The sequence below is a fragment of the Phyllostomus discolor genome, chromosome 2, assembly GCF_004126475.2.
Source record: "Phyllostomus discolor isolate MPI-MPIP mPhyDis1 chromosome 2, mPhyDis1.pri.v3, whole genome shotgun sequence".
Taxonomy (NCBI): domain Eukaryota; kingdom Metazoa; phylum Chordata; class Mammalia; order Chiroptera; family Phyllostomidae; genus Phyllostomus; species Phyllostomus discolor.
Window position 1 is genome coordinate 73,282,602 of NC_040904.2, and position 72,089 is coordinate 73,354,690.

At 37.1% G+C, this 72,089-nt stretch overlaps 1 protein-coding gene across 3 annotated transcripts; it reads right to left on the bottom strand.

The window, feature by feature from the left end:
- Positions 1-3,971: 3,971 nt before the first annotated feature.
- Positions 3,972-52,264, bottom strand: VGLL3 (vestigial like family member 3). Of its 3 annotated transcripts, none has more exons than XM_036017951.1 (4): positions 51,722-52,264; positions 38,916-39,195; positions 29,784-30,317; positions 3,972-9,973 (listed from the first exon to the last, which is right to left on the bottom strand). In XM_036017951.1, exons 1-4 carry the CDS (start codon positions 51,845-51,847, stop codon positions 9,930-9,932), a joined length of 984 nt encoding a protein of 327 aa, XP_035873844.1. In that variant the 5' UTR covers positions 51,848-52,264; the 3' UTR covers positions 3,972-9,929. The 3 variants fall into 3 exon arrangements, with proteins under 3 accessions (XP_035873844.1, XP_028360531.1, XP_028360532.1); XM_028504730.2 differs by having other exon boundaries at positions 38,916-39,198; positions 51,722-52,260; XM_028504731.2 differs by having other exon boundaries at positions 38,916-39,033; positions 51,722-52,256.
- Between the last annotated feature and the right edge of the window lie 19,825 nt (positions 52,265-72,089).

Sequence of the window (72,089 nt, forward strand, 5' to 3'; positions counted from 1 at the left end):
CAAATAATTCTATCTATATATTGCTATTTGTAAGAATTCTTTAAGTTCCTTTAATGTTCACGGTACATAGGAGACTTTGAATAAATGCCAGCTCCTATCTCTTTGTATCTATGTAGTACTTTTAGTATTCTCGAAATAGTTTACATTTATTATTTTATTTATTTTTCTGACAGATATGGGAACTGAGGAAATATGGGACTGAATGATACCAACAAGTTTTGAGAGGACTGGTCCATGGGACCAGGGTTTCTGGCTTCACATTTGCTACCTTCTCCTCTACAAACCTGTCAACATCCCACAAGAGATTTATTTTTCTCTTGGGTCTTCTTCTCATTTTTGGTTCCAGGCAGAAAGGCATATGCTTATTTTCATAAATGGATAAGCATCTTGATGTTACAGAACCTGATAACACACACTTAAAATGATTACTGCATGATCTTTGGGTTCATTGTGGCAGAAGGCCACTCAGCTAGACTTTTTGCTTCCTTGCAATGACAAACCTCAGTGGAATCTGGGCTGCAGAGAGCCGAGGCTGTGTGCTGGCTGCCATCAGAGCAAGTGCAAGCAAGTCCCCCAAAGCTCAGCTCTTACAACATTGTGTAACTCAAACATTCCTGCAAGGCACCGCCCACTTTTTCCAGTGGGAATCTACTAAAATGATCTTCTTGGAGGCAGCGTGTAAGCAGGGGGGAAGGGTGTGAAGTACATACTTTTGAAGGATATTGTGGATGGGAGAGTGGGTGGAGATGGGAAGGGGGATGACAAGCAAAGATGGAAAAAATAGCCAGCACTGTCACCAAAATATTCTGCTCAAGGATGAGAGAGTACACCCTACAGCTGTTAGCACTGTTCAGCATATTTTGCATATTTACATATACCAAGTATTTCCAAATAGCCTTGTGTTTGTTTTAAAATCCCACACAGACATGTCTGGTAAAGCTGTTACAGTGGAAAGCTTATTTTCTTGGTGATATGTGCAAAACTGCTTTAAAATTTTGTATATATATTGTAGGTAGAGCAGAAGAATCAGTTATTACCCACATTTTAGAGAAATCTGGATTAGTTCATCAACCCATCAGACAAAATTCAGAGCACAATAAATGTCTTTTAAGATAAAGAAGGTACTGGTTGTAGGAGCTGATTTTTAAAATTATTTTGGGGGGGTTCAACACAAAATGAAACAGAGATAAACACCCAGTGATCATTGGTTGGTCCCGACACCATCAAAGTGTTACTGTTGGCTCTTATCTTTGATTTGTAAGGTTTTGTTTTGTTTTGTTTTTTTTACTTTTTTGGGTAAGAAAAATCATAGCACTGGATAGATTTCTCATATAGCCATTTTCTTTTGGAAACATAAAACACCACAAAACCATACATAGCCCATTTGTAAAAGATTAGGAAACTTCCAGCAGGAGGAATGGGGCTGCTTAAAGCTATATTTTTATTTTAGCAAGATCCACAAGAAAAGGATAGAGTATCGTGCTTAAAGGGGAACAGATTTTGTATTTTTTGGCAGGATATTAAATCCTCTGTTGCTATATTTGGCTCCCTGCAAATAGCCTCTTGCACAAGTGCAAAACAAAGATCAATGCTGGTGTTCTTCATTCAGCCACAGCCAAACTTGGTATGGAAAGTAAAACAGTTGTGCTTGAGTGTTGTTTTTAAGAGAGTGTCTAGCTCATTTATTGATCAACTGCATTTTCAAGTAGAGGTACCTACTTTACACATTAAATGTATCAAAACATGTTTGCTTTCCATAACAGTTTTTCCACTGCTTAACTGATAGCAGATGCCATGATTCAATCTAGACAGAAATGTAGAAAGCTTTACCACGTCAGTGTGGTCATATACATAGACATTTAGTCAAATGTGTATAAGCAAGTCAAATGAGATGCTTGGAGACTTAGAACATCACAGCATGGGCATATGTTCCCAAAAAAGGAAGCAAAACAATTAAATGGTAGTGATTGTCCCCAAAGAAAACACACTTCAGCTAGGAAGAATCTGCACCAGATGTCCCACTCTCCACCCCTCTGAGCGCCTGTCTGAAATAAATACCACATAACCCTTTGGATCCCAAGGCACTATAATAATCCCATGAAATGTTTAATAGAGCAACAGGACTTTCCTTCATATGCAGTTATTTAAGTGAATATGAATCTTACACAAATGACCATTGCAAATAATAGAACATGTCCTGCTACTTTCAATGTAAATTCCTCCAGATTATAAGGCTGGTAAAAAATGATTGAAATCTAATAGTAATGGTGGTATGTAGAATGGCTCCCCCAAAATGTTCACATCTCAATCCCCAGAACCTGTGAATATGTTGCCTAACAGTTGGAGACTTTGTGGATGTAATTAAATTAAGGACTTTGAGATTGAGAGATTATCATGGATTATCCAGGTCAAGCCAATAAAATCACAAAAGGCCTTAAACATGTAAGAGGGAAACAAAAGAGGGTCAGAGTGATGCCTTGTAAGAAGGACTTGACCAGAGTTGCCAGTTTTGGAGATGGAGAAGGGCGGGCATTAGCCAAAGACTTTAGATCCTGAAAAGAGCAAGGAAACAGATTCTCCCTTGGAGTAAACAGAAGGAAGGCAGCTGACACTTTGATTTTAACGCACTGAGACCAGGGCCAAATGTCTGACCTACAGAGCCATAATATAACATATTTATATTGTTTTAAGCCATTGAATTTGTGCTAATTTTGACAGCATCCATGGAAAACTTGTAATACTAGTCTAGTCTAAATAGATGGCAGACTGTTCAAAAGCCAGTGCCAAATTATTTCATCTGTAATGCTGGAGGGTCTGCTGATTTAAATACTGATTTTCAGACTATTTTGCTTTCACATTAAAGACTCATTTAGTAAGAAAATAGAAGACCCATGTCAGGAAACTCTGGCTTCCTTTAAAAATATAAGGTCTTGGTCTTCTTTATAAGGTACATTTCTTCAATTGTCAATGTATTGTTAGGAAAGTTTCCTTTCTTTTTCCATACTACTTATAGCAAATCCTGTACCAATACATGTAAAAACTATGTGTATATATATGTGTGTGCGTGCACGGTGCACACACACACACATACCTCTCCCAAAGAGTCAACTGGTAAATTTAGAAACATTGTTTTAAAAGATTCATAAGCTTCCTGCTGTTATGTAATACAGCCCATTTCACTTGTTCTCCAGTTAATACTTGTTTTATAACCCATTCCTCACTGTAACATATACTGGAGAACCCAACACAACCAGTATTTACAAAACATTGTGCATTCATTCTTACGTGTTTAAACTTCAGTCACCTCAAAGTACTGTCAATTTGATGCAATACATACACCTATCTAGATATTTTTTCCAGTGCTCAAAACAGTTTTTGAATTTGTCAGTTGCGATGTCTTTTAGTGCTTCTGCTACTTTTTTGTTTGTTTCACCTCTTTCATATGGGCAAAACGTTTACCTTTGAGGACTTTTTTCATCTGGAGAAACAAACAAAAAAAATCACTTGGGGTGAGACCGAGTGTATAGGGAGGGTGGTGCATGGGGGTCATGCCATTTTTGGTCAAAAACTGCTGAACACTTATCGTGACATGGGCAGGTGTGCTTGTAAATCACCCTCATGAAATGGTCAAATGCGATGAAAGAGTCTTCAGTAAAAATTCACTGAAGCCAATGCAGCTCTTCTTAATAATGCCAGCAGGTACACTGATACAGATGGGTTCATAGAACACTCACCTAGTGCAGGTGGCCTGTGCTACAAGGGGCCTGCCTTCCCAAAGATAATTCTGGTTCTTCTGGGGTCCCTCCTTTGTACATTCATTGACTCTATAAATTAACTTAAACTCATGTAAAAAGTATGATGTTTTAATTTCCAAAGGCATTTATAAGTTGCTTAATTAAATGAAAAGAAAAAGAGATCTTTAGTTACTGTCAAGAAATGCATTCAAACCAATGCTACATTAAATATAAACATTAAGTTCACATTAAGTTATTTATTGGACAAATTGAAGATGACATCTGTTTTTATTACAAAGTCCTCCATTATCTTATATCATCAACCCACAGTCACACCACCTGCATTTGAAGAGTGAATAGAAATACAAACATGTCTCTCTCCCCAAAACCAAGAAAAACAGAAAAACAAAATATGATTCTATAAGTCGTTTTAAAGCCAAGAGTTTTATGAATTTCATATCCTTTTGTAAACCAAGAATGACAACATGGCTAAGATTAGTTGATTTGTCTTTCTGGAAATGTAAAATTAAGTTAGCATAAAATTGCTCATGATTCTAACAAATCTGTAATTTCACTGTATTTCAAGGTTGTAAGATATTTCTATCATTACCTTTCAGTTCACTTAATCAAGTGACAAATATAAGTTTACCATACTACATAATTTTTATAAAAGCATATTATCTTACTTAGATTTAAATGATGAAAACAAATTGAACCTGTGTTTTCCTTTCAATATATGCACTTTAAAATGATACAAAGAATTCACATGAAAACCCTTCCCTATATTGTATATCCAGAAAAATGCATGGGATAATATTTTTTAATCAGATATAATATCCAAAATTGTAAATATCCTAAGAAATTAAATCAAGTTAATCATTAATTTTTGTGCTAGCCACTACATAAGAAAATATGTACACCTAATTAGTATAAAGGGATATCATTTAAAAGGTTCACATCTTATGCATATACCAAAACAGCTAATTAAAGAATCTTGTATACTAAAAGAATTAATCTTAGGTCAAAATTTAGTAGTCCAAAAACTGTTCAAAAGGAAGCTAATTGATGGTGACCTGCCCTTTTCTAGAGAGTCATTGTTTACTTACACGATGGAATTGACAAGTTACACTTATTATTCCTTGGAATTTTAAAAGAGCGTTCAGATAAATTTGTTGGATTAAATTCATTTGCAATTTCAAAAGAACTGGTTTGGATCAATTATTTAAAACTATGAAAATATTTTTCACAAAAGAACACAATGGACAATACAAATTTAAAAAATTAAGATATTTTAATGATAATGACTATTTCTATACTTTGGGAAAGAATATAAGGTAATATTTCCAGAAAGCACTAAAGGGAAAAAACCTACAAAGTTTGCTCTGTGACCAATATCCATGACCAAGTTACTAAGGTAATTAACATTTCGAAGCTATTGAGACTGAGGTTTTCTTGCAGGCTCCACCAATACCCCAATCTCCAGACTCATTGACTTCTGTGAAGTTTATATACTCAGCATCCTCAACATACATTGCTGAATTAAAACTTTAATCTAATTTTTCCAAAACAAGTTTAATAATAGTTTTAATGTTTTAATACTAGATTTAAAGGACTCTTGGGCCATGATTTTAGGAAATAAATTGTAATATTTTTCTCAAAAGCCTTAAATTTTCTAAAAGATGTGCCTTTTATCCTGGATGAAAGAATAAAACAAAACTACATCCATAGGGTCCTGCATATTAAAATTGGCAGGCTGATTGCAGCCTTGGTCTCAGCAGTTCCTGCTTTCTGCCATCCTGCCTGTTGTGAAGGTGATCAATCACAGAAATTCTAACTGCCATCAATACCCCTTTGTAACCGCAATGGTTCAACTGAACACTTTCCATCTTCAATAACTGACACAGTGTCAACATCTGCTTCCAATAAAGTTGTTAAAGTTGTTTCTCTTTCTCAAGCAGAGTAAATCTGCTGACTGAGATCGTAAATGGTTCTGTTTTTTTTTTTCTCCTTTACATGTGGACGACTTTTTTCCACCATATTTTGCAATTTTTCCTCCAAGGCAAGTAGAAAAAAAATTGAATAACTTCAAAAAAGATGTTTTTATTCCAGGTGCTAAGAAGCCCAAAATATAACTGAAAAATATAAACTTAGGTGATTTATTGAACCTGTTGTCGGGATTTTGGAGAAAATAATTCATAGGGTCCTAGATAAATAAAATTTTAGAATATGTAATAAAACTCAGAGTTGAACCTCCATACCACTTAAAACTTATTTACCTTCATAAATGGCATGCTCAAATATTAGAGATAATTAAGAAATTTACATTTTATCTTCAACACCTAGCAGAAGGCAAAAATTCTCTTGCATTAATTTGTTTCAGAAAAGCATAGTCATAGTTCTACTTCTGCAGAAATGGATATGGAAAGTAAAGAGGGGGGACATTGGTAAGCTCAGATTTATGATCTATTTACTCAACTGACAGACATTTGTGGTAGCTGTCATTTATTGAGCATCTACTATGAGTGGATGATTGATTATATATATACATATAATTTCCAACCGTCACAGCCCACCAGTATTGCTATCCCACTTTATTCATGAGATAAATAAATGAAACCCCAGATTACACCTATCTAATTGTGGCTAAGCCAAAATTCAAAGAATGACCTAACATTCAACCAAATACTTTTTTCCATTAATTCATTCTACTTCTCCATTCATCCCCATGTCAGACCTCTAACACAAATACTTTCTTTTTCCACCACTTAATGCCACTGCCCCATTGACTCCATTCAGCAAATATTACCTAACAAAGGGACACTCAGTAAGAAATAGAATTCAGCTTCTTGAAATATGGTTTCTGATGGCTCCTTTAAATTACAAATACAACATTAAACCAGGCAGTAAATGTTAAAGTCAGATAGAGTCTGTTATATATTCTACAGGTCTTAGAGTAAGAATGGACAAATGCTACTTGCATCAGGAATATGGGTTCTCAATGGCAGGTTTTATGTCAGTGTCTAGAATTTGTTTTTTTTTAAGTTTCTTATAATGTTAAAAAAATTAATTCCTCAATTATTTGTCATCCGCTAATTCTCATTTGCAAAATTCAAAGCAATCCTAGACATTTTTGCTTAAAATAATATTGTAAATAATTTTAATAAGAATGAGAAGAAAAAATAGAGGAGGAAGTTAGGAGTGGATGGTTAACCTTCTTAAGAAGGAACATTGATTTTTAAAAAGTTTAGAACCCTTTTAAAATAAACACTGAGGGAACAATAACCCTTTAGGATTGAACTTGTCACTATTATGTTGTTCTTTAACTCATGATAGTTTAGGTGAAAGCATAGATTAGATGTCAAATAAATCAGATAATTTTCTAAGGTCTAGCTCACAGGTCTTCAGAAAGCTTGAATAATTTATGAAATTGTCAAAGTTAGAGTAGTTCTATAGGAAATTAAGGAAGGAAGTGGTAGCCCTCATTAAGGCAGTTTGGAAAACTCTTAAGTTCAATGGCGTCATTTTGATGTGAGGAAACAAGACCTACAGCATGATAGCATTTTAAACTTAAAACAAACTCAGAATATCATGCTAAATTACAACTCATCATCTTGCACACCTTCTGGTGGTAATAATATGATCATATCAAGGGGATGCCAGAGTATTATAGACAAGCACTCATTCTTTTTACTTAGATTTGGCCCACACCTTGTATATGCAAGGATCTAATCCAACACCTAGGTGGTGTTTTATGCCAACACCACCTAGGTGTGTTCTCACAAATCTTTCCTGTGTACAGCAGAATTTAGGTCCCCAGCTTTTCTTGGGCCTCAGAGCCAAGGAATATTTTATTCTAAGTTTGCCAGGAGTAACACAAAACCTAGTCTGGATTAAGGATGAGGTTATCTCGTTGTGTGCTCTCTCTCCTTCCATTCAGTTCAATGGAGAATAAGGAAAAGAGCAGAGAGTTCATACTTTTCTTCTCTTAATTGGGAAAAATCCAATTGAATTACCTAAATGAGTGGGAATACAACACTGTTCTCAGAGAAGCTGCACAGAAAGTTAGTAAGTTCCAAGGGAAGAAGAGAAAAATAATTCCTGTTGAGTTAACCCATGGGAACTACCAAATACTTGTCTCTGAGAACGCAGGAGGACACAAGATCAAACCAATTTCACAGATTCATTCAATTCTGTGCTCCACTAATTTAGGCAAATCACAAACAACTGCAATAATATCAAATTTTAAATCAAAACATAGATCATTTAACCAAGCCAGGCTCTAGAAATCTATATTTATGTCATTAATGAGTGGAAGATACCTTAAATGTGGACCTCACATTAGGTAAAAATGTGCAGTGTGCTAAGCAGAGTCTGATGAAGAAGACACAATGAATGGAGTGATAAGAATACAAGAAGACCTTGTATCAATTTATAACTCATGAGATGCACCAGGAAAGAAAACTAGTCCATAAAATACTGCTAAGAGAAATCTTTGAAAATTTTCTGAGGGAACTCTGTCTAGTTAAGCAGGGGTTGTATTGTTCTTATATCTAAAATGTTCACATACACGACACACACATTTAAGATGAAAAGTGGTATTTCACTAAACATTGTATTTCATATGGGTCAGGACAGGGATGGGGGAAATCTGAAAAACTTTTTTTTACCAAAAAATATCTTTAAAACATTAACTTTTTAATATGATCCATCTTTGAAAAGAGCTGAAAAAAAATAAGGGACTTTGCATTAAAAGTCCTTAAAATATTAACTGCTACTGTCATAATCTTCTCCTGGCAGAGTCTTAATGACAACTCCAGCTTCACTTTATTTAGATTTTGAAGGCATGTCAACTTGAATCTGGGGTTTTCAATAATAAATTTCAAAAAACAAATTGTCAAGTTACTAACCTAATTTCAGTAATTGTGGTATAAATCTAAATTTCATTTGGGCCTAAATTATTTTGTTATAAAGAATTAAATAATCTAAAATCAGATTTAAAGCAAGAAAAAAACTTTGCAAAAACCTATGTTTAAAATATTACATATGTAATTATGTTAGTTTTCAATTCACAATGATAGGTAATATTTTCAGAAATAGTCATTGAATTAAAGGCTTTGTAATGTGCTAGTACCTTCCTAAATATTACCCCTTCAAACTATCTCCAGGGAAAAAAAAACTACTTAAAATATGACCTTAAAAATTGCCATGAATTAATAATTAGGAACAAGAAAAATAAGTCACTGGCACTCAAAGGTAGCATGGTTAAATGCATTTTTTCGAATAGTTGGGTATAAAGCCTGGTTCCATTTATCAAGCTCAAATGGACTAGAAAGAGAATTACCTACTCTATGCAAACTCTTCATCTGATTGCAAGTTATGCAAAACTTTTTAAATCAACCTACATGTACTCTTTGGGAGAAATAAAAATAATGTAAAGAAATAATTTTCTTCAGTGTGGTCATTTGAAAAGTTCCTTTTCAAGCTATACAGATAATTCAATGCTAAGTAAGCTAGTAAGGAATTAAATCTTCACTGAGATTTAATGTAATACAATACTATGTTGGTTTGGCTATGGTGCTACTTTTGTTAAAAGGGATAAACTATCAAACACTTGAGGTAACCTAGAAAGCACAGAGCATATCACAGACATCTTAAAGACAAGCATTTTACACATTGTTGCCAGTGCTTCTCTGAGAGCAAGTTCTTTAAACAGAACTTAACTTTTTACAATATTAAAAAAAATACATCCCTCAAAAATAGCCCATCAATGCTAAATCAAACTTTCTGTATTTCTACAAAAATAGATGCACATAGAGCTATAAAATTGTATTCCTGAAAGAATGAGCATCTTCATTTTGTGGTTCATCTTTTCCTGACAAGGTGGTAGGTTCAAAAAATCAAAATGAAACAAAAATTAAACCATCTACTGATAAAAGCAAGACAAAAAGAAAGAGAGAAAGTGAGAGAGTTGCACAGTTGGCAAAGGCTCAGATGAGGGGAAAAACAAAAACAAAAATGCTTTTCTTCAATGTCTACGACCCACTCTGCTTTCTCAAGAAAAGGCTCTAAACCAAAGTCAGCTGGCTGACACTTCCTCTTCTTATTCCATGTCCATTGTGTCCCACTGCAGAAGGGAACATCCTGGCAGCATCTTTTCCCAGTGGGTTCCAATCTGACTTACTAAAATTGTGTGTTTCAGTACCATGGCGATTCCTTGCTCTTGTCTTGGTGCTGTAGACCTAAAAAAAAGTGACAATGAGGAAAGTGAAAGCATTAATATATATAACATTCAAAAATTGGACACAATCTACAATGCATTGAGTGCAGAAACTGAAAAGAAAATCTAGGCAACTATGAGGTATGACCTAAGGAACACCTGATCTCCAAGGAACTTCTGTGCTTGAGCTCAAAATTTGCAAAATGTCAACCAACAGGTGAAAAAACTCTAGACTAGAATAATGCTATTTGTACAACACAAATTCTTTACTGTGGTTTTTACTTCTTTGGAATATTAGTGAATAAAAATAAAATAAAATAAAATAAAATAAAATAAAATAAAATAAAATAAAATAAAATAAAATAAAATAAAATAAAATAAAATAAAATAAAATAAAATAAAATAAAATAAAATACACCATTTTATTTATAATCTCAAAAGGAGCTGATATTGGAGAAAAATTGTGTAACCAATCTTTGGGGCATTTAAGCAATACTTCAGTTAATATATTTCAGAACAAAAATTATATGTTTTGGTCTAAAGTAGTGAAAAAATTCTTATGTTATTTTGAAATGTATTTCATTATGGGATTGTTATAAATCATGATGAACAATTAGATATGGTTAAAAACTGACTCTAGTATTGTCAGCAAAGTAGATATAGTTGGCTTGCAGCTAATAGCACAAACTTACATTCTATTTATAAATTTAATATTTTTATCACATCTTCCTCCAGGAAATATTTAAGATGGCTTACCAAAATCCAAACTTCATAACAAGAAAATAAAATTTATAGGTAAATTTGAAATAATATTGACAAAAGGAAAATATGTGCACAAGTAGGAATTCCAACTCATAGCTAAATCAATTAGGAAGAAGTTTATCGAAGAGGGAACCAAACAAAAAATGTGACTCTGACGGGGCACTCATGAGTGAACTGACCATTTCCATTATGAGCAATTAGCATAGCTCCTTCAGTTTGCATCCCCTTGAAGGTCACTTTCTTCAGTTTCCTTTATTTTTGTCCTGGGGCATAATTATTTCAAAGAGTAAAGATTCAGAATAATGGTTGCTCTTAATTTTTTTATTTTTTAAGAGATTTTATTTATTTATTTTTAGAGAGAAAGGGTGAAAAGAGAGGGAAAGAAACATCTGTCGGTTGCCTCTCCCACACCCCCAGCTGGAGACTGGCCTGCAACCCAGGCATGTGCCATAACTAGGAATCAAACTGGTGACTTTTCCCTTTGCAGGAAGATGCCCAACTCACTGAGCCACACCAGTCAAGGTGCCCTTAATTTGTTTCAAACCAAATACCAAAACGTGAAGGTTAGGCTATTAAATAAGTGACCAAAATGCCGCCTGATTGCTGTTGTGTGGGTGTTAGTATCACAGTCTGTCTTCTTGATCCTTGATCTAAAACTGTTTAAATCTGGGCTGGATGTCAGAAATAAAATTGTTAAATGAGCCAGTATGGTTTTCAACTGCAATTGTTACTAAAACAGCTGCAGTGATTTAATTTCCTGTCTCTCCAACTTGTCAAAGAATTTTATAAAACAATGGATATTATTACAAAACAGACACGATTAGTTAGTCATTGATGGGAGACATTAAGACAATCTACAAAACAGACTCCGCAAAGGGAGAGAAAACAAATCAAAGACAAAGAAGCAACTCATAGAACCACATCACTGTCTTCATTCTGTGGCTCTTGTATATTAGGAAAAAGCAACACTTCTGAAGAAAGATTAGTCCCATCTTAATTTTTTTCTCATGTGTACTAGTATCACATTTAGATACAGAATCTATAGTTCCCCCCCCCCATTTCAAAAGAAAGGATAAGGAGAAAATGGAGAAAGAGGGGAAGAAAGAAGAAATTAAAGTATTTGGGGTATACTAATTCTCTCTAAGCTTGCTTTATGCGTTTTCAAATGATTGAGTGGTTAGAAAAATTTACAACCTATCATAGTCTTTGTTGGGTGACTTATAATCTAAACCACCTTAACTGACAATCTGCTGACTGCATAAATATTTTTTTCATTATTAAAATGTCTCATCTTCTCTATGACTCAGTATTTCCACACTGGAAGACTCCATCAATCTATAGAATGTCAGCACTGCAAGTCATGAATAGTGTTGGAATCATCAAGCGGTTTCAGTGTATTCCCCCCAGCCCTTAAATAAAGGCAGTCCCTAGTTTCCTTTGCAAAGACATATGACTCTCAAAACCATGTTAGCCTTTTCTCTGTGGACAAGAATTGAATTGCTTAACATAGCCCTAAGTTTTCCAACCAGAATAAAATAAGGCACAAAAAAATCAATGCAATTAATCTATGACCTGAAATGCCTTACTTATCTAATGTGGTCTTGTGTTTTAGCTCCTTCCTGGTGAAGACACATTAATAAAACCTTTACTTAATTACTAGGTATTCATACCTGTAAATTTAAAAATAGGTATAAGCACAAGAAAATGAACCAGAAGCAACACACTCTACTACTACTGGGTCACAACATAGAAGCAGGACTATAATTTTTTTGTTAGTTGATGAGTGTAGATCAGGATATTAAAAAGCTACCCAGTACATTTAGTGTTTCCAGTAAGGGTTAAAGAGGACAGAAATCATTAGTCCATGAATTTTATGTGGTCTGCATATATCATTAACCCATGATCCTTATGTGATGTACATATATTTAGGATTTCCCTAGATTTTCGTACCAGAACAAAAATCCACTGCCATGCTTTTCTTCCTATTTGGGCTTTTTTGCTTTCTTATTTTCCTAGTTTAAACCTATGTAAAATGAGTTCATAACATATCCTGAAATCTCCCCACTGGCTGTCTAAAATCACTTACATTTATCTTCTTGATATTTGTAACCCAAATTGGCTTTATCATTTAGTCAATGAGATTTTCAGTAGAAAGGAAAATAAACATCATAAAAATTATATTAATGAACATTTTCTTTAGGCTGAACATGCCAGGCACTGTGCTAAGTGATTTATGTGATATATATCATTTAATGACACTCACCATGCCATAATAATATCCATTTTACAAGTAAGAAAACTGAAACTATGGAAAGTTATACAACTATCAGAAAATAGAGCTAGCATTGAAAATCAAGTGATCTGATGTCAGAGTCCATAGTCTTAACCTCGGCTTATGTGACGCCTTCCATCTGGACTATATAGGTTGTGGGCTGTGACACTAGCCTATACTTCCCTAAGTCCCCAAGTCAAAATTTTTTCATAAAATCAATTCAAGGAAATGTGAATGCATTTTTATATTCCTTTTGCACTGTTTTGAAACACTTCTTATTTAAGAGAACTGGTATCAGGATTAACAAAATAGCTGTCTTGGTGATTTTTTAAACTGTATATCCGCAATGGTTTTCCTAAGACTTAGTAAATGTTTACACAGTCGTTTGTTATACTTCAGATGAAGACTACATACTTTAATCATGCAACAGAGTATGTCATATTAACTGAAATGTTTTTTTTGATATCCATGCCCCCAAACTTCCCCCGTGTGAACACTGAAGACGTGAGCTGGCCATGTGGCCTGTGAGGTAGGTGGCTGTGAGAAATGGACCTGAAAACAAAGACATCACACTGCTGGCTTCAGAGGTCCAGAGTCTTGCACTCCGTTGGGAGAAAAACCTACAAGGAAATGTCAGCCCACAGACCCAGTTCCTCACTTCATTTCCATCACTGCTACCACCTGACCAAAACAAAAAAAAATCTGGACCCAGAAAGAGTGTAAAGGAAGTAAGAACATGAAAAAGAAATTAAGGATAATTAGAAGTAGAAGAGAAATCTTGGTTAAGGAAGATCATAATATGATCTCCCTTTAAAATGTGAAGAACCTGCCTGTTTAACAAGGCACTGTAACCCATTTCCTCGTATTCTCACTGAGATTTTAGGGAGGCAATAGCCTCACAGATTCAACTTTTGCAAGTGATTCTAGGAACAGGAAGGAGAGAGAGCAACACGATGTATCTAAGCATGAAAAGCCTGGAGGATTCCCCCTCCCTGGATCCTAAATTTTCCATGGGCTGTCCCAGAAGGGTACAAATGTTAGCTTGGAAACAGTTCTGGTGAGCTTGTTAGTATGTTCCATAGCTATGATGTGGATACCCCCATGGTAGAAGAAATGGTCTGGGTATCTTAGAGGATCACAAACACTAAGAAGCTGAACTCAAGTTAAATAGCAGGAACTTGGTACAGAGAATGCATAGAGAGGCAGAGTAGCAGGAGGGAATATGCTTGTAAACAAAGGCCAGAATAGTATTGAAATGACAAGCCCACAGTCACACAGCAGCCTCTTACTTGACAACTTCTGTTATGTGACTAACTCTAGGAGTAGAAAGACAATCCCCAGGGAGAAAGTGAGGGAAGAATCTGAGAAGTTTTATCACTCAATGGGAAATTGTTTTAAACTAAACTCAATAAAGATATCATTGGGTTAAGGTAAGAATACTCTGGATTGATGAGGTTAGGTTTTCTGCTGCTGAGTAAAAATAAACTGAGTTGCTGAAAAAGCTACACTCTGGCACATCTGAGTTTTAGAGATTGTTTAATTGTCAGTCACATCCACTAGAAAAATCACATCCAAATTCTAAGGAAGCATAATCGCTCCACAACACCCTTGACTATAGCTCTTATGTAAGTTGAATGTGTTTCCAATTAATTTTATTGCTGGTGATAAAAAAGGTAATGTGGTAAACATACACTGAAGAACATGCTGTTGATATAAAGAGAAGAAAAATAGAAACAAAACCAGAAAGTGTGAGTAGGCTATTTTATGATCTAAAAGTACAGAAAGTACTTAAATGAATAAATATAATTTTTAATTTCATAATTAATAAGACTCTAGAAACCCCTTTGAATCAGTATGCTTACTATTAGATAATGAGCTGGTAGATGATTTCTACACTTTAAAAAAATGAATCTCTGCTTCATTTCTGCTTTAGTAAAGACATGTCATATTCATTAGAAATATAAATCTATACAACATTGTACTGGATGGTATATCAAAGTATCTGACCCTCACCAATAAATAACTCAACCTCTAACACTGACACAATGAGAAATGTTCACAAATGAAGTGATACTAGAGACAGTCATATCATCTTCTCTTACTTTATAAAATTATCACTGGTAATGATCATACAACTATGTTTGTTTGTCTGAGCCCTGGGACAATCCATTTAAAGGCTAGTTAAGAATTTCTAAATAAGATCTAGGTGGGGGTAGTACTTTAACACTAACATAGAGGGAAAAAATAAGAGTAAGAGTGACCCAATTGAAGAGCGATGATTTCATTTCAAATGCATATCAACATAGATCATGTTTAATCACCATGGAGACCCTGATCTATTCTTTTCTAAAACATCTTTTTAAAAAAGCATTTCAAAATATCGTAAATTTCTTGTTTAAAAATCAAGTTATGGAGTAGTTAGAAAGTAAATGTTCTATACAATATTGTCATCAAACAACTTGCTCAGTACTCTTTGGATGTGCACACACACTCACATCACTATTTATACTGTGCTTACAACATGCTTACTTCACCAGAAATATTATCTTGGAAAACCATTCCACACTAGGATATGCAGATAAACCCTTTGGAAGAGCTTCACAATATCCATCATATTCCATACTGTAAATTACATTATTATAAATCTACATGACTTGAATACACATACATGTACAAATGTGTGAATGTTACTTATGTGAATATTGTAGTAGATGAGATAAATTCCTGAAAATATGCTTGCTGAGCACAAACACTTATGTATATTACATATTTCATCGTGGATCCTAGATGTTTCAGGAAGTCTGTAACAATAATCATAATTTCTTTATTATTTATTATTATTACAGAATAAAGGTACCTAATTGTTTCAATTTGTATTTCTTCCAGCATTACTGAAGATGAACATTATGTGATTATGGCACTTCTTTCTGTTTTATCTTTGGCCAGTTTTCTATACTTCCTAGAAACTAATTTCCTCCTTGATTTCTAAGTGTTTTTGTATATTAGATATATTAACTTTTTTCTCATATATTACAAATACTTTGTGCCAGTTTGATGAGTACTAAGTACCTCCATACTTAATATTTAAATAGTGAACAATAATTCCTTTTTAAAGTTGTTCCAAATAAGATGCATTCTTGAACAGAAAAAAGATTAAATTTATTATGACAGTTGAATTACAGCTACTCTCTTATCGTTACAGCGCTTACACACTAAACAATAATAAAAGCTCCTAACTCTGACAGTCTAATAATTTATTAGCAGAGGGAAGTTTCTTTGTGTATGAAGATGTTTCCTCAAGGCACATTTAGATGGACTTACAATCTTCATGTAGTAGTACTGTCAGAAACAATGAGGTGAAAACTGTCTGAACTTGTCAAAGTATCTTTAAATTCACATTCAGAAGTGGAGTAGAAACATAAAACCCGCCGAACCTGATGTTACTAGTAGACCATAAATTACTAAGTTATTGTAAGAAGCACAGCACCTGCACACCTGAGGCGAACAGCACAGGTGACAAGCAGGGCAGTGCCCAGGTGTTTCCCGCTGCTCCTGTTTTTCCAGACTAGACAGCAAGTCACCGAAGTCTGTCTGCCCTACAGAACTTCATTCCCTGCACAACCACGACACTCTCGTGCACATCATCTGCAGCCTGTGCCTTTAGCAACATCCATTTCCTCACACTTGTGCATGCTCAAATGCCCTGCTGGAAGGGAAATTGGCAAGTACTTTAAGAATCAGGATATGGAGTTACAAATCTGAATGTCATTTTAATATTGACTTCTTAGACCATATAAAATGCAAATCACAGAGTTAGGTTGTTCTTGATCATGGTGGCAATTTGCCATGCTCAAAATTTGAATGTCAGTGTGATAGCCTCTTGGGTAAAAGAAGGCTGGGATCAGGAGGTGCCATGTGGAGTGTAGACACTGCTCACCAACTCAGTGACCTCAATCTCAAAAAGCAGATACAAAGAAACTTTGAAGACAGAGACAAAGAACAAAGAAAAAAAGGAGAGTGTAGAAGAGTGAAATGGAAAACCCTCTGTAATTTCTTCTACAGATTTTCTCCCAGAACTGGAAAGGAGAAAATCCAAAAAATGCTTGGATCACTTATTGTAACTGAAACCACAAGTTATAGTACTCTCAAGAGATTCTAACTATCCAGACATCTGTTGGAAAACGAATACAGCCAAACATGCATCTTTAAAGAGGTTTCTAGGTTATGCAGTGACAGCTTTATGATCCAGAAAATAGATAATCCAACCAGAGGAAGAGCTAATCTGGATCCATTGCTATCCACAAAAACATAATTAGGGACACAATACTAGCACAGGAAACACTTTATCCGGGAGTACAAGTGGTTTAAAGATAGGAAATTTTAAAAAAATTACTTCAGAACTACAGAAATACAAATCTATTTTATGCTTGCTTGGTTTAAGTAATCAAGCTCTCCATTAAATCAAAACACATTGGAAAATATTTAGTAAGAATGAGATATGTTGCATATACATCAATTCTACATTGACATCAGTCATTTTTCATGAGCTTGCTCTCTGACATTATCCAGAAAAGTCTGCCTAATCCAAGAAAACATAAATAGAACTTTCATGATTGTGAGGATGCTAAGCATCATCTGATACCATTCAAACAAAGCAGCCATGAAAATAAGTATTATAACACATGCTTGTGGTTGACACAAATTATGAAGTTAAATCTCCAGTATATCAGGCTGCATTCAAATGAAAATCAGTGTATTTTGCCCCTCAACAATTTCTTGCAAGACTTTTTTTTGGTCATCTTTTTGCCAAGGAATTCAGAACATGTTGGTCACAGACAACTGTTTGTGAAACCTTATATTATTGATAAATAGAACAATAAGAGAAGAGCTAGGCAGCCTGAAAGAGAATAAAGAGAATCTATAAATTCCACAGGGCATGTAGAATTTTTGTATATAATCTTTGCAGCCTGTTGAAAGCTAATGTAAAATTATCTGGGGACAAGTTCTAAAACAGATTTCTTCTTTTGAGTTGTTTCTTTTAGATGTACCCTTATATATGATATGAGAAATAGTAAAGCATTCCTGAAAAGATAATTCCGTGATACAAAAGGCACTGACCCCCAAAACAGGCCTTTTAACACTTTGAATGATTCCCCATTTGGAGTCATGCTAGAATTACCCAGGAGGATTTTTCTTTTGTTGTTTGTTTGTTTGTTTGTTTGTTTTAACCTCTATAACTCTTCTCTCAGGTGAGCATATAAGTTTCTCTTGGAAAGACATGATAGTTTGAAAAAGTCCCCAGTCTCAAACATCAAACATAGCTAACTGATGACAACTCTGTTAAAAAACAATCAAGGCATTGCCTAATTTGTTTATAATTAAAAAAAATCAGAGAGCTATCCATAAAAACTGGTTTATAGAACACTCAAATGGAGAATGAGTCCATTTGTAGTTCACAGTTTTTAAAAATTAGCAAATATCAATAGAGTTTGGGTGAATAGTTATCTACTTAGTCTAACTCCCTTGATCTGCACATAAAATTTTAGTTGGATCTTCAGGAATGACAAGAACAAACATCTTGGCAAGGCATAAGCTCATGGGAGAAGTTTTAGTGGCTCCTCATTCCACGCCGGGCAGTGTTTGTTCTAGATAGAGAAAACCATGTTTTAAAATGTCTTGAAGATGTACATCCTGATAACTCTTCAAAGCCTTACGTTATGCTTTACCTCACCTCTGCCCAACCAAGAAAAAGCACCCAGTTTTCAATGTATGGCCAATACCAGCAAACACCACTACCAGGAAATTTAACTACAACAAATATCACAGCTATTCTTCAAGGACAGATATGAATTAAGTTACATACAATCAGGAAGTAGCAGAGGCATTTAAAGCAAGCATCTCAAAATGATGGCATGATGATCTACAGTGCAAATTTCTTTTTCTGTGTGAAATGCACCATATTTACTAAGAATAATGAGAGCTTTAGTTCTGCATCATGTGTCACCATCTAGAAAACACAAATATGAGTGTTAGTTCATGAAATCTCCCAGTTGTGTCGAAGTGGGGCATATTATTTTCATTCTGCATCTAAGGAAGAGGTTATGAGACTTATTCAACATAATACAACTAAGTGGCAATATGGGTCCCAGATCTATTTTTTGTCCCTCTGCTTTGCCCATTAACACCTCTACACATGCATGTCTACATCTCTGTAAAGTTGTCTATATTGGCTATCATTTGTATGAGTCCCTAAGTGATTTGAGGATAAAAATAAATTAATAAAATTAACTCTTTCCTCCTTTTCCCCACTTATTTCTGTTTCACACACATACATATGCATATACATACATACATACATAAAAGCATACATATATTAGGTCTGTCCAGGAAATGTCCAACCATTGTTTTTATAACGAGAAGGGTTTGGACACCAATTTAACCTGACCCCCAAGGAGGGTGGACTGGAATGTGCATGCATGAAAAATGAGGACTTCGTACTATTAGTCAGTGGAGGCAGCAGGTGACGTTGAGTGAGCATGTGTACTGTGTAGCCATCAGATTCAAAATGACTAAATTAGTAGACCAACGAATCTGCATCAAATTTTGTATAAAGCTTGAACATTCCTCCACAGAAACTTTTTGGATGATTCAGCTATGGAAGGCTGCAGCTATGGGCAACTGGTGATTAGCAGCTTCATCACAACAACCCATTCATGCATCACATCTCGTGCAGTTTTTTGGTGAAACATTAAATCACTCAGGTGACTCAGCCCCCCATAGCCTACATTTGGCACCCTGTGAATTCTGGCTTTTCACAAAACTAAAAACGCCTTTGAAAAGGAAGAGATTTCAGGCCATAGAAGAGATTCAGAAAAATACAGCAGGACAACTGATGGCAACTGGGAGAACTGTGTGAGGTCCCAAGGTGCCTACTTTAAGGGGATTGAGGCATCATTGTCCTATGTACAATGTTTCTTGTATCTTGTATCTTCCTCAGTAAATGTCTCTGTTTTTCATATTATGTTGCTGGATACCTTCTGGACAGACCTTGTACATGATTTTTTGTTCTAAACTCTTCTCTTCTCTTTAAACTCCAATCAGTGACCCCAGTATCTGCAGCCTTAAAAGGAAACACATGTTGACAAACTAGTTTTCTCTGCTTTTATTAAACTATGTGTACACACACACACACACCACACAAACACACATAAAGAATATCTTGTCATCCATTTTTGACAAGAGGTACATACACATGCTTCTGTATTTTTTAGTTTTTTTTTAGTTAGCAATACCACAAAGAACGTAATTCACTCATAAATCCGCTTCTTCATGGCAGTCACTTAATTCCAGCCTCTTGCTACTGTGGACATTGTCACAATAAACAATTTTATGCATATATCTTCATATGCAGCTGCACATATTTATGTGACACAAACTCACGGGGCCGAAGTTTATGAGTATTTTAAATTGCAATACATTTCTGGTTTACTTACTTAAAAACCTTATAACTTATTTTTCTATCAGCAATGTATGAGAAACTGCATTTTCCCTAAAGCAAGATGTACTTTACAGGGATTCAAACTGATACACACACGTACACATGTAGTTATTTATATTACTAAGCAAATGCATCCCACAACATGAAGATTCCTCTCAGAAAGCTCCTGCAGTCCTCCTGTTAGGTAGGAAGAAGATCTGTGTGAGAAAATCCCATGCTTTGGGCATTGTGACATATGGCACCATTCTGTGGATGAAGGCCCAGAAGAGAGCCTGGATAAGATCCGCAGGGCTCCGGGACAGCCGTGGAATTTCATTAAGGTCCTGCAGAATCCAGCCACGGATACTCAACACTGACAGCAGCGCTCTGGAATGCATCTCTCGCTCTGATTCACCATCCAGGTCCTTTTCATGCAGATCTCACTCTCTGGCTGGGATCTCCTGGCCTTTCACATGCATCTCAAAGATGGTTCCCATTACCCTTCTGATCACGAAATTGTCATTCTGAACATGTGCCCTGTACAACTAATGCCATTCAAGAGTGCATAAATATTTTAACACATCCTTGGTGATTATTTTCTCTCAGTAAAAAATAGATTTATGACATTAAGGCAATGAAAAAGAAAAAGTTTTGCAGAAAGTGTGAAAAAATTGGCTGTTAATTACTAGAGTCTTTACTGCTACTGAATCATAAGCTTTTTAGAAGTCCAGAGAAAGTGTTAGTTCATAAACCTTCTGCCTAGTATTTTTTAATCAGCAACTACTGCCTTGTAACATTTTAACTATCAAAAGTCAGATAATGCCCTCCAGCTAAGTATCCAGAAATCCATAAACCTTTACTGAACAGCAAAACTGTCATGGAGAAACCAGCGTCTTAGGGCCGACTTCTATCCAATGTTATTTAATGTGTCTACCTGCTAAAATCAGATGATTAGAAGTAAACTTTTATGCCTCGTCTATCTTATAACACCACTAAAGAAAATTTCCTCACTTCCTCATTTATAAAAATCACTACTAATGTCAGGATAGACTTCAATGAACCCCAGAACCTTCAGTATTGCAACAATAAATATATATGCTCAATGGGAAGAGGTGGTATGGAAGGGAGGGAAACTTTGTACTTGGCCACCTCCAGCATGCTACTTTGATGTCTTCTCTTCTCCAGGGTGAAAAATACTTAGTACTTTACATTCTATATAAATCGTACTATCCTGTTAATTATTACTGTGACTCTCCAATGACTTCTCTTCAAATTTACCACATCTCTCTCCCTCCCCTCCCCCCACATTTTAAAGTCTGGAATGGGAGTGCTATGATATGAAGTAAATATTCAAATATATTAGGTTGTTAACTCTTGGTTTCTTTTAGTTGTTTTTTTTTTTTTTTTGCCAATGTATATGTTCAGAGAGGGAATTAATTTCCAAGAGGTTATTAGATCTAAAACTCCATGATTTTAATTCCCTTACTATCCTCAATGACATTTAAAACCAGTGATGTTTTAAAAGGGGGTGTTAAACTAGTTCGGCATGGTTATTCCAAGAACTTAAAAACAATCACAATCTTTTTTTGCCCAGGCTTGTCAGCATCAGACCACCTACCAGAAGGCATGGGTCTTGATATGTGATCTAGGGAGATGGCAAATGTAGCGGTTGGATGGAAAAGCAAGTTGTAACTTGATGTCCAACCCTCCTTCCTGGAAGGAAACTTTCTTTCCATTTGCCACTGTAGTGCATAGCTAATTTCTCCCTGCTTTTTTATTTCTTGTATTTGATAAAACAAAGTTATATATGTTTCTATGAACAAAGAGCAATGTAAAGCATCTGTATAGTATTGAGCAAAACTGATCATAATATCTTAAATATTGAGATAGCTTAATTCATCTGTTTTAAAGTGAATACTATATAACAATTTGGGGCAATAATAATTATGACTTCAGGTTCATTAAAATACAATTTTATTATTTGTAAATGATGGCCTTTGAACAAAACATCAGATTACAAGATTCAGAATAAGCCAGAATTTTTTAATGTATTTTACCGGCCTTGTATCATAAAGAATTCAGAAAACCATGCAAGGCAACTAGACCTGTATGCTGTTAGCAGACACAACGTGTCTACAAAAGGCACCAATAAGAAGGACACAGGTGCTTCAAACCTCTCTGCTGGTGTCTAGAGCTTCCTGCTATAGTCCGACTTTAGTCCACAAAAACTTTTCCAGTTTCTTATTAGAAAAATCCTATTCACCGGTTTATCAAGCACATTGGTATGAAAGTCTCTTCAGAAATAATTCAATTTATGGCTCAACACCTGAGAGAATACTAAAAACATAGCTTCCTGTACTTAACTGAAATTTTCATGGCCTGCATTTAGTAATTTGCAGATCTAGTAGCTACTGTAGTTTTGTTTTTCTCTGTTTAGCAAGAATAAATGTCCCATTCTATGATACATAATCTTGATTTTACTCCATAGCTGAAATTATGGTTGTTTGTGAGAAATGAACCAGACAGTGTTTAATATCTGGCTCTAATAATCTCATGGGGCAGAATCATTCGGTCATCAAATCTACTATTTCTGCAAATCTATAGCTAATGTCTAATGATAAATATTTTGAAAAGCCAGAGGTACATTATCATCACGCTAATTCCCTTTTACCTCGATATTTCCTGAACCTGGGTTATAACACAGAATGTTATTTGTGTGGGGGTGGGGAACAAGTGCTAATTTTAGCCTATCTAAATGTATGTTAACAAAAAGAATATGTGTATCTCAACTCCTGTTTATGTGCATTTCATATGGAGGAATTGTGACATTCATCAAAATTTAAAAAATTATAACAAAACTGTAGCTAAAATAACATGAGGGATCCTAAGAAAAATAAATCTGTGGATCTAGAGGTGAAAACAATCTCAAGCTATGAGCAGCTTGTGTTTACAAAGAAGAAGTTGTACCACAAAGCATGACTGCTTTTCCTTTTGGTAAATTTAAATTCAGTGTATGAAGTAGAAGTTATAAACAAAGCAACTTTTTATTTCAGTAAAAAAAAACCCTCATTAACAAATCTTTACTTGAAAAAAATTAATTCAAACTGGCTGGGAGATGGGACATTTTATGTCTTATTTTAGGTAAATTATTGGAAATAACAGGGAATAGGAATGTCAGCATGTCAGTAAAATAGTTATGGCCACTGAAAGATGAGTAGTAGGTCAGAATGTACTTAATGTCATCACAAAAACAAAATCTGAGCAAGATAGGAAGAGACATATTCTTGTGTTCACACATGCATATTAATAATATGTTGTATTCCAATCACAAGTCTGTCCACCTTTAAGTCTCTTCTTCCTGACACACAGAGCGGCCTTGTACAATACTCTGAGCTGACTCAAGTTAGCACTCCATATCCTGGACCCTCTCTTTCTTTACCTTACCCTTCTCGGTATTCATCTTTGGCCCCACCTACCCTTCTTCACCTACTTTTCTACAGCAGCTTAATTTAAGGTGAAAGTCTCTGATACAAGTTGAAAACTCTGGCTTTTATTATGGGGAAAAACAAGCTAAATAGCATTTCCCAAAGACCATTCCATGAGAAGTTAGTATGTCAAAAACAAAATGTGCACATGAAAACATCAGGGTGAAAATATCTCCTATTAAAATTTAATATATTTCTTTGCTAAAGAATGGATAATAACCTTTTCCATACTAAAGTGAACTATGACCTCAAAGAGAGGTATGTAGCAGGCAATGTTAACTAGTTAATTTCAGCATGGAACTTTTTTTAAAAAAAATTAAGGTCTTATTTTCGCATGCTGAACCTACCGTTCTCAGGAAATCCAGCTTTAAGATTTTTAAAAGGAATGGGAAAAGCCTAATGTGGGATTTGGGATAGCAGTGTTTTGGTAAAGGTGGAGATTTTCATGAGGAGGGCAGATGCAGATGCCCTGCAATCCAATCAACAGAAATGTAACATCCATTCAAAAAAGGGAGCAATATGTGAAAGCAAATCAGGCCTGACCCAAAATAGAGCCAGGACATGGGTGAGGCAAGTGAGGAACCCTGGTGCAAAATTGAAGGAGGCATGTAGAGGCAGGGCTCCGAGAATGAATATTTCTTCAGTTTATGCCTAAGCCACCACATTCTTCTTGCCCCACCTCGGAGCCTTCAGAAAAGATAGACCATTTCACTTAATTGTCGTGGAATAATTCTACCTGCAAAACCTCAGAGCTCTATTATTATATATTGTGTGATATTTTTAAATTAATTACAGATATAATAAACATCCTTTAAAAAAATCAAGAAACATAGAAATATATAAAATAAAAGTGAAGTTCTCTCAACCCCACAATTCTACTCTTAGCTATGTACCTAAGAGAATTGAAAACAGAATTTGTACATGAGGGTTCATTGTAGTACTATTATTATTGGCCAAAAAACAGAAACAAAGCAATTAATTATTAAACAAAATGTGGTATGTATATTCATACAATGGCATAGTATCCACCCTAAAAAGGAGTAAAGTTCTGACACATGCTACATGCATGAATCCTAAAAACATAGGCTAAGTGAAAGAAAGAAGATGCAAAAGCCACATATTGTAAGACTATTTATATGAACTGTCCAAAGAAAGAAAAGGCATACAGACAGAAAGCAGATTAATGGCTGCCGGGGCATATGGGGTGGCTGGAGGGAAGCTGGGAGTGACTCCTGAGAGATATGACATCTCTTGTTGAGGTGATAGAAATGTTCTGGAATGAGAAAGTGTGGATTTATACAACATTGTGAACATACTTAAATCCACTGGATTGTACATTTTAAAACGATGTAGTATATGACATAAGATATATATCTCAATAAGAATAATTTAAAAGCTAAAAGGGATAAGGGTTTGTCCACCTTTCCTTTTTTGTAGCTAGCATTTGTAGATTGCATTTACAGAATGTCTATTAAGTGTGGAGCACATTTCTAATAGTTTCACTTCTTTAACTCATTTAATCCTCAAAACAACCCAGAGGCATCTTTTAAAGGTAAGTTGAGGCATCCAGGGGGTTAAGTAGTTTGCCCAAATCCTGTAGCTAGTCAGTGACAGAGGTGGGCTTGTAAAATCAGTCTTTCTTTAAAGCTTGGTGCTCACTAATTACTAATGAGCAATAATCATTAAAAGAGGAGGTACGTACTTCCAGATAATTTTCATTGAGGGAGTTCAGGTGCACACGCGTGTGTGCTTGTACAGATGGATAAAAATTACATACATGGGACTAGACAGGGGTCAGAAAACTGCAGTCCATAGGCCATACTGGGCCCCTTGTCTGTTTATAGATACTGCTCATGAGCTCAGTATGAAAAAATGGGTTATAATTATATTTTTAAATGATGGAGAAAATGGAATAAAAAAGTAGCCTTCCATGACACATAAAAAGTATGTAGAACCCAAATTTCAGTGTCCATCAATAAAATTTTATTGGGACACAGCCATCCTCATTTATTTAAGTTTGCACTGTGGCTGCTTCTACACTACAAAAGCAAAGCTGGGTCATGGTGACAGAAAGTATGACCCTGTAAAGTATTAAACATTTCTATCAGGGCCTTTACAGAAAAATTGTTTGACCCTTAGATTTCATCATACATGATACTCTAAAACTTTCTTTGGTCAGATTTCCTACAGATGGCTGAAAAATAAAAATGCACCCAAAATTATTAAACCTTTCCTCTGCTGATGAAAATGTCATATCTTTTATCAAATTGCTCTCAAAATGGTTGCATTAGTTTATCTCCTAATGGAATGTGCCTGGATTTTGAGAAGTTTTATGTCTGTCTCACTGGAATGCAGGCTCTTCCCTCTGCTGCCCAGCTACCACTCGACATTGATGCTGAGTCCTGATGCTGAGTCCTAAGCTGAGCCACTGATTTTGGCTGCATAGTCAGGTCAAGGTTGCATAGATCGAGTAGAGGAACCCATCTCTCATTCATCTGAACTATCCTACCTTCCTAGCTTTGCCTGTTTTACAAAAACTTCTGTTATACAATAAGTAGATAAGTGGAAGAGGAGCTACTACTCTTTTTGTCCCACTATAGTGGATACTGTCATGCACCACTGTTACCTCTCCACTGCGCTAACACATTCATTTCCCTCCTGTTGGCAGCTCGTGACTTTCAGTTGTTTCTCTCTTCGGGAATTGCCTTCATCTGAGTAAAGCCATCCTGCTTATTGTAATGCCCCTTTTCCATAGGCAAATATATCCAGTAACCAGTCAATGCAGGAATCCACTTTGACTTAAGGCACAATAATTATAAGGAGCCATTTGAGCTCCAGAGCTCCCTGTCAAATCAACTAAGGCTCAGCTAAACATAATCATAGTGAAACATCTCCTACCCAGTTCTGTCATCCCAAAGTTGTTATCCCGATAACATTACCCCATGAATTGTGTACAATCAAATCTGCAACTTAGAGTCTATTTCTTCAGAAAACTGACCTAAAACACTTCTCTCTAACTCTTCTCAAAGAAGAGAGATGTGATATTTGATATGATCTCTGAGTTGGGAGAGGAAAATGAGCTTTCATGGCTCAGCCCCTTCCTCTCTCTTTCTAGGCCAGCCCCCATATGAAGGAGTGCACACTCTACCTGTTACTGCCAACTGCATGGTAAGCACACCAGGATCATACTTCAGATTATGCTTCTCAGAGTTCTTTTTCACAGCAATGGTGCTCCAGATTGTATGATGTCTATACAAAGCAGGTAGATGGAAGATGTCTATAGGAATCTTCTCTGAACTCCAAGATTTTCCCTAGACATGGATCTCCCAGAATCTAAATTTAGCCCAAGATACTACAATGTCAAGTTGTAACAGTAAACCTAATCTAGGATCTCCAATTTAACATGATCAATGATCATACTAATGATTTTATCTTTATCTCACTGATTCCCTTGCTTTGGTTTTCTTATTTAGGTCAAAACTATGGGACAAGGATGAATTACGATCATCCTCCTAAACTCACACTAACAAAGAGTAGCATTGCATACATCCAACAGGTAAATCTTCATTTGTCATTATTAACCATTAATAGTCTAACAGTCTAAACTAATAGTAGTCTAGTATACATACATATACAGGGAGATGCTGCTGTAGCAATTCCTTGGAGAGGAATTGGGTATTTACAATTTAGAAAATTTTCAAACAGGAAAACTAATCTGTTTCTTTATTTTTAAATGAATCAAAGAAGACCTATTTCAGAATTAGTTTAAGAATTAGGAGTGATAATATGTATAAACTACCTCTGGCAGTACCTTATGTAGTGGGTACTCAATAATGTTAATTCATAATTCAAAGGGAACAAAGCCACTCTTTCCTCTACTTCCAAAAGGTAACAGGGTGACTTTCATCCCCCCAAAAACTATTTAAAGCTAAAATTCTGAACAATGAGTTGGTGAATCAGGCTTACACCAAAGTTGACACCTACAAGTGAACAGAGAATTAGAAACAGAGAGCAACAAGCAATCACATCCATTTTCCATCTTTATGTTATAGAATGCACATAGGAAATACTTTGGATTTAATATTTTTGTCCTCTTAAAATTCATAGGTTAAATCCTAATGCCCAGTGTGATAGTATTAGGAGGTGGAAACTTTGATAAGTAATTTGGTCCTAAGGGTAGAACCCTCATGAATGGAATTAATGTCTTTATAAGAGATGCCAGAGAGCTCCCTTGTCCCTTATGCCATGCAGGGAAACACTGAGAAGACAGTGTCTAGGAACCAGAAAATGGATCCTCACCAGACACGAAAGTCCCAGAGCCTTGATCTTGGACTTCCCACCTTCCAAATCTGTGAAAATTAAATGGAGTTTAAGCCACCCAGTGTATGGTATTCCGTTATAGCAGCCCAAAGTGACTAGAAAAGGAGAGAACATCCCCTTTGCTTACTAAGGACACTGTTACTTCTGATCACATAGGTACCATGGGAAGGAGATAAGAAAGAGCCTCCAGAAATTGGCTACCCATGATGGCAGCTACCAAATTGGGTCTCTAGTCAGATCTGGCCCCAGGCATCCAACAACTCAAGATTTGCCATCATTCTGCTAGTATGTGGCTAAGAAAGAATGCAAGCCTGTGGCGGTTTGTCCCATCACATTCTCTTCTTCTAGACAGAGAGAACCAAGTCCTCTGATACTTTGTTTATAAAAGAAGTTTGAACCCAGAGACCCAAGAGGAAGCTGAAATGGGTGAGGCCAAGTGATAACCAAAGTTGGAAAGCTCAGTGCAGAACCAGTAGCCTGAGGAAAGCTGTTCCAGTCATGTCAGAATGAGTGCCACTTGATGCTGGGCATTTATTAATTCAAGGCATTCTGTACTGTGAACCAGCACTCACTTTAAAGATCTTGCACACTACAGTTAAATTAAGAAAAGAGTGGGTTTCTTTAAACTTCTGGAGAGAAAGTTCTAATATGTCACAAAGTTTTCCAAGGAGAAGAGCCTGGGACTGGAGGTGAAGGTGGGTGACTTTGGAATGTAGACTCTGCCCAGATTGGTCTTGTTAGGCAGAACTATTGATACTATTAATATGACAAGTCTGCTCCAAAAACCAAGTTCAAACATTTAACACCATGACATTCAGAACTAGTGAATTCCAGAGAGGAGCTAAATGCTCTGTAAATAAATATTTCCCTTATCACTTTTTATAAATCTGTTGAATATAAACTTAATAGTAGTTTTATAAAGTCAGAGAGAGGGAGAGAAAAGAGGAGAAAAAAAAGGAAGGAGGAGGAGAGGGTGAGGGAAAAAAGAGAAGAGGAAGGAAAGGAGAGGGAAATTCTGTTTTTTAAAAAATACATTCTCTAATCTTTTTTAAACAGTAGGCCATGGACTACAATCTGAAAAGCAGTTTTTTTAAAAATAACAAATGAGACCTAACAAGAAAGAAGAGAAGGGAAAATTACTGAAACACACTATTTATGAATGCTATTCGGCATTATATGCAGTATAGAGCACATAGACAGGGGAGATTTAAAGAATATGCTCAATATTTTATAAACCAGAGATTCCAGTCCAAAGGAACAGATTACTAGATTAAGAAATGAAGACAAGTTCTGAGATCTTTCTCAGGCTATACTCCATGAACGAGTCATACCAGTTTCCTCAGGAATGCAGGAATTATTGCAAAAATGGTTAGGTTCTATAAACATATTGGCAAAGCTTAACTTTACATATAAAAGAAAAAAATATTTCAAGGTACTTAGAATATCCTCCATTTAAAAATATTTATTTCTTAACTTTTTCTTCTCTTAATGGAAAGGAGGAATTCCCCCAGCTCACCTGTATCAAACCCCACACTTGGCACTATGTCCACAGTTCCATGGAAGGCTCCGGCCCACGCTGAGGTAGCAGTGGTGACTGTCGTCAGGTCTGTCTTTGTGACGTCACACTGAGGAGCAGGAATCCTGGCTGCACGCACTGATGGCATCAACAGGGGCCCGTAGGACGAATCCAGGGCAGATGCAGCAGAAGGGTGAGGGGGGTGGTGGTGGTGGTGGTGTCGGTGGTGCATGTGAGCGTGGGGATGGTGGTGTCGCAGGTACACATCATGCATGTGGCTGTAGGATGGGCTCACCTGAGATGCCAATGGGTAGTGCCAGGACTCAGACACGGGAGGGGGAGGGGCTGGGCCAGTCTGGTGCAGGCCATGTCCTGGCCAGGAACTGGGGTCAGCTGCTGTAAAGGTGCCAGGGGGTGCAGTGACCTGAAAGTCAGGATGAACTCCCCCCAAACAGGGTGCAGGTGGGGGCTGGTAAGAGCTGGTCCAAAAGGAAGTCGGGAAACTATTCCTCTGACTTGAGAGAGCTGTGCTGTCTGAGAAGACAGAAAAATAAATTATTTACATAAGATTCAGTTCTGGGACAGACTTGCCTGTACATGTTCAATATTTTACAGCAGGCTAATCAGTATGCACTTCTCCACACACAGAGGTGAGCTGAGACTAGTGAAGCCTCTGAGCTCCCATGCCAAGTCAACACGCAGGGTTCAAGGTGCTGACTGAGTACCCCCCCAACCCGAGTTTGTTTGGTTTATGCAGTTACAATCCATACTGAGTTGTGCAAGTCAGAATGAAAAGCTCCATTTCCTCCTGAGCATCTTGCTGTCATCAAGTCTGAGCAAAGGTGATAGGTCCCTACCTCGCAGGTAAAGAAAGCTTATACCATAGACATAATCCAGGTAGGTTCAAAATGATGATGTTTACTAATTTCTTTTAGATGCAAATATTTTTATTCAAACTAAACATTTTAATGCTGAAAAGAACAAATGGAAGTAAGGTTGCATTTAATTATGCTCACCAACACTAATTTTCTATCAGAAAGAGTGTATTCTAAGCTGATTTTTTCTTTAGAGGTCTGGGAGTCTCTGCACTAAGAATAATAATAGTTAATGTTTAATTATAGTGACCAAATACCCAACACTAGGCCAGGAGTTTTTCATGGATGATCTTAATGGAGCCTCACTTCAATTCTATGAGGTAGTTGTTGCTTTTTTATTGCTATTGTTATTCCCATTTTAGCCGTGTGGAAATTTAGGCAGGAAGAAGCACAAGACTTCACAGCTGGCAAGTAGGAGAGATTCAAAGACAGGTGGTAGTCTGCCACCTCGATGGCCAACATTCTTCGAAGCTGTGCCACAAGAGGGCACAATTGTACTCTAACCTCGACCTTGGACTTTGGTGAAGGTTCTGAGGAAATCAAGAGATCCAAATAGAAGTAAAGAGTTTGAGAAGGTGTTTGGGAAGGGGAAAAAATATCAAAGAATAGCACTTAGAGATAAATCAGAAAGAGGAATAACCCTCCCCACCTCTGCTTAAATTCAATTTCTCCACTCAATCCTTATATTTATAGGTGACCTACTCTGCACCAAACATAGGGAGGTCACAGATGATCAGATAGGTGTCACTTTTAATCACAGTCTGATGGGGGACAGATACGTAAATCAACGTGTGCAATGTGACCTGGTAGGTGCTCTCCCAAGGGGAAGCGCACAGAGAAGTTTCAGAAATAGCCTAACGGAGTTATAGCTAAATTGAAAGGGAGAGTAAGGTTAGCCTTGTTTAGAAGTAGTGAAGAGTGTTCTAGGCAAATGAAAAATTATGTGAAAAAAGGCCAAAATTCACACATACATACACTTACACACAAAGTAGCATTTGAAGGAATAAAAAAGAGTTCAGTTGACAAAAGGTGGCAAAATTCAGAGTAGGGTCCTAGAAGGATACGGGTAGGTGTGGCCTTGACAACCACGTACTGAATATGGGGGCTGCCCTGAGAAGGTCTCAGTGAGCCTTGAAGAGCTGTCATCTAGAGACTGATGAGGCAGATCTGTTCAGGAAGATCAATACTGCCAGCAACAGCCTGTGACTGTGGCATGGTGTGATTGAGCGAGCACTGAGCGAGCCTAGAGGCTCAGCCAGAGAGCTGGTGCCCAGCTCTTGCCCTGTATCATTTTATGGCCCCAAGTAGATCTGTTGACTTCTCTGTGGCTCAGTTTCTTCCACTAAAATACTAACCACTGGAATGAAAATTCCAAGTATCTTGTCTCCACACTCCTATCACTCTATAAAGTGGCTGATAAATTATTTCTATCTATAGATAAAGATAAGGTTGCTTTAGCACATTAGTCACACTTGTAAAGTAAGATGGAATTTTTATACTGGGTTACACACACACACACACACACACACACACACACACACAACCTTGCTAGACCTTTCAATTGAATAAAGGATATTCTAAGAAGTACTCTGAAATAAAAGTATTCAGAAGTTTGATGTATCATATTCTCATTTCATAAATTTCCAAGACAGTTTGTTTGTTTGTTTGTTTGTTTGTTTGTTTTATCTCCAGGGAAAGCTTGTATAATGTGAATCAAGCCACCACACATGTAACTTGACTAACATAACTAGGATATCGCTGTGGTGTTCAAATATTCCTTTCTCAAGCTTCTCCAGCAGCTGCGGCGCCAGTACTGCAAGCCCTCCCATTCTCTCCCGGAAAACCCAGAGTTGCCATTCATTCTATGGACAGACAGCTCTTCAAGTCTCACATTCCAGTCTCTCCCCCAAAGAACCTCCCTGGATCTCAAAAACTTTTGGGGGAAATCTAAGAAATGATCACCTTCAAAAGGCAAAGGATGGAAGTGGAAATCGTTATTCAAATCTTCAAACAGTCCTGGAAAACTTTTCATTGAATGAATTTGTTTTGTTACAATCCAATCCATCAGAAAATAATGCCTCAAATCAAACTTACTGGTACTGGAGCAAATATGTTTTATTTAAGAAAGGTCTTTCTGTGACACATGAAAAATGGCTGCTAATGACAAGAAAGAAAATTATGTGAGCTGTGAGAAGAAAATTTAATTTGCCTTAAATGATGGCTATTATAGAATACTTCTGTCATACCCACAGTGGAAGCTGTCAAGGTGCAAAGTTCAAAGCCCATACAAGGAGTTTACAGAGGCTCCTTGCATCATGCAGTGCAGCGTTGCCACCACTGATCTGCCACTTTGCTCTCACAGATCCAGTCTTTGGTACCGAGTCCTTCATTCTGCTCATAACTTTCATTTCCTGGTAGGACCAGAATCCCACCATAAAAACTGCTGAACCCTACCCACAGGTGTGTGCCAGAAATACAGAGCTCCCCTTATTGAAACTCGCCATTAAAATATCGAAAGTACACAGACTGTATATGTCATTTTTCTGGGTGCTTTCCTTTTACTTCTTTTCATTTAAATGTACTTGGGCCCAATTTTATTTTATAGATGCTTTAGCATTTTGGATATGCATGTACAAATGTAAATAATGACCAAATTCTTTACCAAAAATCATGTCCTATTTATGAAGTATTGTATTGTGATTAGTGAACACATTATCATTGAAAGTAGAGCTCTATTTTTTAAATGCACTTCATAAAGTCTGAACAAAGCTTTAAAATGCCCCAGGGGAAAGTAAAATTAGAAGCAATTTAGTATTTTCCCAATTGGTATATCTCCTGAGGTTAATGTCGATTTCGCAGAGATCTATACAGCCCTTTCAAAAACCATATTGCATTTTACAAGTAAATGAAATGGTATGGAATAGACAATATATTTATGGAAAAGTCTAAACTTCAAAACCACTATTTGGTAACTTCATTTTTAAGAAAAAACACTGATACAAAGAAACAGATGATATGTTTTTTTTTTTCATGCCTGGGAATCAGTGTACTTATTTCATATGTATGTAAATTTTTTTCATTACATGACTCTTTGCTTAAGAGAACTTAATCACAGCCACATTTGTTGGATGAAAAAGCATATGAGAAACTGTGCACGAACTATTTCCATGCAATATTACTTTTCAGGTTAGTGGGGGCAATTGAGAACTGGATGGCGTTAACACCCCGCGGTGACTGAAGGGTCGGTGTTGCTGGATCATAGTGGAATGTGAACACTGACAGTCTGACACGTACAGACAAACTGACAATGTACTGGGTCTACTTTGGCCCAGTTTGCATTTGGGATTAAAAATGTCATACACACGCAACCTATTCCTAACCAACAACAAAATGATGACGTTGATACATGTCTAATACAACTCACCCAAAGCATATCCAGTAATTTCACTGTGATTATACCAGAAATACCTTAGAGATACAGAAGAGTGGTTCTTTCAATTCACAGTAGCTGGGATACTTTTTACATGAACTCTAAATGTCTCTGAAAAGGGCAAACAATATAAGCAAGAGAAAATTCAATGTTTATTTAAAAAAACATTATATTAATTAATTTTGAAAAAAACTATATTAAAAGGGAAAATGGGTTGATAAAATAATATAGAACCACTCTCTTATTTTTAAAAATCTGTAGAAAACAGTCTTTGAATAACTATTGATTTAAAACATCAATGTCAAAAGATAACATTTACCTTTTTATTAATTGCAGTGGAAAAAATTGCTACTGCATTTATAACCTAAAGGATCCACACTATAATTTAATTCCCACTCTGCTTCCCATGAAAATAAATTTTGGGGTCAGAGCTGAAAGGATATGTGTTCCAATATGTTCTGTCACTTAGGAATTCGGCACTACCATTATGTCCAAAGATTGCCCTCTAGTAATTGTGTTCTAGAGTCACTCAAATGGGCCTTGTGACTTTAGAATGAGAGACTCAAGGCACACTCCTTGGAGGCAAGATGATGCAGTACTTCAGACCTCACTTTCCTTCCGCATGCCTGTTCTAAGCTTCCCAGCAGCGATGGTCTCAGTAGTGCCCCCTGGAGCAAGTAGCTCAGCTATCTCCTTCCCAGTCTCTGCCAGCTCTAAAAGGTAGACCTCCTTCCCTTTCTGCCTTCTGCTGTTTTAGGTTAGTACTCATTTTGAGAGGTCTTTCCTACCAGAACTAGTTTTTCCAAGCACACACTGCTAGGTCAATGAAGTGACAATAACTTTGCCACTACAATAAGAAAAAAAATAGTAAGTTTACTATTCAGCATGGTTTTTAAGTCAGTGATAGACACACACACTACTTTCTGTAAGAGTACTGGGGCACTGAGGTCAAGGCATGGACATATTTGGAGCCAATGTTTCTGTTTGGATGGGGATAAGATGACATTCAGATTCACTAGGTTTTGGGCACTGAGATCAATGAGTAGACATATTTGGAGCTGATGTTTCTACTTGGATGGAGATAAGGGAACAATCAGATTCATTAGGTTCTCTTAACTGAGAATCCCTATTTAATCCCTGCTAAAATGTACAGTGAAATAAGAGGGAATTGACATTGATATTGTGCCAAAGTACAAATATTTCTTGTCAACTGTTTGTCTAACAGCTGCAAAATGCCTAAAGAGGACTTTACTCACACCATCAAGATACACACTCAAAGTATGACCATTATTCCATTATTAGCTGACGCTCTATTCTTGTCTAAAGATTTACTGTGTAAATATATTCTGCATTCAACCATAATTCAGTTTTAAATTCCTCTGTAGCACTGTAGCACTTGTGTAGTGCTGTAAAAATTTCATGCCATAAATTAGACCTTTTAATTTAATGCAGCTGGTCAGCAGCTCCTGCATAAAGTCTTACCGCCATGGCCATTAACACTGTCAATAGCCTGAAGTACCTACTAGGTCCAAGACACTGTGTTTTTGCCAGAAATGCAAACTCCCAAAAAGCCATGTTTCTGTACAAAGACCCCAGGTTGGTGCTCTGTGTGCAAAATGAGTGGAGACTTACTTAAGAAAAAAACAAAAGGCATCTGACCATCATTTAGCAACTTGCATCAATCCTTATGCCAAATTCTTCATATACTTTATTTAAAAATCTTTATTATATCCCTAGGAAGTGGGTCTCAATAAACATATTATATACTTGAAGTTATGCCCAGAGAGATTTTTAAGTAATTAACTCCAAATCTCATTGCAATCAGATAGTAATAAGGCCCAAACTTGAACCCAAAACAATCCAAAGACTGCATTCTCCAAACCTGTGTTGCTTTGGCAATTAATATAAAATTCCCAAAAACTCTCTTTGCTAGACATGGGAATCTCAGTCATATCCAACTTATGTATAATTATCTAAAACTGACTGATTCACAACTAGAAACAACTACAGCAAAGTTCTATTCACAAATGGAAAGTATATAACACATTTGAACTCACAGAACTTTACTTTTTTTGCAAATTAAATAAAAACTGTACTCAATAATTTCATACAACTTATTGCTAATAAATTCTCCAATGAAGACTTTTTTGTTTTCTAACCTGGGGTACATAGAATGAACTTGGTTTATCTAAGTCAGTCACTTAACCATTCAATTCATACTTATTCCAGATTTTCCATATAGAAATGCATTATCCTGAGTATTAGAAAAAAATAATTAGTGGGAGATAGAAAGATGGACATTGAAGAGCATACTGTGTTTGTCTGGGCTACTCTAATAAACTAAACTGACATAAAAAATTCTAAAAATTCTTGTTCCTACTTATCAATCTTCATGTCACTCCATACATGCCAGCATTTTTACTTCGCATGAAACGTTCTAAACTCAGTCTCCACTCAGGGTCTTTGCACTGGCTATTCCCTCTGCCTCAAATAATCTTCCCCTATATACTCACAGAGGAGCACTCTTTCTTCAGGTCTGTGCTCAAATGTAATGGCCTCAGAGAGACTGTTTATTATTACCCTAAAAAATGTTGAGTATATCAGTTTACCTTGTGTTTCACTATCTATTTATTACCTGTATCTTTCACTAAAAAGGCTCATGAAGGTAGAGCCTTAGATTCCCTTGTCCACTGATGCATTCCTACTTCCTAGAACATAGTAAGACCTTACTTAATATGTGCTGTGCAAGTCAATGAGTAAGAGAGGAGACAGATTTGAAGGCCAATTTTAGGATAATGCCAAGAAAATTGTAATAATAATTACTAAAACATTACCATTATCTACCCTTTCTATACCAAAATTTGACATCTGTCCAAAGGTCTTCTGTGTTCAGTCATCCATATTGTAGGGAAAACAGTGAACTGTAGAATTTTTGCATATATACAACACCTCACTTAGAACTTTTCTGGTTATGATGCTACAGACAAATCACTCTCATACTTCATTATAATTTTGGGCTCTCATTCCTATGTTCCAGGTTAAATGATTACTAGTGTTACCTAGGCCAGCATTCTAAAAGAAGTAGGTATTGTATTTATTACCCTCCTGGCATGAATTATCCTGATAGGATTTATTATTTTATACACCAAAATATTAAAGTCAGCTAACTCATTGAAATTTTCTTATCTTTACCCTCTACGAGTTATTAAATGTATTCACCATGTGCTATCAAATAGGATATTGGTTGATTACATAATATCTTAGGTTTCCAAGGATTAAATTCTCAGTGCTATGAGAAGTCTGTAATATGCACTAATCAAATAAGCAGCTATGATTCCCCGTTCACCACTGTCAAGGTCCCAGTCACTTGAGTTTGTATTCTACCCTCCCTTACAGTCACTGCTTATCTTGGTGTTCTTCATATTTACTAAAAAGATGGAGGGGAGGAAGGGAGGAAGGGAGGAAGGGAGGAAGGGAGGAAGGGAGGGAGGGAGGGAGGGAGGGAGGGAGGAAGGGAGGAAGGAAGGAAGGAAGGAAGGAAGGAAGGAAGGAAGGAAGGAAGGAAGGAAGGAAGGAAGGAAAAGCATCATATCTACAGATAAGGCCCAGCAATTCCATATGGCCAGGACCTCTCCCATGATGGAGCAGAACCATTCCTCTGATGCTGAGAGGCAACTGACCACCCATCACCTCTCACCTGTGCCCAATCACAGGTAGTCTACCACAGGTGACCAGTCTTTCCTCATCATAAGATCACTTGGAACACTTGTGAAAGTGTAATTCCCAGAATCTTCCCTTAAAGACGCTGATTCAGTAGGTCTGAGTTAGGTGGCCTGCAATCTGTTTTTCTAACAGCACAAAATAAATGATTATCAAAGTTAAACCTGCACCTGAATCACTGGGAGGGCTGGTTAGAATACAGATGACTCTACCCCAAGTTTCTGGTTCAGTAGGCCTAAGGTGTGGCCCAAGAACCTACATTTCTAATAAGCATCTATGTGATGCCAATGTTCCTAGTCCTGCAAACCACACTTTGAGATCCATTTTACTACATGCTTTGAATAACCTGGTAAATTCAGGGGGAAAAAGTCCATAACACATTTCTCTAAAACTCTCATTGGAATAATGTATTATTTTTTCTCTAACCTTGTAAATACCCTATTGAAGATGTCAACCAATAATCTTCAGTGAGCTAGCGATCAAATTCAAATACATCTGTGACCTCTATACAGAGGGAAATAAAGAAGAGGATGCCCCATCTGCTGTTTTACTTTACCGAGGTAAAAACAGTAGTCTAAGCCATGTAGATAGACTCAGTCATATCTGGAGTGTACACAACAAAGAGTTAATACCACAACAAAGCAGGACAGAGAAAGTTATTAAGAAAACACAGAAGGCTTTCAAAGTTTGTATTCTTGGGTCAGACTCAGATCTCTGCTATGTCACCACGTAGCACCTAGTGGAATGAGCAAGAGCTAATTTTCAAAAGCTGATCCAGACACGCCTCTTATTTAACATCCAAATTGGGCCATCGGGGCTTAAGGAATGGTGCCTCGCAGCTAGATCCTGCCACTATAAACCCTGGTCAGTTGCATCACTACTTTCCATGAGGAATTTAAGGGGTGTGACTACATCTTTTCCAACCCTGCATTCCACATGTGACAAAACTGATCCAGCTGTTTGTCTGAAAGAAATTCCTTGCTGTCCTTAAAAATTAAAAAGCAAGTGGATATCCGTCTTCAGGGGCAAGTCTCCAGCTGGAACCTGGTACAGGCGGTTGCAAAACAGAGACAGGGCCCTGGAGAGCATCTGCTTTTAAATTCTTACCTCTCCATAGGGGGGTTAGCCCCATCTTGCTTTTTGAAATGGCAGATTCTGGATGGAGGGTGCTGACTTGGCCCAAAGCTCTTGAGAAGTGTTCATCCACTACTGACCCAATGTCTCCCTGGAAATAAGTGAAAAGGACACAGCGAGAGTTAAGGTACTCCATCTCGGCAGGCTGGTCTTTCTCCTCCTCCTCCTCCTCATCCTCCTCCTCCTCCTCCTCTTGTTTGCTGGGAAGGGTGACTTCCAGAGAGTCCTGCATCTTGCTGTATACCGCTAACTTCTTCTGGGATGGAATAAACAAAACACAGTATCACAGACAGTTTGTAAAAAAGCATTAACTGTTAACATTTCAATTCTTTAAAAATCTAAATATTAGCATATGTTCTCAAATTGATTCTTCTTCATCTGTTTTACTCAGCCTTTCCCCTCCCCCACCAGCTTTTTCTTTCCCACCCTTAAAAAAAGATCTATCTCAAATTTAGAAAAAAAATTAAACTCCTTTATCACATTGTGTATTTTCAGAGTATGAAAGATTTTTGTTACTCTAGATATACCAAAACAAGGATGACTTTAACAAAAATGTGACAGATTCATTTTTCATTTTCCATCTTACATTTATTTATTTCAAACATTTAATGCACAACAACATTATAGTACGTAACAGAGAGAAAGGGGGGAAAGAAGGACTAATTGTCTCGGGGTGGGGTGGAGAAGAAGAGAGCTTTTCATAAATAAACTAAACTAAAATAAAAACAAAAATGTAACATCTTCTAAAAGGATCTGGCAGATGTGCCCAACTCATTTCTCAAAAATCAAACAATAGCGACAAAGTAAGTCTGTGTGAAGATTCATTTTGCATGGAACATACTTTTCAGATGTTTCACATACCACCATTATCATAGAAGGGAAAAAAGGTATTGTTGTGGCTTAAAGAAAATAATATAAGATTCTAGCAATGGCTGGTATGGCTTTCAATTAAAATGAGAAAGGTAATGATTTTAAAATATTTTAAAATATGTATATCATTATAGCAATAATAACAGCTCATATATTATGCCAGGTGCTTATAAAACTTTGTATTTATTAATTACCCAACTTAATGCTCACAATTCTACGATATAACTTGGTTATTGTTACTACCCACATTTTAGAGATGAAGAAACTAAGGCATAGAAAAGTGAAATAACGTGTCTGAGCTCACAGAGCATGTAAGTGGTGCAGCCGGAATGTGTAATAAAAATATGCTGGTGTGCCCATGTATGTGCATGTATGTGATGGAGGGGAGCAGAGGGGGTATCTAATGTGGGAATAAAAATTGCCAAAATGTTACATTTTATACTGTTTTTCTGGCTGGTAAGTTTTTAGTTGCTATATTTTTATTTTCCCTTTTCAATATTTTCCAAACATTTTTTATTTAACACATATTACTTTTATTGTCAACAATTTCAATGTGAAATAGATGTAAGAAGGTAATGCTAAAGATTATAAAATTCATTATCCTAATGACAAAATGAGTTTTGTATTGTCTGTAATGCTGATCCTTTACCATGTCATGTTTTTAATTTCAGAAAAAAATGCACACTGGAAAGTGAATGTGAGTTGAAAAAAATCATTCTAGAATACACAGTAAACACATAATTTGCCTATCAAAATGCTATCAAAACACAATCCAGACTCTTCTGTTTCTAGGTAATTACTAGGTATGAAATCTATAGCAGAAATTATGAAAGCATCATTCAATAAGTTAAACCCTTCCCCCTAGCAATGAGTATGTTCTTTCTGTGTGAGATAAGTCCTGAAATGTTTAGGTATATTGTGAGCTGTGGTTATTATTTATGGGCTGCTATTTATAAATATGTGCCTTGATTTTTTTATTTGAAGTATATGCCAATTATCACTTGTTGATAAATATTTAATCCATTCCTTGTAAGTGTACATGTCTTACTGATGAATAGGTGATTGTAATGACTGAGTAGTTACATTTCTTACAGTCTTTTTTGAACAGATTTGAACATGTTCATATTTAACTTCAATGGTCAAAACACCACAGTACAGAAGTTATGTATAAAATGAGGGGATTAATCTAAATGACCTCTAAAGTTACTCCTCGATTTAAATTCCCTTATAAAATTAAATGAATGTTACGATTTATTAGTCAAATCACAATACTGTTTCTCTGGGCACATGCATATTCACTGGAAGTCACACGGTGTTTATCTTATATTCACACTCTCCACCGAACACTCTGGCATTTGAGAAAGACACGCTGTTTTCATTTGGGAAGGAAATTAAAAGCAATCTACGGAGTAGCTTCACTGTCCACAAGAGTTCATTTTTGCCTATGAAATTGATTTAATTTTTTCTGTTAATGTTCAGCTAAAATCAGTTTATGAGAAGCGAGTTTTGCGGCTATTGTTTCATTTGTTTAATATTAATATTTATTCTTTAGCTTAAGTCCTTGCTGTGTTAATTGTCCAAAGAAAGACAACATTTTATTTTACCACAATTAGCAATCAACTTTTAGATTAAATAAAATTAATTGAAGTTTTATATATGAAAAATGTGTACACTGCAAATCCTGATATAAAGGTAGCATAATATTATGACCTATACTTTAAATATTTTAATTTTTAATTAATGGTGGTTGAATTTAATCTACAGATTTTCTATCTATTTAAGATTATAGAATTTTCTAAATGTGAAATAATTTTTGTTAATCTTTTTAAACCATTGTTGAATGGCTAGGTACAAATAAATTAATCTAAAAATGACATATTTTTCAATATAAAATGGGGGGAAATTGAGCAAAATCTGCTATTGTATCATAATACCCTCTTTATTTTTTAAAAATCTTTCTTTTGTTGATGGATGCATTGATTGGTTCCCTGTACTCTTTATATTTCATATGTATGTTTTATGTTTGTATATGCACATATGCATTTATGTAAATACATAATAATATATTATTTCTTTTGATATGCAAACACTTGTGATTCTATAAAAAATATCTGTATTGTCTCCTTTAAGTAAAAATTTTTGGAAATATTATAAAATATACTTTCTCTTGCAACTCTTTAAGGCAGGTCTACCAATTAAATCAATTTTCTTAGAGACTATCAAGCAAATAAAATCAATAGGGAGCCTGTGATATATTTACCAATAGTCAGGAAAAAAGGCATACCTATCATCCATTCTTTCTTGTAATTTTTTCAGATAAAATTGAGTCAATTTTCACAAACTACAGTGGGCCAATTTAAATATTTACGTTTACAACACATACGCACACCACACACACATTTATAGCCTCACCATCAACATCAGTGTTTAAAGAGAGAATTCCAAAGTATCCAAATGGCCTGATACCTAAGTAAAATTTAATTTGTACAGTTTTTCAAAAATTGAATGTGAGCATGAAGAAAACAGACCACAGGATTTAAACAGCCATCAATTCATATGCTGACATTGACAACATCCTAATATTCTTCTCCATAGACTCAAGCCTCAGCTACTTTCCGTGACCTGTGGTTTGAGGACTATAAATCAATTCTTTGCCTTCTTAAAACTATGTTACTCATCTGCACTTTTCTGGATTGCCTTGGTGTTTGCTCCCCAGAATAAAACTTCCCTAGTGTTACTCACTTTCTTCAGAAAACTACAGAAAATTTCAAATGCCGAGAATAAATCTCAGATCATCAAAACCTAGATACCCCAAATCAACACTGACAGAAAGTCTAGTTCACATTTTCTCAAAATGTACAACCGCTTACATGCCTCAGAAATGTATGTGCTTTTCTCATGAGACCCTGAAGATTTGTTAACAAAAATAAAGAAGCCATTCAAAGAGACTTCAAAAACTACAAGTTTGTTTACTTAAGGCACATTAACTGGCCCATCTCTATCTTAGAGTAATGATTATTATCCAGGTAAAATGACACTCCAGTTAAGAGAAACAATGAATGAGTTAATAGCCACTAAGTTAAAATTGACTCAGGAAGAGGTTAAAGGAGCGGTGTGAAGTAGGCGGCCTAGACAGTGCAAACCGTACCCACCACCTCGCAGCCTGCCATCAGGCGCAACAGAAACAAACTTGCACAGGAATGTGCAGGGGAAAGGGTTTGTCTGACAAGAGAAAGACTTCCATGTCAGGAGCCAAATACCACTAACTCCCTAAGGCTTAAGCCTACAAAATGCCAAATGATTACTGTGCATATGTGGAAACTTTTTTCCTAAGGAAACAAAAGTATTTTAATGAATCATTGGATATTTGAAAACAGCTCTTTGCTTTTTTTCTCTCTCTCTACTGGCTGTCTTCTCTAAATGCAGTTTGTTTTTTTTTAATTTTCAAAACATGCTCAAAGTCTATAAGAGTAGCCTATAATACTAGCTAGGAGTAACTGTCTCAAAATTGCAAAGTCCACAAAAGCAGCACATTGCTCTTTGATCATATTTTTCTGAATTCACTTGAATAATAGATTTTTAAAAATGTCTCAGAGACACTTGAAATTTTCATCCTTAGCCTATTTGGAAGAGAAAGAATCAGGTTATGGGAGGGTGGGTCAAGAGAAGGAGAATATGCCAAATTTTTTTCATATATTTTTATTAACTCTCTCTCATATACATTTTGTACGAATAATTATTCATAACTGACATATGCAAAAACTGACTTAATTTACTAGGTTCATCTAACTGGTAAGTGGCAGAGATGGAATTAGAACCTATTTCTGACTGACTACAAAGCATATACCAAGAAAACAGACTGAAGGAAATGACTCTGTATGATATTTATTCTAACTGAATAGATAAACAGAGACATCACAAGCTCATTAAAGAAAGTCTGAAGTTATCGATAGCATTTAAAAAATTAGTAAACATATATCAGAAGTATGACTATTAAGAAAGGCAAAACATCTGTATATCTTGATGAAACTGAACTCCTGTATCTAAAAATGTATTGTCCCCCTGACAAGTCAGATACATAGGGGAACTGCTGACCATTTTTCTGGAAATCTTATTTTGGGGGAGTGAGCAGAGCCAGTTTGTGAGGCATAGTCACATTGTTTTGTTCTTAACATTGGCAGGAGCAAATCAAAAATAATATTAACACGATCAGCTACTTTTTCTCACACTTGCTTCTCAATGATTCTGGTCATTATCAAAAATCAAACCCATCTCCTCCAAGGATGAAAATTTTCCAGTTTTGAGGATGTTCAAGAAAACTATGCCAGATACTTAGAAAGAATTTCAAAATTTTCATTCCCACAATGTTTTAAGCAATGATCATAAAATAAGGGTATATGTTCTCTCTCAAACTGGAGACTATAGAATAAAAAGACAGTTCCAATGTATAAATTTCTTACATAAGCCTATTACAAGACTTAGGATATGACTGCATTTTAAAAAAATTATCTGTTATTCATTGAACTTTCAATTAATTCTTATTTCATGTCAATAATTGTACAAGGACTTGGAGACACAAAGAAGGAAGTCTAGCCTGTTTTTAAAATCGTAGTTAGGAAAACATTATAAGGGCAAAAGAAAATGAAGGGAATCTTGTGGTTTATCCATATAGTAATTGTGTTATTTCTCCAAGTAGCTAATATTCAAAAATTTAAAAATAAGAAGAGTAAGAAGGTAACATGAAGTAAGTTACTCTTTCCTTGCTTCAAAGGAAACGTATATGGAACGGGACCACAATAGAAAGGACTGGAATGAGAGAAAGTAACCAAAACCAGTCCATGAGTTTGAGTAACCTTCTGGCCCCCAGCTTCCTCTTCTGAAAATGGGAAATTTTGACTTAATTATATTAGAAGTCTGGTCCAATTCTATATCCTAATAAGCAGCATGCTGGAGCTCTAGAAAAATTCACACTTAATTTTGTTTCTTCCATTGGCTGCTTCATCTGATTTTGCTGGACACTAGCCAAAAAAACCCTACAGACCATTGAAGACTAATTCATTTTCAGACACGGTCATCTAGCCCAATTCCTACGAATTAGTCTCGGTACTTCTTTTATCTGCCTTCACAGTAACAAGAAAGAATGCATCCTTTGAGTCCCCCTACTAAATCCCACATGGACAAATGTTTTGGCATATGAAAATAATACACTTTTAAGAGCAAAAGACACCTGTTTACTTAATGACTTTAAGTCATTCTTTTTTTCCATATAATAAAGTACGAGATAAGTGAAAAATAGTTCAGTTACCCCAGTTGAGACCACACGTGTAAATTGCTGGCATAAATCTGGTATCCACCAAAATATCTATAAATATCTATAAATATGGCATTTATGACTTGTTTCTAGCAGCAGATGTTTGGGTCTAATGGTTCAAGGCCTTCTTAGGGTCTTCCTAAATAATAGTTAAAACAGAAAACCAGCTGCTTCACGATATGCTTTTTGAAAGATTCAGGGCACAGTTTTGCCCCAAATTATTTCCTTCACTTGTCTCTGCCAGAGACTAATATTTAAATATTAGAGAGCTTGTGTTTCTGTCTTTTTTTTTCTTTAAGGTAATTTTTACTATTATTTTTCAGCCATAACTTCCATATATCATTCTGTACCAATTTCAGATGCACAGTAAAGCGTCCAGGAAACCGGGCACTCTACAGAGTGGTGCCCCTGCTGCCCCAAGCACCCCCTGGACCCAAAGCCAGTTATCCCAATCGTGTCGACTGTGTTTTCCATGCTGTTATCTGCATCTCTGTGGCTGTTCTGCACCTACTAATGTGTACTGCCAAAACCCTTCCGCTCTTAACTCAGCCCCCAGGCCCTTCTCCTCTGATAACTCTCTGTATCTTTGAATCTGTCTGCATTTTGTTTCTTCTGTTCATCAGATTCCACACATAAGTGAAATCACATAGTATTTGTCTTTCTCTGGCTGGCTTATTTCACTTAGCAGGATATCCTCTAAGTCCATCCATGCTGTTGCAAAAAGTAAGATTCCCTTACTTTTTTACAGTTGAGTAGTATTCCATTGTGTAAATGTACCACAGCTTTTTTACCCACTCATCTCCTGATGACCACTTGGGTGCTTCCCAACCTTGGCTATTGTAAATAACTCTGCAATGAAAATAGGGGTGTTTATATTCCTTCAAATTAGTGTTTTGCATTTCTTCAGATATATTCCCAGAAATGGAATCACTGAATCATAAGACAATGTTTTTCTGGAAATAATACTTTAAGTTATTACCTATTACTAGATGTACTACTTTGGAATTTTTTCAAAGCTAACTGGAAACAGGGCTGTGGGCATAATGGGATCCAAATGAAGCACCAAAATTTTAGAACAACATTTATCTAACTCACAAATTTGCTTTAGGATCGCCCCTAAGCATTCTGAACTTAATATTTTCAGTCTCACTGAAAATCCCCTTTGCAGAGAAAGATATAAGACATGTATATATATGAACAAAGTCAGTTCAATATATCTTCCACAACAGCCCAAAGAGTCAATGCATGGTATGGTTCTACCTTCTAAACACCCTCACTCATTTCCTTTGGTATAGGACATGTCCCTGCCACTCCCGACTTTATATTTGAGACTTAATAAGTGCTAGGTGAAGTAGGAGTTCCTTGTGTTTCTGCAAAATACCCTTCACTTAAATTTCCAAGTAGTGTTACTTTGTGCTGGCATTTGTGCATAGTGAACATATCCTCACTATGCATGATTTTATAGATCTTAAGCCTGTCTTTACTATCATTATTGTAATCTCCACTCTAGTTGACTGCCAGACACAACAGCTCAGTTAAGTTATTTAAAGTTCAAATTTCTTCCCTAGCTTTGAATTTTCTGGCTGGAAAGTTATTGGGAGCATAAAACTGTGGGGCACTGGAAGCTTCTAAGTCTCTGCAGTCAAGTTAATTTGTATAGTGTAGAATTATAGGGGCTGGTCTTTCTCAAAGAAGTCGTGTATGAATTCTTATAAACCCACTTAAGTCCTTGTTAATGGTTGCAAGAAACTTAGATACTCCACCTTAAATAAGTTGACTGTGCATTGAAACTACCTAAGATATAATTGTATTCCTTCTTCCTAATGAATCTACACTTATGTTGAAATAGCAATGATATATGAGGCACTTAAAGCTGACTGTTAATACCACTTCCTGCATACTATTTTAAATAAATAAATGTTCATTTGCTAAGTGGATATTCTACCTCATCAACAAAGGATGCAACATGGATAGCAAAAGTCATTAGCATAATACAAATGCTTGCAAAAGGACTTTGGAATGCCTAAACTAAAAAAGTACACTACCAAGGACTTGGAAAGAATTTCAAGCTCCAAGGCCAAAAAAATCTACTGCATATTAATCTTCTTTATCAGAGAGTTGATTTGGAGCACAAAAGACAAGAATAAGCTTATTGTGCAAGAGCAAAAAAAAAAATAAAAATCTTGAGAGACTGCATGGTATGGCGGAAAGATGCTACATTGGAGAACAGGGAATTTTGATGATTCTAATTTTGTCGCCAATTAGCTTTGAGAAATTTAGTCAGGCATCTCAGTCCTATGAATATCCATATTCCCATTTATAAAAGGAGGGCTTGAAGCACGTTTTTACAGTTTTTCCCCTGACAAACAGAATCCAAGAGAGATTTTATGACTAAATCAAGGTGGCAAAGTCCAGAGAAAGAGTTTGAAAAAAAGTCCTTACAAATGTATAACTGGGAGTTTGCCTCCCAAGGGTGTTTAATTCTTTTAAGTGAAAGCATGCACACAGCAACTGTCACTCTTGAAGAAAAGAGAGTCAATGTTCTCTTTAAATGTTCTAATTTATATAAAGCCCAAAGTATGGTTGTTCAACATCCCTATGCCTGATTAGAAAACTAGCAATTGTTCTCTACTTCCACTACCCCATCTATAAATTATACAATCCTCACGGCTTTGCTTTAAGCATATTCCTGATGTTAACATTATACATATAGGGAGCAGGGAAGTGTTAGAGAACAACAGGCTGTCTGCATTTAAGATGAAAAAAATCCAGTGGGTATGAAGAAAATCTATGATTTCATATCATCTCCCTCAATTTTTCCTGACATATATTTTGAAGTTTTCTTCTTCGTTCCTATTGTCACTGTTAGAACACAAGTTTATTCCTTTCCATTCATGTTCTGCAGTGTCATCATTCCTTCAGAGCATGTGCTGAGAGTCAAGAGTTCTCCTGAGATGCCAGGGAGGTATTACAGCTGTAAAAGGATGGTAGGTACAGGGACCAGGGAGCTTAGCATCCCTAAGCAAATCCTGACTTTGTAGAGCACACTGTAAGATTTATGCACATCCATGCAATTTCTAGGAATTTTAGGACACTAGGTCCTAAAAATTTACCTTTCAGACATACTTAAATGTCACTTTGATTCATTTCCCCTACCCTCTGCCTAACACATTGCAGTGTAGCCTGATTTCCATACAATTAGCCATGGCTTGATGATATTGACCTATTACCCACCTACAATGTATACATTCAATTTAAAAAGTAGCTTATATTTGTGCTGCTAGGAAAAAGCTGAAAGGACACATGCCTAGAGTATGAAGTTCTATTGTTTCAAAAAGAATTTTCAGCTATATGATCATACATTAAGAGGAAACATATATCTATGTTTAAAATCCATTATAATGAAGCATTTTAAAATATATACCAACTTAGCCTGGCTAGCGTAGCTCAGTGGATTGAGTGCGGGCTGCGAACCAAAGCATCACAGGTTCGATTCCCAGCCAGGGCACATGCCTGGGTTGCAGGCCACGGCCCTCAGCAACCGCACATTGATGTTTCTCTCCCTCTCTTTCTCCCTCCCTTCCTTCTCTAAAAATAAATAAATAAAACCTTTTAAAAATATTTTTAAAAATTAAAAAAAATAAATAAAATATATACCAATTTATAAAGACTTCAAAGCTACACGGATTTGAAGAAAAAAATAAGTTCAAAGATACACTACTACAATTGAATACAGAAATAACATAAAACTTTAATGCTCTATTTCCTAACATTTTATAAATGACCATTAAACTTTCTTTATAACTATCATTTTTTTCTGCTTCTTTTCCTTTTTACTCCTCAACAAATTAATTTGCAAATGTAGTAGAAGTTGTAGCCCTTATTTTTGTCTCCCAGGCAAGATGCTATTAGAGGTCACTTCCCATGTACGGAGAAAATAATCTTCATGGATAATAATGATAAAACCTTATGGAATGTAAAAACAACCAAAATATGTATTCTCAGATGACTACTTTAGGGCCAAGTCAATATTAGTCCCACTTCACCCACGCACCACACAGTCTAAAAATGCTGTCAGCCTGATAAGAATTTCCTGATTCATTTTTTTCCAATAGAAAATATAGGTCATCAAAATAAACTCCTGACAGTAAAAGAACAGTAATTATAATACCAAGCCTCTTTTCAATCTGTTAGCCAGTTAGAGGCAAATAGTTTTTTTAGTTGATTAAAAAATTAATCTCAAACAAGCCATTTTGATAAAACACACATAAAAAGTTCCAAGCATATGTCTCAATTAAGTTAGTTAGGTCACTCAGCCTCACATCTATTCATACAAGGTCTCCAGAATTTGAAAGTATAGTGGAAGTTGATCAGCATTTATGAATTGGTCAATGCTGATAAATCAGGTAACAAAGACAGTTGCTTCTTCAGTTTGTGGATGGGCTCAGCAAAAGAAGGAAATTTGGGGACTGAGTCTCAGGGCTATTAAAAAGGTTAACTAGAGGACTGGAGTTGTTTCTTACTGAAAGCTAAATGTTATGATTTGTAATTTATAATTTTTCTGATACTTTTATTTTCTACCTCAAACAATTATTACAAAACTAGCCTCATCACATCATTCATATTTTAAATAGTATTTTTTTACAACTCTACAAGATAAAGCCTTATTCACAATGCTTACTAGTTCAAGTTATTTTTATGGAAAAAAAATACCTTCCTGAATGTCTAGTAAAGTTTGAGTCTGTTGCAGGTCCACATTCCAGCTGATAATTGAAGGCCTTTACAGTCTCTGAGATGGAAGGAAGGAGGAAAGGGTGGTTCATTGGGGACAGTGTGTTTATAAAACACGTAAACTGATTCCCATCACCTGCTTGCCTTACTTGCCTAAATTGTACTAAATGATTTTCTCCATTATTTATATCTTTTATAATTAAAGCTAATGAAAAACAAACAGTATAACCAAAATGTTTGAGTCTATCACCCTTGACCACAAATTACAAAATGTCTTCCCATTCTCCTCCCCAAAAGTAATCTCTGAAAGGCTGAACCTGCTAAGTATTAAATAATAATAATGATAGCAAGAAAGTGGGGTTTCTTCCTCATTTGCCTAATTGGTCCTTGTTAATTCATATTGTGTGGCAGATAAATCTGTAGCATGTATCCTTTTTGAATCAGATAAACTTCACAGCCCCTAAATTCTAAACAGAAGTTATGATTTCTTTCCAAAGAATAGCACTACAAATCTAGCAAAGAGACAGAAGGAAAGAAAATATAGAAGTTAAAAGGCCAGATTAATTAAAGAGCCACACCCGTAAGATCAACATAAAACACATGGTTCCTAAGAAACTTAAAAAAATCCATAAATTCAATGAACTGTAGTTTTCTAACCATATCTAGCTTCCTGATAAGTGTCTTTATAACTGTAATTTTTGTAAGTCTCACAGAACCAACCCAGTCTAATTCTTGGGGCCTGAAGACCCAATTTTGGTATAACCTAGTGCCACACACTCACATGTGTTTTATTAAGCCTTGATACACATTCTGTTGGTATCCAGAGAAGAATGCCCAGGGGTACCTAGTGACAAATTCCCCAGAACCTTACTCTCTGTTCTGAAAGAACTATATTATATCATCTCCCTGGTTCCCAAACCTCGTTTATCAAAAGCATTCCCAGTCACTCTTGACATGGTGGAGAACCAGTGATCCAAGGTTACCTCTTGGCCAGAAGGAGACACACAACACACTTCCAACAAACTGAACCATAACACCTTTCTGCTTTGGTGGAACTAAAGGTGAATGAGGGTGGGGAGAGGGTGAAGAGGGTAAAGGGAGTCAAATATATAGTGACCGAAGGAGACTAGGCTTTGGGTGGTGAACACACAATGCAATACACAGATGATGTGTTACAGAATTGTACACCTGAACCATTTAATGTTATTAACCAATATTACCCACCCCCAAATTTAATTTTGAAAAGTGAATGTGGAACTTGGGGATCAATCCCTGTCCCCTAATTCACAATCATAAAAAGACACTAAGAGCAAAGAAGTTCTAGTACCGTTCGCTAGACGTTATACAAAACCCATGATTCACCATAAAAATCCCCCAAAGGCCATTTCCTGACCTCCTTATTCAGGTAGCCCCCCCACCTTCCCCAGTGTCATATTTTCATCCCTAGAGTCAAGAAAACCCTGACACACTCTACCTTTCCAAAGGAAACAAAACGTTTGGCATAAGGGAAGTTTACTCACATACTCCTAAGACAGATGCCCTTGGTGAGCTTCAGAGAACTGAGCCCTAAGAGCTAGGGTGGCTGCTACGAGGGTAGTCTCTGGGCTCCGGTGACAACACTGAAAGAAGCCCCCAGTCGGTGATGCCTCACTTCGAATCCCCACCCGTCCCCCCAGGGGGCTCGTCCCTTCTTGAAGCCTCTCCTCCTCTCTCCCGAGGGCTCTCTGCTCCAAGGCGCTCCCGCAGCTCCCAGAGCATCCTCCGCGCCACAGGTCCCGGCCCGACGTCGCCGGAGCCCCAGAGCGATACTCTCGGCGCCCCTCGCCCCCGCCCCCGCCCCCGGCAGGCTGCCCGGTCGGTGACTCACCTGCTGGCCAGGTTGGGGCGCCGGGTGGTAGCAGGCTGTAGGGCAGGTTGCAGCTGCCACAGGGTTGGGCAGATACTGGGGCGCTCCATACGGCTGGGGGTGATACATCACCTCCGCACAACTCATGGCAGCCGGGGCAGCAGCGGCCCCAGAGCTGCCGCCGCCGGTCTACGCGCTCGCGCGACCGGCGCCGCCGCAGCCGCCTCTGTCGCTGCTCCAGCTGCTGCGGCGGCGAAGGCGGGTCCTCGGAGGCCGCGGGCTCTTTGCGGGGCGCGGGCTTGTGAGGGGTTGGCAATCAGCGGGAGCCCAGGCGCGGGCACCTTCATCTTCAGCCCCTCCGGAGGTCTCCTGGTCCGCGCTCATGGAGCGGCTTGGGAACGCAGCGGCCCGCCGCGCAGCGGGGGCATGACAGTGCCCGGTCTGGCGAGGGCAGCCGCAGCCGCTGCCCTGGCTAGGGTCGGGCAGCTCTGCTTTGCATCCACACAATGCACGCCTGGGGCCCGTCCTATCATCAGCGCTCCCGGCTGGGCGAGGGCCGGGACGCAGGGGTAGAGGGAGGGGTCCGAGGGGGAGGCGGGAGCGGTTTGCCTCCTTAAGCTCTGACGCGAAGAGCCGCGGAGTTCCTCCAACTCTGTCTGCGGCGGGCGGGTCACCCAGCAGGGGGACCGGCTGCGGATTGGAGCGAAGTTTGAAGCCCTCTCCGCCTCCCGGCCGTGGGATGGTGGTGGGAGGGGAATGGTATGCGACAGGCTCCGCGCCCTCAGAGCTCCGAGGGTTTCCACCCTGTCTCTGTCACCTGCCCGCCAGGGCGACGGCTTCCCAACCCCAAGGAGATTTCTTTCACAGGGCACAACACGCAGAGTCCAAAGAGGTGAAACAGAGCAGGTTCAAAATAAACTGGGATACGCTCTACATTAACTATAACCACAAGCGAAAGTTAACTTTATTACAAGTGCGCGCATGCCAGGAATGCAACATAGTTTTCAACAAGTAATCTTTGCTTGAAGTCAACGCCTTCGTGGTATGACATTCTAGTGGGACGTCAATCTTGTCTGGCTTTTTCAGCCTGGTTTCCATACAGCAATAAACAGTAACAATCCATGAAATCCATCCAGCTACTATTTACAGATTTATCTATTTGCAGTGGTTTATAACCTCCAAAAGGTAAAAGAAAATCTGTTGTAGGAATTGCTGTACCATCAGGTAAAACAGAAAAGAATTATGCTTATTTTATAAGTAAACTCTAGCTCTGACATTTAACCAATATATTTCCCCCCTTTTATATAAGTATATTCTCTTAAGACAGACTCTTTTCAGAGTCTATCTTTTGTCAGAGGAAAACTCAATCTGGACATCAAAGGGACTGACGTGGTTGTGAACTGAATTGTGTTTCCCCCCATGCCGCCCCCAAGTCATCAACATGTTGAAGTCCTAACTGCCCATGTGACTATTTAGAAACAAGATGGGTAGGGAGAAAATTAAGGTTAAATGAGATCAAAGGATTGGGTCCTCATACAGGACTGGTGTCCTTGTGACAAAAAGACACCAGTGGCCTCTGTCAGTTCTGGCACAGAGGAAGGGTCTTGTGAGGACCCAGTGAGAAGGCAGGATTGCCAGCCAGGAATGGAGGTGTCACCAGAAAGAAATCCTGAGAACACCTTGACCTTGGACTTTTAGCCTCCAAAACTGTGGGAATATATGTTTCTGTTGTTTAAACCACCCCGTCTTGGTATTTGTTATAACAGTCCTGTCAGACTAACACTTGTACACAGAACCCATACATAGCATTAATTTTATATAAATGTGTATATATAACAACACAGATACATAGAGACATAAATACATATACACTCACATACATACAAACTCATACTTAAACACACAAACTAAGAATTGTATAGGAAATCTTTGCTACTCATAACAGCTCTTATTCACTCACCCATTCTTTCACCCATTGAATATTTAAAAAATATTTATGAGGGATTAAACAGGCTAGACTTTAGTTGTGTACTTTGTAGTGGAGCAGTATTCCTACCAATAAGATATATAAGAATTTCTTTAAAATGTTTATTACTTACATTTCCCAAATTGACATCCCCTGATTACACCCCTTTCCTGTGTTCCAGATTCGTCTGTTCAGCTTCTGTCCGAATGGCTCCAGAGAGACAGTCCATAGGCAACCCAGTGGTAAGAGCACTAATATGTCCCCCACATCCCCCAAACTGATCCTCTTCTTCCAATCTGCATCTCACGTACTAAATCCCCAACTCACCAGCTGCTGAGCTAGAATCCTGGGAATTACCCAACACTCTTTCCTTCTCACATTCCCTACATGAAATTTTAGAGTCCACTTGATTCCACCTTTTCCATTTCTGCTGATTCTCTCCCTTCATTTCTTTATCTCTGCAGCCATAATCCTTAGTTAACTCAGTATCTCTCACGAGAGCCCCGCAAGAGGCTTCTCCCCAATTTCCAGATCCCGCTTTAAACCCTTCTCTGATCCATCCTTCACCGTTCATCTCCCCACTTTCGTCTGTCCTAGCCACTGCAAATCCAACAAAATAATCATGTTTCATCACTCTTTTAAAAATTTTCTCAGTAGCTCCTCACTCTCTGCAGTCCCAACCTTCAGATTCTGGCCCTGATTATGTCACCATCTCCCGCAGTTGTCCATGCCACCACCTGAGCTGAGACCTCCCTTCCTAGTCAGGAGCATGGTCTCTGCTTCTACCACGTCTCTATACACATGCCCAGAACATCTGCACCAATACTCTGTACCCTACCATTTTCACTTGCTAACTTCTAGTTCTTCAAGAAGTTATCTTCCAAAACATCCTCTGAAGACCAGCTTTGATGTCCTAACTCTCAGCAACTCCAGCACTCCATGAATACTGCTCCCACCATGCTAACAACCATCTATCGGATTTGAAATTGTTTTTGCTTGTTTCCTCAACGTGACTGTGACTGCTTGAGAGCAGGGACTGATTTTTATCTCTGAATCTCTGTCATATAATACCTGGCTTAGCAAACATTCATTGAATAAATAAAGCGTAAAGAGGAGAGAAAAAACCCTTAGGGAAACTTAAAACTTTGTGGAGGATCCAAACATATCTGAAATCAGTGAAGGCTAAAACCTGGAACATGGTTTCGAACTCTCTTCCAGGCTTTGTACTGTAGGTGAGAATGAGAGGAACCTTGTGATATGAGAGAAGTTAGGACCTAAATTTTAATGTGATTGAATTAGGCCACAAAGCTAGTTTGTAAGATAGTCCTTCCTCAAATACCAGACCTCCTGTTTTAAGTACTTAATACTTTCTTATCTTTAAATAGGTTAATATATTTGTAGTTGATTATTTTTGGTATAATGTGTTCAATGTCTCTTTCCTCCACTAGACTATTGCAGAGACCATTTCTATCTGTGTAGCTAACATATAGAAGATATTCCACATGTATTTGTTGACTTAGAAAATAAGCCAGAACTGGATCCAACATGCCCATACCCCCAATTTCTACATCTTCCTTGCAACCTACATGGCCTCCAGTATGCTGCCAATTTTTATACTGTATGACCAAGATGTAGTTCTTGGATACTGTAACTCATGGACTCAGAAGTCTGGAGGTATTTGGCAAAATCTTCCTATAACACAATATCATTGTTTTGATACTTCTCTCATTTCTACATGGTGCTGATGGAAGAAAATGAGGAAATAATGATAAATTCTACCCAGAATTAAAATCTACAAGAAGAATATACAAAGTAGAGAGAGAAAATAATATGTCAGAGCTAGAGTCTTTGTTTGCTCATTAATAAAATATAGGATAATTCATGTTGAGGAGAGCAAAGTTGGACTTCTGGTAGGAGAACAGATTTTTAGAATGGATTTTAGAATGGAAAAGAGTCAAAATGATTATCTAGTTTTAAACAACTTCTTTTAAAAATAAGCAAACGTATAGTCTGATTAAATTCTGGAGAACAAGAGGCAGAATTAAAACCAAAGCCCCAGGTCTCTTGACTCTTGGTTCAGTTCTTTCTCTATTGCCCCATGATAAGGTCATACCAATAAACACATGCACATTATGTGCATGTATATGAGCACATATGTACATAGTCAACATATTCATTTCAGCATGTACATATAGACGTACATAAAAGAAGAGGTTTTTAGATTATATCATCTTTTAGTCAACTTGAAGTTACAGAAAAAGGAGTGGAGTGATGGGGAGAAATGTAGGCCAATTGTATTGAACAACAGTGAGTCACCCAGATCAGGGAATGCAATCTGACCACTGCTGTACTCATTGTCATGTCTATTATGTAGAGTTGTCGCAATTACTTAGAATAAAATGGTAATGCGATGAAGCTTGATTATTTGTGCTTTTGAGCTTAAGTTTCTCAAAATATACTCCTTTATCTTTTCTCCTCCTCTTGCACTTTCTGCCTCTTCTGGCTCAGCCCTGGTGTGGAACCTGATCCTACCCATCTGTCGTTATCCTCCTACTTGTGTCCATCCAAACCACTGCAATTTTAACAGACTACCAAAATGTCCTTAAATGTTTCCAACTCTTCTGAGTCAGAGGTTTACAGTCACTGCATTTTTGGCCCCACTCACCAAGTTTCCCAGAATGCTCCTAAGTTTTTTAGCTGGAATTTAATGACATGAACCCCTCAAACCAGTTTTATTTACAGGGGTAACTTGAAGTGGATTTTCCAATATCTCTTGGAATAAGATGGGGGGAAAGAGGGAGATTGTTTGTTTGTTTGTTTGTCTGTTTTGAGAATTTTTTTGACCAACCAATCTTCTTTTTAATGTGCGTATCAGTGCAAGAGATCACATGGGACCTGCAGTGCACATGGATGGATGCCTTCACCTGTGTACCCAAACCCTCCTTCCCAGCCACCAATCAGCTGATTCTTGGCCAGCCCTCTGGCCTAAGCTGAACCTACTGATAACTCAGCCTGCTCGAGACAGAAATCATGGCTCTAAGAAAGTGGGCTTGGGTCATCTGAGCAGGAAATTTTCTGGTCTTAAGTACAAAGGCATGGTTGCTCTGGGCAGAAAATTGCTGCCACCACACCTGCCCCTAAAAAAGATGTTGCACTCCAATCTCTGGAACCTATGAATATGTTTATATTCTTTTTTGAAATTTAATTTTTTGCTATTAGATAGATAGATAGATAGATGACAGAGAAACACCAGTTTGTTTTATCATTTATTTATGCATTCATTGGTTAGTTCTTATATGTTCCCTGACCAGGGATCAAGCCCACAACCTTAGTGTATTGGGACGATGCTCTAACCAACTGAACCACCTGGCCAGGGCCTATGAATATGTTTATTTTACATAGCAAAAGAGAGTTCAGATTGCAGGTGGAATTAAAGCTACTAATGAGTGGATTTTACGATAAAATTAACTTCAATTACCTGGGTGGGCCCAGTGTAACCACAAGGGTCCTTTTAAGAGGGAGGTAGAAAGCAGAAGAGTCAGTGTCATACTGATATAAAACAAAAGCAACTCTGCAGTCCATGGATGACTGAAGATGGAAAGCAGCCACGAGCTAAGAAATATGGCAGCCTTAAGTAGCTGGAAAGGGCAAGAAAGTGGGAGCTCCCTTAGAGTGACACAGCACTACCAATGCCACTTTGCACTTCGGACTTCCAGAATTTGCAGGTCATAAATTAGCATTGTTTAAGACACTGAGTTTTGGTTCTTCATTGCAGCAGCAATAGGAAACTAACACAATAGTTTAATGGGGTCAGGTGCTACAACGAAGGGATTTGGGTGAGGGTGTCCCCTTGCCCTACAGATTCGCATGAGGAGCGGCACTATAGGACAAGGACCAGTGAAGAGTACTCCAGTGCTTAGAGGCCAGGGATGGACTATGGTTGCCTGAATCTAAGGATGGTGCCAATAATACTAATTGAATAGATATGAAAATAGGAGGTCAAAATTGATATGTAAATCAGTAAAACCTGCTTATTCACTTATCTTTCCTAATTACTTGCTTTAAATTGTGTCTCTCTAGTGCACTTGCTCATGTCCTGTTGCAACTATTGCCTTATGTCTTCTTCGCTATTTCCAAATCCCTCAAATTCACTTTCACCACATTTGTCTTTCCTCCCATTTACCATTTGGGCCACTTGCAATCAGATTTCTGCCCCATCACCCACCAACATTTATTAAGGTCACCAGTAAAGAAAATACGAACACATTTGAAGCTTGTTTTTTAAACTTCATCTTAATTGATTCTTCATATGTTTTGACAATATGGATTAGTCCCTCCTTAAAATTCCCTCTTCTCTTCCATTCATGACATCCCCCTGTCTTAATCAGTTTCTTTACACTTTGGCTATTCTTTCTCAGTTTCCTTTGCCAAATCCTTCTCTACTTAAGCTCTACATACTGAGTTATTTAGTTGCTTAGTACTGGGCCCTTTTCTCATCTTACTCTATCCTCTCACCCTAAGAAAGAAATCTCATCTCCCCAAACTCTCTCCCAGCTGGCAACCATCAAAACTTTATCTGTATCTGTGAGTCTGCTTCTCTTCTACTTATTCATTTATTTTGTTTTTTAGATTCAGTTGTTGATAGATATGTATTTAATGCCATTTTATCGTTTGTATTTTTTTATTCTTTGGGGTATTGGGGAAATGGGTGAAAAATATGAGAGAATTAACAAGTAAAAATTAGTTGTTACGAAATAGTCATGAGGATACAAGGTACAGCACAGGGAGTCTAGTCAATAATATTCTAATAACTATGTATGGTGTCAGATGGGTGTGAGATTTATAAAGATGATCATTTAGCAAGTTATGTAATGTCTAGTCACTGGGGTGTATACCTGAAACTAATATAATAATGTATGTCAGCTGTAATTGAATATGAAAAATGATTAAAAAAGGAAATCCCACCTATCCTCAAATCATCTCTACATCCAAATAACGTACAAAAACTGGCCCATGATTTCCATACAAGAATGGAGATTTATCTTGTATGGAATTCTGAAATTAATAAATAAAGCAAATGAAACCATATAAAGTCCCAATTACTGTTGAACATTTTTTAAATGCCTCGCAATAAATTGGAGGTTCTATATCATCTATATCTATATCTATCTATATCTAGCTACCTATCTCTGGAATTATCTTCTGGATGATGGGCCCCTTGTAGTACAAGGTTTCCCTGCTAGGTAAATGTTCCAGGAACCCATCTGTATCCGTGTACCAGTTGGTGTTGTTGTGAGAGGCTGCCTGTGGCCTCAGTGAATTTTTTTGAAGATTCTTTTAACACATTTGCCCATTTTATGATGGGTTATTTACGAGTGCACCTGCCCACACCACACTGAGTGTTCAGCAGTTCTTGGCCCAAATGGGCAGGACCCCTGTGCCCCACCCTCCTTATTTACCCAATCTTTTCCTGAACAACTTTTTTTGCTTCCACAGATGAAAAAAGTGCTCAAAGGGAAACATTTTGCCAAGGAAGAAGTGAAACAAAAACAGCAGAGACACTAAAAGTCATCAGAATCAACAAGTTCAAAAACTGTTCTGAGCAGTGAACAAAATATGTCTCAATAGCTGCATTGCATCAAATGGAGAGTACTCTGAAGGTGACTGAAGTTTAAGTATATAAGAATAAACACACATTTTTCTATAAATAAATTCTGAGTTTTGGGGTGCCCCCTCAGTAAGTTTGACACAATTTGGTCTCCAGCATTGAAAAGTCTTCTTTCTGTTAGGTTGCCCACCAGATGAAATATTGGTTCATGTTTAGGAACCATGTCTTTTAAAAAAACATTAATCTTTAAACGCTAATATCATACTCAAATTAGCAAGCTGTATACATAATGTGAGAGAAGCATACAGGAATTTAGACCAACTCAAGGAATAATAAATTCATGTCTTTGATCTCACACTTACTCTGAGCTAGCTCAGTGTCCACTGACTTGAGGGAGTAGAATGGTGAATGTAGGAATATAGTGCTTGTTTATCATAAATTCTCTCTCTGACAGCTTACCTTCACAAACTTTCCCTCTCCCCTTGTCCACTGTGCAAGTTTTTTTTCTAGAATAGGTCATCCATTTTTCCCTTCAGTATGAAAAAAGTGGGGGATTGGCTTCTATGGTCATAAATTTCTAACTGGGCAGGTCCTGTGGGTAGTCACACCCCAGGCCCATAACTTCTTAAGTGAAAGGTTTTAAGCTATCTCTGTCCATTGTTCACATGCATCTAAGTTAACACACCTTTGGAATATCAGAAATATCCCCCTTTAAGGGGGTATAACTCCTCAAGAGAGCACATATTCTTGTTAACTACCCTGTAATCCAATCCCTATTTTGCTCTCTCCAGTCTTTACATCTCTTCTTTAACTTCAAATGCATAAAAGAAGCTGCAAAACTGTTCTTCTCTGGAGCATTTGAGATCTTGCTCCTGGCAAATGTCATCAGTTTTGCTCAAATTAACTCTTATAAAAATTCCCCACAAGTTTGGACATTTTTTGTGTTGACAAGTACAATGACCTCTCTCCCTCAGTCTTTGCATGCATTATTTACTTGGATAATTACCCTCCTCCACTCCCTAAGACCATTAGGTCTTAGCTTCAACAGGCTTCCTCAAATACATTTCCCAACTTAAAGTATACCCTGCCCCACGATTCTCTCGAATAACAACCTGTTCACCCCTCCCCTTCTAGTGTGTACCATATTAGAAATGCAGACTGTTTCTCAACCATTTTTTGTCTCTCCATTATATCCATAAAGTCATAAAACATATATGTTTTATTTACTATACTATCATAGCACCTAATTGGTATTCATTAAATATTTATTGAATGAGGTAATGATTTTTTGCTTTATTAAGGAATAATTTCCTTTGGAATTCAACAGTCACAGCTGTAAGGATAGGGTGTGTTTAAAAGTAGATTTTTACTACCCAAAATGTAGGTTATAGACTTGTTAGATAATTTAAAGCATGTGCTTTTATGAGAGGATGAAGAATAATAAAGGGGGTTTATAAAGATCAGGTGTTTATGATTTTTCGTGCTTTCATGGGGAAGATGATGATAAAGAGAACTCACATTTTATAAGGCTCTGTAATGGACTGGGCATTTATGTTAAAATTGCTTTCTCCCATTTAGTTAATTATTGCAACAATCCTTTGAAATAGTTATTACCACCATTTTACATATGAACAAGCTGAAGGTCAAAACAATTAAAATTTGGGATTAGGTGAGTGGCTCAGCCAGGATTTGACTCCAGATCTGATTCCCAAACATGTTTGTTTTTTAAAAATTTCATAATTATACTAGTTATCTAATAGTAAAATTGTCACTAATTCTAATAAATGGTCTATATATGTATTTACCTTCACATATTTGTGCGAAGGAGGTTAAGAAAATAGATTCATCAAAGAATTGACAAGCCTCAGAGAAAACTTCCTAGTCAATGATTAGTCTAATGGGTCAATTTACCTAAATTCCTGTGGAGCCTGAGTTTCTAGCTCTAAGAACTGGTTTGGTGAGAGTAAATAGGGGCCTCTTGAAAATCCCAAGTTCAATGGAAAAGTTCATTGCAAGGGATTATAAGAGCAGCTTCAAAATTGTCTCTAGGCAGAATTGACTACTTTAATCTTAAAGGAACTTTCTATTTATTTTTTCTCTTCTTTTTTAGTTTCTTTCATAATCTGTTAAAATAGAAAAACATTTTATATTACCAAGAACAGGCCCTTAGCTTCAGGAAACAGAGACTTTGAGTAGAATAGGGAAGAGTGGCCAGACCAGGCAGTGGGACAGGACAGCCCGCTGTGTAGATGAGGGCAGACCTCCTCACCAGGGGGGCACAGGCTGGCCACGCTGTGGGGTGACTAGTAAAATCAGGGTCACAGCTGGGCCCTCAGGTACTTGCATAAAGAATGAAAAGAGCACAAACATTGGCCTCAGGCAAAACTCCGATCTTCATACTCAAGGGAGATAGTTATATTCATAGGACTTCCATGAGGATTAATAAATCATACACATTAAGTTCATAGGGAAGAACCTGACCCATGCTGAACTTTAAAATATTGGTGTTTGCCTATCACAAACCTCCCTAGGTAAATTGTGGAATAGACAACAATCTGGAATAAGATTTATCATTGAACAACCAAAAACTTTCTTAAAAATACAGTTTGGGGGATCTTTCTAAATGCACAAGCCAACCATCAGTCCTGTGAATTCAAGGACAGTCTGGGGTATAGGCCATGTGAGAGTTGTGCATGGCACATGCCTATTATGGTTTGCATTGTTCTATTATCATCAGCCTACTAAGATTTAAAAGTTAAGCTTGTACCCATTAGCATGTTCTCTTTGTAGAGTGTTTTAAAAATATTTATGTAAGAATTTCTTGAGCAGTGCTTCTTAAGGAGATAGTACTTGTACTTTTATCATTTGTATTATTTTTTCTGATAATTTTCAACATCTGACATATTCATCCCTCTTGCAATGATTTTAAATTAGAGCACACAGTGCTAGCTAGAAGTTGAAGACCTCATTTAAAGACTTTGAGGAGGAGATTTCATTTATTTATAATTAATAATGAGGCTATTTTGAATCCTCATAGTTTGATTTGTTCAATAAAAAAAAAAATGAGACTTTCAATATCCCTGTTGAACCAGCAGAGATGTACAGCAAACAGCAACGCCTTCTCCACTAGTTTCTCACACAGGTGGTGTTTGCCACGGCCCTCTCTCAGTACCTCTGCTTACCACTAGAATGTATTCCTGAAAGAGTCAGCATGCTCACTGCAGCTTATTTTGTCCTCTTGTTTCCTTTAGTAATTTTGGCTGGAATAATAGGGTTTCATAGTACTCCTCACCTAATATACTTTGCAGAGATTTCATAACAGAAGGAGCCAAGTGGGAAAAATGAGATGGAGATGTCAAGACACTTCTTAGCCTGTATTTAAAAAAAAAATCTGCAGAGCATGTACTTACCCATGAAATAAGTTCATTTGTCCCTGTGGAAGATAATGACAGACCATTAGTTAAATGTGTACCTTGAGTTTGTTTGTTTCTTTGCTAGTTTTCCTGGTAGTAATGGCAGATCTGGGCTAATTTAACTGCATTCTCTCTGACAATTCTGGCAAGTGGAATGCATTCACATAGTCTGGCCTAAGTATGGGTACAGTTCTCTCCATGGAATGGAACAAAGTGAAGTAGGCCAGGGGGGATTAAGCCCTTGATCTTGGCATCATTAGCACTGTGTTCTAACCCACCCGGCTAACTAGCCACAGACAAAGACCAATTGGACTAATAAATCACAGCAGCCAGAACAGTCTGGTTTGAATTTATTTCTCATTTTTAATACATATTAGTTTTATAATTTGATTTAAATATTTTAGGATAAATGAAGCCAAAGGCTCATGTTGCTGTCATTCAGAAGAAGGAAAGCAGAGCAGAAGAGTTCTCTCACACAACTTCCCACTGTGACCAGAGCACAGAGTGACTCGAAGGGCTATGCGCTCACTCTCTGCAAAAGGTGTCAGCCAGGGTGGGGGGAAGATTAACGCAAATCACGATGGTTACAAGTGATTTATATTTAATAAGCACAAAAGAAGCTTTGCATTTAAGAAAAACATGTTGGACCACTTTAAAGACCACTAACTTTCATAAAACAGAAAAAAATTACTACTGTTTTGTTGTGTGTGTTTGCCAGGTTTCCATGCATTGTGTTTTTTCCAAAAATGAGGTATGCATGTATCTTTAAATTCTGAAAGTAATTTAGTTGCATCCCAGCTGCCACTTTATTTCTATTGTGTAAATAGGTCACTGGAGAGAATGTTTTAACATTATCGTCCCTGTGGCTTTAGATGCCTGGAATATATTCAAAACACCACCTACATCCAAGGCCCATTACAAGTAGCACCTCTGCTAGGAGGCATACCTTAACATTGAAAAATTGACCTCCTTCACACCATTATCATTTGTATTGCCCACACCTTATATAATAGTGGATGGCTTGCTTGTACACAATTACAGATGCTCTCCTTGACTTACAGTTGGGTTACACCCAGATAAACCCATCATAAATTGAAACTACTGTAAGTAAAAAAAATGTATTCAATACACCTAGCCTCCTAACCATCACACCTTAGCCTGGCCTACCTTACACCTGCTCAGACCACTTATAAATAACCCACAGTTGGGCAGAATCATTCAGCTGCTTCTGCCCAGCATCAGGAGAAAGTATTGTACAGGATATTACTAGCCCCCTAAAAGTTCAAAATTTCAAATTTGAAGTTCAGTCTCTACTGCATGCATATTGTCTTCACACCATCATAAACTCAAAATACCATCAAGTCAAAACTTCACAAATCAGGGACTGTCTGGATTATGATTGTTGATTTCTATGTTGCTCTGATTATTTTTAATTGCCATAATTGCCTCTCTTATGAGAAAGTAAAATTATAAATTCCACGAGGAGAAAGGCAGAGTTGGAGATTTTTTCAGTGACTCAGCAGCAATGGGAGATACAGTGTAAACCTGTGGAAGTTAATTTGAATTGAACTGTCTCTGTGATCAGTGAATGTTGTAAGATTGTTAATCTATAAATGTTCTTGCTTTGGTTTCTTTGAACACAGAATAAGAAGAACAGGGATGCAAAAAAATTTTTTGTAAACTTTACACAAAATATATACCTTCATAATTTTTAGCATAATTTTCAGTTCCTTCTTTGATGAGTAAATTATGTCTTCTGATACAGATCTCCTTTCATGTGATCTCTAACATAATGTCAAAATGTTGGATGTGAATAATATTTTTGAAAATACTTTTTTATTTTATAAAGATTTTAATATGAGCAGGCAGTCTGTTTAGTACAACTATAGTACAATTGAAAAATATAAAGTCTATTAAAATTTCAAAAGATACATATCATCTCCAGTAACTATAAATTATAGCAGCTCATCTTTCATATGCTAATGTCTAAAGAGATAGTAAAATAAAATCCATGGTGATATAGTTAGGGACAGACTTCCTGAAAATTATCTAACCATAAGAGAAACTTGATTAGAATAAGGAAACAAAGTAACAGTAATAATAGTAATAAGAATCATAACAATAATTGTTAACCTTTACAAAGGATAGTGCCTGCTATGTTCCTGGCAGGTCTTAAGCACTTTACATATACTAGCTCATTGAATTCTTACAAAAGCCACACAAGGTATGTGTAATAATTACTTCTATTACATAGATTAGGAAATCAAGTCATCAGGTGGTGAAGTGATCTGCTCAACATTTTTCGCCCAGGCAATCTGTTTCCACAGACCAACCTTTAACCAGTATACATACTGTGTCTCAAGGGGGTATTAAAGAAAGGGGATGGGTCTGAGGGAACGGAGAGAGGGGTGCAGGGTAGGGGAGAAAAACAGGGGGAATACTGGGCCACTGTAATTGAACAATATAAAATTAAAAGTTAAAAAAGGAAGTAGATCAGTAAGATTGACAGTTCTGGATAATTTTACCTATTGAATCATAGGAAGCCCTGTCTTTTGTCTATAACATTTTCTTAGCAGCTAACAGGCAGTGTCATCTCTAATGTCTGCCATGATGTTCCCTACTCCAGATGACAGTGGTCTTCACCTGAGGGACAAAAGCATGAGAGATAACAACCTGTCCTCGACATGCACCACCCTCCTGGAATCTCAAGGAGATAGAGACAACAAAAAGCAAACAAACCAGCTAAAATAAAACAGTACCTCCACCGCCTTAATACTTGTCCAGTTTCCTTTCTTATAATATCGAAATATAATTGTTGTTCTTTTTAAAAGGTGAATCGCAGTAATGATGGCAAGTCTGCTGCCAACTTTGTGGGGTTAAGACTCATAAATTCTCAAGGACTGAACTGTTTATACTTTCACTGAAAGCACATCATGATTTTTATGGATAGTAACAAACATTAAAAAAAAACCCTAAAAGTAATGAGAGCATTTGATAATCAGGACATGACATTATCACTTTCAGATATGCTAAGAATATGAGGAACTTTATATCGACAGATGGGAGAGATAAAGAAATATGGGAGCTGTTCTGGGCATTGTGAAATGGAATGTATAATATTAATTGATATTTTAAGATCATAAAATGTGCAGAAACTAGTCATTAACAACAGCATTGTCCTCCAAGTGTGGTCTATGGTTCAGCAGGATTATCACCTGGGGGCTTAGTGGAAGTGGGAAATCTCAGTCCACAGCCCATACCTGCTGACCCTGAATCTCAATTTTGATAAGATTTTCCGGGTGATTCCTATGCACAGTAAAATTTGAGAAGCAATGAACTAGGATCTGTCTAGACACATCCTCAAAATGTAATATCAAATGACTTACCTTAAATTGAGCCTAATTCTAAGACCACAGACACCTACCTGGTAGAAATAGACTAATATATTTAGTCTGATACATTTATGGCAATTTAAACATCACAAAATGTTCTTTTAATATTTGTAAATATTACAAAACTGTTACCTCATAATATCTTCATTCTGCCTATGAAAAAGTGAAAACATGTGCATGTTTCTCATGATAAAACTGTTGCTGAAAAGGAAACCATCCTGGGGCTATGGGGAGGTAATTTAAAACTTGATCTTCTGAATCCATGTCTAGTACCTTTTCCATTCACAGGCAAACCATCTGCAATTGTGAGAATTTTTAAGCTGTGTCCTTGGAAATGCAAAAAGAGTTGACATATTTTTCTATGACAAAATGTATTCCCTATTATAGCATTCAGTCCTCTTGGAAGAAGAGACCATTATCTTGGTCAAATACAAGTAAACTTAGTTACTTCAAGATTGTTTCGACTTTTCCTGGGTATATGCAATGATTTTATATCAAACTGGACATTTCAGAATTGTCCCTTATTCTCCTACCTGAAATAATATTAGGCTACTGGGCAGTGTATGCATGTCTCTATGCTGCTGTGGCCTCATGTTCTCAGTCCTGATAGCTCACATAGTCATTTCTACTCATCTCCTATTCTACCATGACATTCTTGTGAGGTGGCTGCCTTCACACGCCAGAGGCACAAGTACTGCACCCTTTGAAATTCTACTCATGCCTGACTGATGTTGTTTATCCTGCTTTCCCAGGCCCTGATTTCAAAGGTGAGGGTGGGGAGGGCTGGACAGGACACAGACACATGATCTCAGATGCCCTCATGAGTGTCTAACTCTAGATTCCACAAGTCTTCCCTATTTCTTCTAGTCCACAGAGTTCTTAGCTCTTCAAAGGCAAGAAACCTTGCCCTTCAAGTATTCTTGTGTGGCTTTTTTTAAAGCTTTAAGTCAAGGATTTGGCATTTTTATTCTCCAGTTTCCATAGTTGCCACTCCTCCTTGTGGCCACGCCTGCTTGAGTCTAGTGGCCCAAATGGAGGAGAGGCCACAGGGTGAAAAGGAATAAGATACAACAAGTACCATTTAATACCTAAAAATACTGTCCTTCCTGGTGTCCTAGAATTCTCGTAAGATGACAGTGCAGACTAGAGGCCTTGGGCTCTCTAGAGTTTAAATCATGGGAACTTAGGCTCACTCTGATTTGTTTTGCTGACAATATCTGAAGTGCTACATTCACTTCTCAATGATACTCTTTAAATGTTATTGACAACCTAAGGGATGGCCATAGGAAAACAATCAAAATGGTAAGGTATCTGAGAATGACTGCAAGTGAGGCCTGATTAGACAGATTGTGTTTAGTTAGCCTAGGCAAATAGAGATAATAGAGGAAAAAAAAGGTGTCCTGTACAAAGTGACATCGCAGGGTAATCTAATCATAAATTTCTAATTTGAAAGGTTAGGGTGGGTAGTGGCATCCCAGGTATGTAACTTCCTTTTAAAAAGGCTTGTCTTTACTTCAGCAAGCCCTAGCCATTGCTTCTCTGCATCCAGATGAACATATCTTTGAAATGCCTCTTTTTCTTTTTCTTTTTTAATTATCTTTTTAAATTTTAATCATTGTTCAAGTACAGTTGTCTCCCTTTTACTCCCAATCCAGCCCACCCACCCAACCCTCCCCACTTCCCTCCCATTACTGCCCCCCACCCCCCAGTTTTTGTCCACGTGTCCTTTAAATTTGTTCCTGTAAACCCTTCCCAATGTCCCCTGAAATTCCCTCTTCTCTCCCCTCTGGTCACCTAAACAACAAAACAAAACAAAAAACAAGCAAAATATAACCAAAGACCCTGAAATAGAGGATAGACTGACAGTGACCAGAGGGGAAATGCCTTTTTCAAAGTAACCACTCTTAAGAGAGCACATAATCTTAACTACCTGGTAATCTGATCCTGGCCTTGTTTCTTCCCACCTTCCTGGAATCTTCCTAAATTCCAAATGAATAAAAGAAGCTGCAACCGGTTATTTCTCAGAAGCATTTGTTTCAGTCTGTTGCAATCTTACTTCCAGGTATATCTTCTGATGGCTCAAATACATTGTTATAAAAATTCTCTACATGCTTGGACATTCTTAACATTGACAAGACTAAGAGGAAATAAATATTGGAATGTCTATCACATCATGTGGAAAAGAGTAAACTTTAGTTGCTGTTTTTGTTGTGTTTGGATCAAAGAAAGAATTAGAATCAATGACTTAAGTTTAAAAATCAAATTTTAATTCAAATTCAGTATGGTAGAAACAAAAATGCCATTTTTGTTTTACTCCTGGAAAGAACAACATTACAGAAGCACTTGAAATGAAAAGCCATTAAGAAGATGAGCTTCCTAACCCCTATTTAATGCTAATGTGAGAGAGAAATAAACTTTTTGTTATGTAAGGTCATTCACTAATATTTTGTGATTTTTGTATTAACAGAGCATATTTCCTCCTAGCATAATTAATACTTATACAGAGAGATATGATCAGATCACTGGAAAGGATTAGGGAGGGGCTGTAGGAGGATGTCCCCTAGGCGATGGTAAATGGCCTATGACAGGACTGGCTGAGAAGCTGAATGCTTCTCAAGTACACAGAATTACCGGCTAGACGATTTAAAGTAAAAGGAGGGCAGGAAGGGGCTCTCTGGCTCTCTGGCTCTCTTCTTCCTCAAGGCTGCCTGGATGGCCATGCTGCAGATGCCTGCATTTCCCAAAGCACAGTGTTTTGGATGGGAGAAGAAACTCCAGGTGCAGCCTAGGACTAGGCTGGCCTGGCAAAGGGTGATAGGGTTATTCTTCTTTGGGTGTTCTAGAGGGGATGGGCTCTGAGACAGAAGCCTTCCATTCTTCCAAAATTGTGTAGCTTTTGTATCTTAAGCTGTTTAGTTTATAAACTAATCCTATAGAAATAAGAAAATTAAAACCTAACAGGGAATGATAAGGGAATTCAGGAGTTAAAGATTTTAGCCTTAATTGATAGGCTTAAGTGACTCATGCAAGTTGGAAAGCTGTTGTTCCAAAAATCTGTAGCTTTTGAATAGACTCCTTGCCTCCAGAATTTTGACTAGATGGTGGTGGCAGGCTTCAGGAGCCTACTTGCTATTTGGTAACAATACAGTGAGGAAGAACTCCCAATGAAAGCAGTTTAGCAATGGGCCAGATTTTCCACGAAGTCCCTACTATCAGTGTAAGAGATGTCCAAGTGTGTAGATAATTTTTATAGGATTTTATTTGACCCAAGCTGATGACATATCTGAGAAAGCAAGATTTAAATGCTCCAAAAAATAATAGTTTTGCAGCTTCTTTTATGAATGTGAATTTAAGGATGTAGAAAGATTAGGAAAAGCAAGGTAGGGATTGCAGTGGTGTCAAACTCATTTTCACCAGAGGCTACATCAGCCTCATGGTTGCTTTCAAAGGGCTGAATGTAATTTTAAGACTGTATAAATGTAACTACTCCTTAACTAGGGGCACAGAGCTCAGCGCTGCCACTGGATAGAAACAAGGTGCTGGGCAGATTTGGCCCCGTGGGTCTTGTGTTTGCCACCTGTGGATTACAGTATAGTTAACAAGACTACATGCCCTCTTGAGTGTTAATGCCCCCTAGAGGAGTATTACTTCTGGTATTTCAAAGGTCTGTTAACCTAGATGCACAAGAATGATGGGCAGGGGTGGCTTAATACCTTTCACTCAAAGAGTTATATGCCTGAAGCATGACTACCCACCAGGACTTGCCTAGTTAGAAATTTATGATCAGATCACCTGGTGAGCTTACGGTCCATAGAATCCCATTTTTGGGTTTTTTTCCCACCCACATTACTGTTATGGAAATTGTCAAACAGTAAAGAGAATACATTTAATACATTATAATGTATTCATAAATTATTTATACATTTGTTAAACCGTGTATTAAACGAGTACAAAGTATTTTCCAGTTTTCTATTATGCATTGGAGAAAAAGTGGTATGTAAGGTCAGCAGGACCTCTCAGCACTAACCAGTGGTTTTGATTAGGTAATTGTCATGTTTTCTTCCAGTTCTAAGGTTTTTAGTGTTAATTCAATAAATTAAGAGAAGATTGCTACTATCATGTCCCACTAGACAATGGTCCTATAACATTTAGCAATACTCATTTGTTATATACATAAGAACATGTGTGTATGTGTTTATACACATTTTTGTATTTATACAGACATGTTTTATATTTCTGATAATTCACATAATGATTGCCAGAAATTGTGAAGAATCTGAGATTTTTTTTGAGCTTGGAAGTTAACAAGTTTGCTTGGATGCTAGCAGAAGGCAAAAGACTCCTGGATCAGAAACAAAGCACAGTTTATTATTCACAGCAATATCTGTAGCCAAAATATTAACATTTGCAATGGTTGCCTGAGACCCATTGTCTACAAGGAGGAATGACGAAGTCCAAGTGACACAAATGCATGCAATGGGTTGCACTGCAGAAAAGGAATCTCCAGTTTAGGAGATGTCTTTCTCTCAGGACTGACTGCAAGCAAGCCTGCCCACACTTTGCCATGGAGAGGAGCATTATTTTTATTATAGTGGACAATAAACTTTCTCTCTGCTCTGGATGGCAACACTATTGCTGCCTCTGTCTTCAAATGTTGTTCTCTATTAAACATCCCTGAGAAGAGAATCAGAACTAAGGCTGTCAGTGCTTCTGCTCAGGAGATACACTGAAATATTAGAGATCCATAGAGAATGGTCTTAACAATAATGTCACCCCCTAGATCACAAGCTAGCTTGAACCAGAACTAAGCCTATCTTTTACATAGGCTATCTTTTACCATACCTTCAATTCCTAGCATGTGCCTGGGGCACAGTAAAAAAGATTTCACACTTACTGAGGTCTTATCATATGCCAAGACTTTTCAAACACTGCATGTGTTAACTTACTGAATCCCAGGATTACCATAAGATAGTCACAAATAGTATCTGCACTTTATGTATGAGGAAACTGAAGCCAAAAGAATTCAGCAACTCAGCCAAGATCATATAACAAATAAGTGGTGGAACTTGAGTATACATTTCTTGAAGTGAATTGAGTGAATGGATGAATGAAGAACTTTGAAACAGAAAAGAAGTATCTGCAATTATATGCATCAAGCTGTGTAGTGGGTTGCATTTTTGGGTTTGAACACAGGGCAGTTCTGTTCCAGACCTCACATACTACTAAAACCAGACAACAGTCAGAGGCTAATGCAGATTTTTATATTGCCCGTTTATTTCCATAACTGCAACCTGCTCAGGGACTCTGCATGGAAGTCTGTGTTGTAACATGTCTAATCAAAGCCTTACTGCCCATGTTTATGTTGCTCAACTTCATGGTAAAGTTGGTCAAACTTCATGGTAAAAAACGAATTCTCTCTGAAAAAAAAATAAGAGAATTTATTTCATACTTATTGCTCTTAGCAGTATGTTCATTGGCAGCACATTAAAAACAAGAATTGCTCTGTTTTATTAGCTGTGGAATACATGTACAATGGAAAAATTGGCTCATGACTGAAACAGAAAGAAGTCATTTCTGTGCTATGTAACTGTCCCTACATGTAGACAGGACTGGAGCTGCACAAAGTACATACCACACTCTGTCTTTGTTTAAAAAAAAATGCAATCTGTTTATTTGTGTATAGTCACCCTCCTCATTTGCCCAAGTTATAAAAAATAAACATGCACTGGAGTAGAAGGAGACTGAGAAATATGCATTCTTACATTATGTATAGAACATATAGGAAGGTGGAAAAGGGGAAAGAAATTTCAGAAATCCAGAAAAAATAACATAGACCCATCATCACATTAATTTGTATGTTTCATTCCAACATTTATTTTAAATGATTCATCAATAAACTCACACAACACAAATTTATTGAGCACCTATTATGTGCCCCAGTTTAAGAAGCTGGGGCTACATGAGTGTAGAAAGTGAAACAAATATCCCTGCTGTGCATTCTAGAAATGGC

Excerpts from the sequence above, each read along its gene's own strand:
- VGLL3 (XM_028504730.2), bottom strand. The coding sequence starts at position 51,847 with ATGAGTTGTGCGGAGGTGATGTATCACCCCCAGCCGTATGGAGCGCCC. Across the intron at positions 39,199-51,721 it reads CGCCCCAACCTGGCCAGCAG|AAGAAGTTAGCGGTATACAG; the intron begins GTGAGTCACCGA and ends ATTCCATCCCAG. Across the intron at positions 30,318-38,915 it reads GCTAACCCCCCTATGGAGAG|ACAGCACAGCTCTCTCAAGT; the intron begins GTAAGAATTTAA and ends CTGTCTTCTCAG.